Genomic DNA, 72,089 nt, shown 5'->3' with positions numbered 1-72,089 from the left:
GGGTTAAGGGCAGGGTGGCAGCCCTGGGTGAAAACTAACGGCACAAGCGGCTTGTAGCTGAGTGCTGCCTTTCATGCAGTAGTCGATAGGGAGATCAGGGGAGATCCCACTTGTTGTCCTCGTCTGCCACTTATGTAGGCATTAGGATGGAATGGGCCAGTGTGGATTGCTGCAAAGAGCATTGGACTTAGAGTCTGAAAACTGGATTTGAATCCTGAACCATCTGCACACTTAATCTGTGACCTTGGACAAGGCTCTTCATTGGCATAATGTCTACAACCAGGATACGTTAAAGTTGAAATGAGGTCTGTGAGAAGATGCTTTATAAACTGTAAAGCACAGTGCACGAATATAGGAATGGATCTCGCTCTTTGACTTGTCTCTGGCACCCGCTTCTTTGTAATCCTACAAGAGGGAGACTTCGTATCTCCTCTAGGACTCAGTGCACAAGTAGGCATCACTAAACAAACATGGGTGGGTAGATGGTAGGTGGATGGAAAAATTTATATTGGTTGCTTCCAGAGGTGTCTGGGACCCTCGTAACAACAATGCCTGAAATTGTCACTGAAGGAGCAGAAAATCATTTAGTTGCAAAATGAATGGACATACCTGTCTCTTCTCTTCCCATAATAGTGAGCATTATATGCATTCTGGTTTCTGCCAAGGTGCAAGAATGAAGCAGGAGGAGGGAGCCGGGGCACATTTCCTGGGCTCTCTGGGGGGCATTTCCCATCATATATAATAAGCTCTGTATAATAGCTCTGAAAGCTGTTGTGTTCTGTTCCCTCCCCTCCCCCACCCAAGGCCACCAAATCTGGCGAATCAGGCAGGACGTCTCCATAAGCCGTGCATGTGCCAGGTCTCTTAGAGGTCACAGACTAACAGAGCAGGGGTATGACAGCTCCTGCATATGAGCCGCTGGGGAACTTGAATTCCACTTCCAGGAAAAAAGTAGAAATGACCAAAATTAATTAATTTTGGTTCTCACAGTAAGTGTGACAGAGCTAGGGCACAGACTTGAGTTTGGACCTGCCTGCATTACAGTTTCACTCTATTAACTCTTTATAACCTGGGTAAGTAGCTTAAGTTCTCAGGGCCTCAGTTTCCTTGTTGGCAAAATGTCTACGAATAATACGTCCCTAATATCATTGTTACAAACATTGAAGGAGAGATGTATGTAAATTATTAGCATCGTCGTTGTTGTTATTATCAGTCATGCCCTATAATAACTCAGAAATGGGGGAGTTCAATATGGGTTGGATTAGTCAGGAAAAATGTCATGAGAAAGGAAAAGAAATTCCTGGACCGTGACATTGCCAGTCCCAGGTCCAGACAAGCAGAGCTTGAGTCTGGTGCGTGGGGAACAACCATCAGGGCCTTGAGTCTGAGGAGGGGGCAGTGGCGATTCTCTTACCTGCGGCCGCAGGACCCAGGAGGACTGTGTGAGAAGCGAGGAGGGAAGCAGATGGAGAAGCCAGGCAGCGTGTCCCCAAGGCCTCAGGCACAAGTACTTGGGTAGGGACGAAAAGCAGGGCGAGAGGGACTTCAATAAGCAGAGGCCCACGAGACGGTGGGCGAGAGGTGTGGGTCAGGCTGGGAACACTCCGGAGCTGCATACTCCCTGTGTCAGCAAAACGTCTGGGAGCGTCTTCTTGGTGCCTTGTACTGTTCTGTGCTCTGGATACAGTGAAACAACCTAGCCCTCTAGAGCTCACATTCTAGTAGGAGGGAGAAGTAGTATAAAAAGATAATGAGGGAAGCTATGCAACATGATAGAAGGTTCTAGGTTCTGGGGGAAGGGCCCTAAGGAGTGTCACTGGAAAGGGGGTGGATCACTTTTAAATTTGATGGTTGAAGAAAGCTTCATGTTGAAGGTGATATTTGAGCAAAGACTTGAAAGAGATGACTCAGGGAGACCAATTAAGAGGCTAACACAAGCATGCAGCTGGGTCAGGATGATGGTTGGGTTCACGGCAGCCACTGTTGTGCCCTTTACAGCTTCTGAAGAGCCAACAGGGTTTGCTTATGGGCTGGATGTCGGGTGAGAGAGGGAGAGAATACAAGGGAACAATTCCAAGTTTGGAGGGCAGGTAAAGGGAGGGTTGATGTTGCAGTTGACCGAAATAGAGAACTCTGTGCCAGGGTAGGTTGGGTGAGAGAGGAAGATCAACAGCTCAGTTTTGGGCACAATAAATGCGTGAGATGCCCATTAGACATCTACGTGGCATGCCGGGTCAGCAGCTGGATATATGATTCTGAAGCTGAAGGGAGAGGCCCTGGCTGGAGTAATAAATTTGTTGGGTTTATGAGCATATAGATGGGATGCACTCGTCAACGGAGTAAATATATAGAGACAAGAAGAGAGGCCAAAGATTGAACTCCGAAGCACCTTTTCCACTAAGCTTGCAGAAATGAGGGGGATTCAGCGAAGAAGACTGGAAGGTTGCAGCCAATGATGTAGGAGGAAAACCAAGAGAGTACCGTGTTCTAAAAGCCAAACGAAGAAAGTTTCCCAAGGAGTAGGGAAGAATCAGTTACATCAAACGCTGCAGATGCGTCAAACCAGTGAGGACTGAGAATTTACCATTGGGTTTAGCAACATGGAGGTCATTACTGACCATGACTGCTGAGGCTGGCCTGCATACATATAGCAAGAGCTTTATGTTGAGTTAGGTGCCAAAGATCTGAGTTCTAGTCCCCAGGTCACCACGTTATTTTCTGTGTGCCTTTGGGAAGTTACTCAGTCTGTCTGAATTTTGTCTGTCTCCTCTCGCCTGAAATGTGAGATGATATTAAATATTGTTCATCCTAACTCAGGCCTTCATGAGCTCGGGTCACTCTACCTCTTATGATATGATCAGCTTGACTAATACTGATTTGCATAACCTGTGAGAAACTTGATGTCCCCCTCACAGATATCTGGGACGAGGGTATTTTTATGTTATCATGAGAGTGTCTGGCTCCAACTTTCTCCCTCGGGCTTCCGTGCCGAGACTGGTACCTCTCTCTTGGTCTCTCTTTTGGTGCTAACTCAAGTGTAGAACTCAGTCACTCTCTTTAAGTACTGCTCCCGTGCAAAAGCTTGCAGAATAAAACACAAAACAGAATAAAATAAATACAGAAAAAGAGATATAGAGGACATTTACATCATAGCGACACAAAGCAGCTGACAAATTTATGAATCGCTCTTGTTCTTAAGAGGCTTCCAACCACTACATGTGGCTTGCCTATCTTCTTTATTCTTTGCTCTTTTCTTTCAGGAGCAAACCCCCTTTGTATTAGTCAGGTTAGACTAGGATATGCTGTAATAATGAATCACTTCAAAACATCAGGGACTAACTCAGCAGAAGTCCCCACACACGCACTTCCCTTCAGGATGACCATCCTTTAGCCATACCTCAGCGGTCCAGGCTTCGCCTTCTCAGCATGGGGCCTCCCAGTTCTCGAGACGGCCGAGCAGAGCCCTGCAGAACCGTGCACCTGCAAGCAAGCCCTGTGCCCCGAAAGTAGCCATGTCACTCTGCTCCCGACTCATTAGCCTTAACTGGCCGTAAGGCCCACTCACCTCCCAGGGTGCTGAGGGAGGTAGGGGACAGAGGGGTTATTGGGCAGGTGTAACTCTTCCTACCACGTTCCTTGAAAATCCTTCCAACTTCGTATGCAAAGCAGATAATTTCCCTCTCAACTTAGTTTCCAAAGGCCTTCCCCGGCCCTTAAACAAGTCAACATCTTTCTCTCATCTCTGGCCTCTGTCTGAGATGGGGGAAAAGATGCAGGGGATGCGGTGGGCTTGTTCCTTGCTATTAAGCTAAATCAATTATAATGACCAAATGGGCCAATGGTCGGAAGTTTCCCTTGCAGACTGTAAAGCGCCCCAGTCATAGAAAACGTTTCTGTAGCACGCACTGAGTGCCAAGGGCTTCACTGTAATTGATCCTCACAACAGCCCGGCGAGCCAGGCACCATTACGAGCTCCATGCTGCGGATTAGCAAACTGAGGTGTAGAGAAGTTCATTAACTTGCCCAAGGCCATACCGGTAATAAGTGTCAGAGCTGCGATTTCAGTGCAGGCTGCCCGACTCCAGAATCCGTATTCTTGACCACGAGGGTCAATTGCCTCTTTGCAGAGTTAAGCACTGCAGAAATGTGCCGCCACTCCCTGACAGCGTATGTACCGCAGTTCTAAGGATGGACGCTGTCCAGATTGTTGCAGCAACGCACTCGCATGTGAGCCCTACACATAGGGCGCCCTGCTTTTGTCAAGAATGCTTTGGCCACAGAGAAGGGTGCTCTGGGAAGTATGCTGTATGATCAAGATTACAAATGTTCATTGAGATCTGCCTCTTTTCTACCTCGGGCACATGGAGAGAATTACACTGCCTCACCCTTGAAGTTAGGAATGACCATGTGATTCATTCTGGCCAATAAAATGACGTGTCAGTTCCGGGGAAAGTGTTTAAGAGCAGGTGCTTACTTCCACACGCCCTTTTCCTCAGATGGGGAAAGCACGTAATGCTGTGGAGGCGACATCAGATGGAAGCCGACTGGATGGCTGCACCACTACAGGCAGGATTCCTGTCCCAGTGTCCCCTAGGCCTATGGTGGCATTGCAAGAGCCAGGAATAAAACTTTATTTTAAGTTTCTGAGATTTTGAGTTTTTATGTTACTGAAGCAAAACTCAACTGATCCTGACTGATCTAGGTGGCATTTTGAAATGTGAATCAGGCTGGATTTTGAGATGGGTTGGATAGGAAGACGGGGAAATAAGGTGAGGAATTTGTTCTCACTTAGTCAATCTCTTTTCTGGGTGTTAGAAATGTAACTCACTTTAAACCTTTTCCTTTTTTCATCTTGGCAGTTGGGTTCAGTTTCTCTGAGTCTCCAAGGTGTGCTCCACACTGCAGCTAGAGGCTTCCAGGGGCAAAGTGAAGGCCAAGCCATGCATCCAGGCTTGTACAGGGGAACTGGAACTCTCACTGTGTCCCTCCCTGAATACCTAAGCTTCTGCCTCTTGGGGAGGGCTAAAGACCACGACGGAAAGCTCGTTTCTTGGTTTTCTGCCTTGGAGGCAATATTTCCCAGGTAGTTCATTGAAACTGAAGTTGTCAGTAAAATTTACTCATTCCATTTTTTAGAGCTTTTCCAAGAATGATAACACAGTGCAATCCTGGACTCCTTCCTTACCTCCCATCCTTTACCCAATCTCTCAACAACTGTTTTGCCAGGCACCAGGAATGGTGTGTCCCAAACCTTGGTGACTAGCATTTTCTCAAGCAATTTAACATGCACTTCACGGAAAGGAGAGGGTGAGTCTTAGAACATGTTTAAGATGGCTTCACTTCTGTCTGCACGGCTAGGATCAGCTTCAGGGTTCCATTTGTAGTGTTGGGGGAATCGAAAGTCAGTGGGACCATCTGAGAAGATTAGTTGCATTTTCATTGAAAGCGAGGAAAACAAATGACTCTTCTCTGATATTCCGATTGTCTTCCTAGTTATACTCACCAGGGCTTTCCCTCTCTCTCCCTTTACATTGCCTAGCAATGTCCAGAGTTTATAATGAATTTTGGTTCAAAGCTCATATTCTGAAGCCAAACGGTCTCTCCCCCAATCCCCCTAAGAAAAAGGCCTTCGGAAGAAAGAGCTGAGTTGACACGTGGAATGATTTCTCAGGTTTCAGTCCCAGAGTCGTTTCCTTACTCACAAAGCATTTGTTCTTTTAAAGGAACCAATATGTTTGTGTAACTGACGTGAAACAAGCTTGACTCCAAAAAGATTTAGCTTAATATCTGCCTATGCATTCCAGGGGCCGGCCGTCTGTGGGATGTGCGTTAGAGGCCCTGGCGGTGGCACAGCTCGTCACGTATGATATTGGCCACGCAAATGTGACGTGATGCCCATGTACTCTTGAGGGTAATTCGATGTGCCAGCCGGCTCGATGGGCAGAGAAGCTATAAACATAGTTGTCACAAGTGAGAAAGAGCGCTGGGTCGAAGGCAGGCTGGAGAAGCATGCAGCATTGGAACCTGTCTCCGGGCCCTAATGAAAGTGTTAATTAGTGTATTACAGAATTTACGGTGGGAACAGCCTCCACCAGACCCTCCGGTGACATGCTCTCTTTCACCACATCGTTCTCTCACCCTTGCTTCTGCAGCCTCCTTTCCCAGGCATGGCAAATCCGGGGAGAAGGGAGGCAAACGGAGATGTGCTACAGGAGAGAGGCTTTTTGGGGGCCTTTGCTAAAAAGCGAAGGCCAACAGGGCACATGGCTGTCTGATGTTTATAGGACTAAGTACACATTCAATCTACATAATCATCAATCTTTCTTTATGTAAAAATGATTAGTAAATAGGGTTTTTAAGCAACTGTTTAGTTTACACATTGGCATCATAGATTAACTTATTTCTAAAACACTTGATTTTATCACTCTGCCTAATGATTTGTCACATGATTTATTGGGTAATATGATAAATCATGTGCAATTTATTGTTTATCCTATAAAGAGTGCAACAATTCATTACACAGCGATGAACCCCACGGCCGCACAGGGAGCCACCTTGTTGGCTCTTGGGCTCGGCGGGGGACGTTCTCCGGGAGTGGGCGGGTCCCCTCCTGTGCCCAGGTTTACAGCATGGGGCAGTTGGACTGCGCTTAAATTAAATAGTTTTAGAAAATAATGGTGTAGTCATAATCTTATACTCTAGCCATATTTATTTTATATGGAAAAATAAAGTCTAAAGCCTGATGGGTGTTAAAGCTGTGGATTTATTTGTGATAATAAATGTGGCATTCTTTGTTACGGAGGCATTAAACTTAATGGCAATGTTTCATAATACTGCATGGCAGTTGTGTTTCCCTTTCCTGGCTTTATTTCAGGCCAAAGCACCCACTGGAAAGCTCTCTAGAACGTTTGTAGGTGTTCTCTAAGCTCAGAGGACATCTTGGTGCATGAGGCCTGGGTGGCAGGCACAGAGCTGAGGGCAGAGCGAGCTCCAGGGTCCCAAGCAAGGTCCTGACCTCTGACCTTGAGCCTCCTCCTGGGGACACAGGGACCATTTTAAGAGAAGTTCATTTATTAGCAGCCAGGATCAAGAGAGCTGACCACGGCTCTCACCTTGTGGGGAGACACAGCCCTCGTGAGGCCTCTCTAGCCCTGGCCTCCTGGCCTCCTGACTTTGTTCTTTGCCGTCCCTTCCTTTCTGGGTGGGTGGTTTTGCTCGCCCGACTTCCAGGCTGCCTTCTCTCAGCAGCAGAACCTGATTCTCTTTCCTTTGCTCTCAGGACAAATGACCTCACCAGCTCACCTGTGGCTCCAGCGTGTGTATGACGGCTTAAACTTCGACAGAGCAGGACAGTCACTGACCGCTCAGATTGTGTGAGTTTGAGCACAGGACTCGAGCGAGGCCAACCAGAGCGGGCTTTAGTGGAAATGACCGGGGGAAAGTGCACAACAGTAGAAGTGAGCCTGGAACTGCTGGTGGATACTCTGTCCTCCCGAGACAGAGAAAGTGCTCCCAGGAGTGAAGCCAGTGCAGGTGAAGAGGGAGAGACCCAATCCTGTGTTAACTAGTTTATTACATGTTAGTTAGTGTATGAAGTTGACTGAGCCCCTGGATCAGCCCTGTCTCTAAGAAGCTACACCCCAGCACTTTCTTGCCTATGTCTTTTTCATTCAAGACAATTTGACATAGATTTACCAGAAAAAAGTCTCGTTAATATACTAGCTCTCCCATAAGGCTGGATCCATATCTTTTCATCAAGAAAGCTTCTTATGTGGAGACGAGATATTTCATGCCCTGTTTTCCTTTCTCTGTTACCATGATGGCATGCATGCCATGATTCCTTGAGCACAGACTTCAGCAGAGGTGCCCCGGAGCTCTCATCTTACCCAGAATCATTCTCCCTTAACTTGCTTTTTATACTGGGCCCCCATGTCCAATTTCAGTTTAGAAATCAGTTCAGCCATCACGAGGAAGTATGGAGCACATTATCTAGACTCCTGCAGGGAGGGCACAGTACATTGCCCATTGCGTATGGTGTACGGCTCAAGGTACCAAGCACAACACATCTTTACATGGTAGGCCCTCAATAAACGTGGACTGATTTTTTGATAATTGGAGAAAGTGGACACAATCTGAGCGTGAATGGCATGTTTATTAAGTGGTCAAGAGGCTGAGCAGGCCTTTAGGAGAGGCTGTGTTTCCTTCCAGAGGAGGTATGGTAGATTAAGGATGGCCGCAGAGTCTTTGGCTGCTCCTCCCATTGAAGGCTGGAGTCTAATTTCTCTCTCCTTGAATCTGGCATGGCCTTGGTGAGTTCTTGATCAATAGATCCCAACAGAAAGGATGTTCTGGTTCTTGCATTGGTGGGTCCTGAGAACCTTGTAGCTCCCCACTGGGCCTTTCGTGATGCTTACTCTGGAGGAAGCCAGCCTCTATGGAAGAAGTCCACACATCCCGAGACCACCATGCCATCACGAAGCACAATCTAGCTGTGTAGGGAGGCCACAAGAAGAGGGGCCTGACTCGCTCCTGCTCTTCCAGTCGTTCCCGCCCAGGCCCCACTCACATGAGTGAAGAAGCCTTTGGATGATTCCAGCCCCAACCGTCCTCAGACCGTAACCACGTAAGACACCGCAGGCGAGAACTCTCCATTCAATGCTTAGGAATGGGAAAGAAAATGATAAATTGCTGCTGAGTTTGGAGTTGTCTGCTGTATAGCATTAGACGACCGGAACTGGGAGGTTGTTCCTTTATTACGCACACGACACACGATTCTTGAATCACAGGATCTCGAATGTCCCTTTAACCCTCAAGACACAATGTCCCCACAGAACCTTAGAGTTGATAGTTTCTTTTCCCATTCTGACCCAAATGCTGGTTGGGGGGCCTGATGCAGTAGAAGACCCTGGACTGCAAGTGCGCTTTCTCTGCCGCTAGGGAGCTAGGAGTCCTTGGAAAAGCACTTTTCCTCTCCTGCTATAGAGGAGCTCATGCGTTTCCTCCTCAAGAAGGCCTCCTGCACAATCCCACCCAACCATCTCTCCGCCCCCAGCCACCTCTCCCTCCTCACCCTGTTCAGTCTTTTGCATGACGCCTGGTGTCGCCTTGACTCTGGCATGGCCTTAGTGATTTGCTTAGTCTCTCACAGAATGTGAACACAATGACAGCAGAGACCTTGGCCAGAGCTTCTAGAACAGTGTCTGGCACAGAGTTCCGTGAATACTGTTGAACATCAATAAACAGTGCTATAGTGAATGGACAGGATTCCATTCTCCCATCACACTCACTGTATGTAAAGCCACATAGCGTCGCTGGCGCCTTCTGGCTTGGACAGTGTGAGATCTCAGGATCTGAGGACTAAAGTGCTCAGCCCAGGCCAGGAACAGGATGCTGTACAGCATGCCAGGGATTAGAGCGTGAGGGCCATGCTCCCCGCCCTGAAAGCATCTTCTCCTTTGGGACATGCCAACAAGACCTCAGGGGCTCCCCCAAAGCGCTCAGCTAGCCAGATTACGGGTTTGGGGGCGAGTTTTTGACCAGTTCTGGGTTCCCCCACTCCTGGGGAGCCTGCTAGTTTTGGAATGTGTTTATGCCACATCTCTCTTAATACCTCATAAAATACTATTTGCCAATAATGTCACCCTGTAATTACGTTTGCTGAACTCGCTCTGCCTGTGTGTGTGCTTTTTTTTCATTATGTAGCTTCAACCTTTATAATGTTACCAATTGACACCATAATTAGGATAGTTTACTGCAGCACTGATTATGAGGGGCCTCCTTGTCAATCAGCCTCTGTTTGTTGCCGTTTGAGGAGCCATTATTTCTTTCCCTCTAAACCTGAGTGAATTTGTGGGGCACAAGGGTGCAGGGCTGCATGCGTGTGAGAAAGGGGCCCTCCCAGGGCCGACTTACACTTGACCACCCAGCTCTCAAGTGGTCACTTCGCTTCCAGCCTTATGACATATGCCCTTGGCCAGAGCCCCAGGAGGAGGAGGAGCCCCTGAGCGCGGGCGAAGGGCGGGGGTGCTGTGTGCCGCTCCCACATCTCCCCTGGGACCCACAGGGCCTTCGGCAGGTCTCCCAGCCTCTCTGTGGCTCCGTCCCCCACCAGCTCTCCTTCCTGCCCTACCTGCCTCCAGGAGCTTCAAAGAGCTAACAGATGTGGAACAGCTTTTGAAATAAGCGCGCCCTATAAATTCAAGGTGTTTGGGAATGGTTTTCTCATAAACCTGCCAACACTATCTTTTTGGAAAAGACAGAAGTCACAAATCCGCTCTCGTTTTAATTTACCCTGGTATTTCCCCAGCAGATGGCTAAAGAGCTGCTCATCGTGTGTCCTCTGCACCAGCACCTAGAGGCTAGAGCCTAGTCCGTAAACCTCAAGGATTGTGGCCTCCCTGGAGGAGGGTATCTGGCTACCTGAGCTCCCCCTAAAGGTCCTGTTGGGAGGAGGGCAAGTGACCTTCTCCTGCCCTGAGTTCCTGGTGCTCAGTGTGGGAAGTCAGCATCTGCTTACCCTCCTGGGGTGCTTAGAGGGATGTCTCTGCAACTTGGATGCTTCTCTGCTCCTGCAAGCTTGGGGACAGCACACTCAGGCGTGGCCCAGCCTGCCTTCCAGAAGCAGGAAGAACCCTGTCCCTGGGGTCGCTGGGCCCTGGGCCCCTGGAGTGTAAGTCAGGCCGCTACCGCCGTTGCTGCTGGTTGGGTACCTGTCTGCCCTGAAAGCCCAGATTCCAGCACATAGGCCCTAAGTCCGGGCTTTCAGCTGGGGAGAGACTTAGGCAGTCCAATTCTGGTTGAAGGTCAAGCCTTGTTTTCCAATCCAGCTCAGGCAGCCATCAATACTACGCATCTGTCTCTGTCTCCTGGCTCCATCTCCGTCTTAGTTCAGCTCTCAGGGCGGGCTGGGCACACTGGAGATTGCAAAATGGCTAAAGTTGAAAATAACTTACACATTTAACTTTACCTATTTTGCAGATGACATTCTTGGGGATGGTTTTCCTACCTGGGCACAAGCAGCTCCAATGACAGGATGCTGCATCCGCCACATGGCAGCCCCTGGCACTGCAGCACACTGTGCCTCTTTGAAAACACCCTACTTGCTGCTCAAACCAGCTGCACTCGACTTACATCTGTAAGTCCCTGTTTTGCCCTTGGATGCTGCACAGAGCAGGGCTGTTCCTCCATTTCTCTAGAATCCTATTCTTCTTTTTTTCCTTTAGCCCACCTGTCTCCCTCCCATGACACCTGAGGTACAGATTCCAAGGGTCAGCCTTTCATGCTTGTCATGGCACTGACCAATAATTCACGTGGGACCTCCAGCCGCCTTCTGGAGCCCTATGACAGTGGCAGTGCTTGTTTTCCAGGTCTAGCCTCCCTTTTCTATTCCTCTGATGGTTTAACACACACCTTATCAGGGAATTGCTTCCTGGGTGTTGAAGAAAGACCTACTGTGTGCCAGCTATACTGCAGAAGACGGTGAAGCACATGAGATGGTCTCTGTCCTTTTGTGGACTCTTAGCCTGGCTGGGCAGGGCCAGTGAGAGCTTGCACAGGGCCTGGGAAGCTGAGACTGGGGCGGGGTGGGGGTGACATGGGGCAAGGCCATGGTCCTTCTTGCCTGTGCCCAGGGTGACACCTGGGACTTCCAACCACACCCCGTTTCTCTCTCTTCCTGGTCACCCCTCATTTTTCTTCTCCAGTGTCTTCTCTCTCCATCCTTGCCTGCGTGGACCTAAGCTCCTCCCCTTACCACCTCAGGCCTCCTCACGACCTTTCTTGATCCACTCTCTTTCCAAGGCACCCTAGTGCTCCATTTGGGAGCTTGGCAGCTTGGAAGAGTGGGGGGGTCTTAGCAGCGGTCTTAGGACCTCTTTCTTATAGCTGGAGAGAGGCATTTTGTAAACATCAGAGCAGACGCAGACTCCCAGCGGATGAGCGTGTAACATGACTTACGCTAGCTTACTCTCGCTTAAGCTCGAGTCTGTGGTTTAGCATTTCTGTTTAGCTGCGGAATTCCACGGAGGATATTGCTGGGTCCCAAATCTTTTGTCAGTGTAATTGAGCAGAACATTTTTTCAGGTTTGTATTTCAAAAGATGCATTATCTCCTCTCATCCATTTGTTCTATCTGAGCTATTCAAAACTTTTAGCTTGTCCCATCCCTCTGAAGGAATTTGAGTTTTAGCCTGATAATTTATGTTTATGCTGAGAATGCGATTTCCTTGCTGTTCCCGGAATGATTAATAGACTTCTCTCTGTAAATTAGTATGGGAGAGGATATAGGTAAATCGCTAACCAAACTGAGAATTTCACTTTGTTCCAATGATTTCTTCAAGCTCCTTCTTATTCCTGTTCCCTGGATGCACAGTTTCACTGGACCGAGTACCCTCTGATGGTATAAGAGGTCCTCATCCTGTTTCTCACCTCCTGATGGCACTCTCTTAGGATCAAGGATTGGTAAACCACCCCCTCCCCCAACCAGATGTAGCCTTCCACCTGTTTTCTTAGGGCCTGTGAGCAAAGAATGGTTTTTAAATCTTTAAATGGCTGAAAAACTAAAAGAAGGATAATATTTTGTGACACGTAAAAATTATATGAAATTCAAATTTCAGAGTCCCTAAATAAAGTTTTTTTGGAACCCAGCCACACTCATCCGTTTACGTATTGTCTGGCTGATTTCGCACCACCATGGCAGAGTTGAGTAGTTGCAACAGAGACCTTATGGCCCGCAAAGACTAAAATATTTACTATTTGGCCCTTTGCAGAAAAAGTTTGCCAACTCCTGTGTCAGGGAAAGAATGAGGGTTTGCTTGTGCCTTAGTGCATATTGGGGTTTCTGGATGTTTTGCCTGTATTTACTTGTCTTTTAATAACCACATCTTCCTGTTGCTGGGAGAATGTTCCTCCCTCACTCTTAGTCCGTGGGAGCAAATGGGTTTGATCATCCCCCCTCAGCCTGGCCCAGCCCGCAGATGGAGCACGTGACGGGGCTGAAGCCAACCACCTCAGCACCCTTTCCCCAGGGCACAGTGATTGGTTCCGGATGGCCACTTAGCTGGACCAACGAGGTCTGTGTTTGAGCTTCTGGGAGAGAAGCAGGTGCTCTTCCTGCGTGATGTGAACCAGGGCTCAGAGGTGGAAGCCACACAGGCATTTTGTGACTATGAGGGACTTGATAAGGGAGTCAGGACTGGTGACTTTATTTCAGTCCCAAATCAAGTCAGACCTGATGCCCCTACCCCTTGTCTGTTCGAGCTCATGAATTTTTGCTTAAATCTGTATTTCTGCAGTTAGTGGCTTGCATTTCTGTCATATGTGTCCCTTACAATGAAGGCCTGGCTCACATCAGCCTGCTGCTCCTTGCAGACTGGCTGGGTGTGTCCGCCCACAGGTCCCGGACCAGCTTGGGGGACCCCTAGCACTGGACCAGACACCTGCTTCCATTAAAGCTAAGATTTGAGTTGATCTCAAAACCTCAGGTGCACTGCTCACGGCTTCCCAGAGGTGATGGGGACAGAGCTCCGGCCCCAGCATGGTCTGCAGCCATGCGCCGAGGGGCAGGTGTGCCACCGCCAGCATCTCCTGAGCACCCGCCATCTCTGGGGTGGGACTGGGCAGTCCCAACTAGCGGAGAAACCCCATAGTGGAGTGGAAAGAACAGGGGGTGCGCACTTGGCTCTGGGGGCAGCCCTCTCACTTCATGGGCTGCAAAGTCTCGAGCACATCGCGGAGTCACCGTGAAACTTGGGGTCTTCCTCAGGGGAATCAAAATTACACCTGTCTTCCCTCAGGTGTTACAAAGAGTAATCAGGCCAATGCGGGTGAAAGCAGTGTGCACACTGTGCAGCAGTGAACGAATGCTGCTGCTGGCTCCCTTCCCCCAGCAAGCATGGCTCTGGCCACCTCTAGGACTTGGGGGCAGGAGCTCCAGGCACCACGTGGGCTTCCACCCTCACAGGCATGGGTGGAAGTGTGTCTTCTCCCTCCATAATCCACATTCACCGCGCTTCTGAGGTCGGGGAGGCAGGGCTCCTTCATCCTATTTGAGGAAGGAGGAAGCTGAGATTAGGCAGATTGGGCGACTTGCCCAAGATCTCACAGCTGAGAGGACACCAGGTCTTCACACTCTTAGCCCAGGCATTTACAACAACATTGCTCTCAATAACAAAGTCTGGAAGAAGTCAGAGCAGCCTGTGACGGGCCTTCTCATTCCGGACCAGTTGTCAGCAGGACACACATGTCAGACGGCAATGCTAACGCTAAGTCCTGGCCCAATCCCGTCTGCCCGCCCACCCACAGTGCCAGGGCGGTGGCTGGCTCTGGCAGGGTGTGGTCTGCCGCAACGATGCTGACGGGGCTCTTCTGGGTGCCCTCCATGTTACAGACGACTCTGGGGTTTCACACATAATTAGACAGGTCCAGAAAACAACATGTGGCTGCTTAGGGTTTAGAAGAAACAGTGCATATGGACCCAATTTCCTCTGTAGCACAAGCGTGTCAAAGCATAAAGGAAGAGGTGGCTGGGATGGATGAATTTAGAGAGTCTGACGTCTCTAGCCCCCACACCGCCTCTCTGTGATGCCCTGTTACGTAGGGTCCACTCTGGGCCTTTGGTAGCTTCAGAGAAGGCCTACCCAGCACTGCGCCGTGAACTGAGCTCTTCACAGCAAGACGCTTCTCAAACACTAGTTTGTGGGGTGAGTCCCACTTGGACTTTCTTTTTGATTCTTCAAAATGGGTCTGTTTTGAATAGCTCATGGTGGCACTTCCTGCCTCTATGAAGACAGTGAGAAACAGGCTGAGTGTCTGAGATGCTCAGAGCTAGACATTTCAGCCAAGGCCAGGAGACGGGTCCAGGGGAGGATTGGAGAGAGGCAGGCACAGCAGCCTGGCGAGGAGGTGCATCTGGTCAAGGTCCTTCTAGAGAAAGTCCTTCACGTCAGTTCAGGGCAGATGGGATGAGGAAGGAGGACTGAGAGGAGAGAGGGTGTGGCAGTCTAGGGGGGCAGCTCTGGACGAAGCCCTGGAGATGGGAGCCCAGCTCCTTTCCTCAAATCCAGTCAAGCTCTGCGCTCTGCCAGGCACCAGAACATGGCTCAGCGTTTTATGGAGGAAGGCACTGGAGGGAAGAGATGTCTTCATGAAGTGATCAGCTGTCAATATTCTCAGCCCCAAACCAGGGACAGGTGCACACGAGGGAGCAGACAAGAGGGCTGCCAGGCAACGGAAAAAGACCACAGGCCCTGCTGCTCGGGTCGGGGTGGGTGGCCTGCGGAGCGAGGATCCCCAGAATGTGCATTTGCAGCCCAAAGACTAGGTGCCTCCTGGGGGAGAGCTCTGAGGGTGAGGGGACTGCAGAGCCTCACGAAGCCCCCCTTGTGGGAGCTTCCTGGTGGGCTCCGTCTCTCACTGCAATTATCTGTGAGCAGTGAGAAATCTTAGGGAAAGCTCCATCAGGAGGAAAGGAGGGGCAGGGCTGCCCTTGTTCCCTGTTGATGAGGGGAAGAGAGTAAGGACCTTGCCTCCGTGTGACAACAGAGATTTGTTTACTTGGGAACTCATTTTCCACAGCCCCAGGTAGAAAAATCAACCCATCCATTTGCTATGAATGAGCCAAAGTCCCCTCCCTGAGGCACTCTGCTTTCACTAAATTCTTGCTATTTCTGCTCTTTAGGAAAAGCCAATGAGGTGATATTTGTTTTCCTGGGCTTTGAAATTTGGAGACAACTTGTGTGAAAGATGAGTATAGGAAATCTCTTGAAGAAAGTTCCAGAAGTCTGGAGCAATGGTTGAGACCAAGGGGATGGAGGTGGGTCTGATCTGAGAGTCAGAGCTTAGGGTGGTATAAACATTTCAGAGCTCAGTAGTGGGAGTTTTATTACTGGCTGGAAAGGATGACAATGGTATTCTGTTCAAGATTCTTCGGTCTTCTTTTCTCAGTCACTCCAAGAGTGTGTCTCCCTCAGAAATCATTCAGTAAGGCTGTTCACTGCCTCCTGCGTGACCACCGTCTGCTGTGACGGTCTCTTGAGTCTCAGGAGAAGAGAAGGCCAGGACACCGCACCTGTGAGACTGACTGCTCAGCTGAGGACCAGGTGAATGCGGCAAGAATAAAGGAAAATATAGAGGCCCCATCAGTTCTGAACAGCCCAGGAGGGGTGGAAGGGCAGAGGGTGAGCAGGGAAGGCTAGGGGGACGGGGGTGCTCAGGGTGTGGAGGAAAGGGAGGACGAAGAGGCTTGCTTGGGGGAGCAAGCCTTCCTCTCCAGCTGAGGCAGTGACAGAGGAAGCATAGATACAGAAAGGGCCAAGAAAATGAAGACGCCAGCTGTGTACTTCCATCTGTGGCTGTGATTGAACGATGGGGAAAGAGGAGGTTTGGGGAAGCTGTTGGCGGATCTCAACCACGTTGTGGCAAATGAGACCCCTTGGCCTTCTGGAAAACCCTTGCTTTATTAAAATAAATTAAAAGAGATTGAGTCCTTCTGTCCCCTTCTCTCCCCTCCGTCCTCTGAGGCAGGCGCGCGCTGCTCACCATTGTTTTACCTTCAGATAGCTTGCACTGCGGAAGGGCAAACCTGTAATTACCCTGCCTGCCGAAAATGATGGCTGTCGCTTAGGAGAAAACCTGACTGCTTTCCTTCCACGGGGTCTCTGATTCGTGCCAGAGCATCTGTCTGTAATCCCGTCAACTGGAGCTTTGTCTGAGCCAGCCCAGTGGCAGGGAAATGACAGGGTTGCTGGTGGCCAGATGCGACACTGGGAGGGGCACAAGGTTGATTCCCAGGATGCTGGGCCTGCGTCTCCAGGCCCCCTCCCAGCCAAAGGAGGAGACATGGTCCCTGCCACCGCCAGGGAGAGCTCACACCCAAGGTCTATCTGTTCATGTATCTCAGAAAGAGAGAGGAGGCTCCTGGTCAAACGCTGGAAGAAATGTCCAGGAATCATTTACTGAGTTAGTCTGGGAGCCATGGGATCAGAGAAATGCTCATCAGTTAGAGCACATGCAGTTGCAAGTGAGAGAAAGCCAGCTCAACCCGACTTATACAAGAGAGGAAATTTACCAGTTCCAAAATTTATTAGATAACCACTGTCCAGCGACCGGGCAGACTCAACATACCACATCGCTAGTTTTAGCCTGTGGGTTTGGCTTCATCTCACGAGCACAAGATGACTTGGCTGCCAGAAGTTCCCAGGGCAGCTTTCTTCTTCCAGCCCCTGATTGGCTGAGCCCAGGTTAGTTCTGATCTTTAGAGTAATTGCTCTGGGTAGGGCAAAGAAACGTCCTGATGATCTTAGCCAGAGTCGTATGTTCCACTCCTGGAGCTGGGGACAGACTTGACTTCTTTAGAACCATAAGGAAAATTATGAAATAATTTAAGGAAAATAATGGAAATTACAGGTTATTGGGATAGGATATGGCGGGAATGGGTGCTAGGAGGCCAACTAATGCATGGCCACCACATACTCTAACAGATTCCTCCAGGAGCCTCTCTTTGAATGAACAATAGAAATGGATATTCTCTCACCCTGTAGGCTAAGCCACCCGGGACACAGTCATTCTAGAATAATTGAGTCAGAAGGAACCTCGGAGAGCATCTTGTCCTCTTCCAAAGCCAATGCAGGGCTCTCCCAGACAGACCCGTCACTAGGTCACTAGGCCTCCAGGGGCTGGGAAGGCATCACCTTAGAAACGTCTTAATCCACAGTTGGACAGCTATCCCAGCATAAGGGCTTTGTTCTTGCAAGGAAGAGACATTCTTCCTTGTAACTTCCACTCACAGATGTGACTCACCCAGGCCCCTTTGTCTCAACTTTGGGCTTTCTCTTACCCTTACCCTGTGTGGACCCCTCGTTCTATTTCCAAGACAGGAATTTCCTTACACTTCATGATGACATATATCTCCCCAGGAAGACACCCTCCTCTCCGAAAGTAGAGTCTCCTGAGATCCAGGCATTTCTGCTGCCTCTCCTCCTCCAAAACGTACCATTCCTAAGTAACACACATTCAGAACTTTGCTAATCCCAGCTCAGATGTTGGAGGTGAACCTTGGCTTGCTGTGTCATGACAGTAATCATGGGCGTGACATGACAGAGTCTTCAGAGCTGTAAATTGGTGCCTCGGATAAAATGGTGGGGCTTGAATTTGACCTGTGGAGAAAGAGAATTGGAGATAAGAAAGTCTGTCAGAAATTCTCCCTGCCGTGTAGACAATTGTCTACTTGGCCTTTGCGAGTTCCGGGGGAAAGATGATACGGCTTCAAGAGACAATTTTGTGGTGCAGTTTCTGTCTTTGATCCCTTGGCCTTTGCAAAGAATTCTGTTTGCTGGATCTGCCTCTAACCTTCCAAGGGAAAAGAGGAATTTTCTTGAGTTTAAAGGTGGGCATACTGTCTGTCTTTCTGTCTCTCTCCCTGTCAGACAGACAAAACTTTGGCCAGTAAGTAATTACAGCAGGAATAGCTACAAATACCCAGGGAGAAAACACAACCCAAGATCCTGACATTGCGACAGGCAGGAGTAAGCTTAGTATGAGGAAGGACTCTGTGTGTGTTGTCGTCAGACATATTTGTGACAATTAAGGAGAACTCAAGGAAACAAGAGAAATCAATTTTCTTGGAATTATTATTCGATTGTTTATATATCTGAATTAGCATCACATTACTGTCAGAGACTGAAGTCAACCAACCTTTCAGGGTTACTTCCAGCTGTTGAGTTGTAGATTCTAAAGAAAAGAAGATAAAAACTCAGTTTCTAAAGACCCCTGGAACAGATTAGAGTCACTAAAAAATGAAAAACTAATCAATCCCATGTACTTTTCTGAAATGTGATATTTATTGGGCATCTGTTCTGCATCCAGAACTGTATAGAGGTAGATGAGAGAAGAGATGGCAGGATCCCTGCCCCCACCTCCCCCCCAGTATCAGATAACAAATCCTTGCTGAGCGCCCACTGAGAACCGGGAGGCAGGCTATGCCTTGGAGTGTGGAAGCAAACAAGGCAGACACAGTACCAATCTCATGGGTCTTACACTCCAGAGGGGAAGGAAGATGATTTTAAAAGATATTCAGGATGCAGGGGAGGGCATATTGGGAGGAACTGAACCCCATAAGGAGTAACGGGAAAGATGTCCCCAAGGAAGGGAGGGTTGGATTGAGAACTGAAGAATGAGCAGTCTAGTTGGGACGCCAGGTCAACACTGGGCACAGTTCAAAGTTGCCCCCAAGAGGAGTCTTGGAAACCATGGTGATTTGTTCACAGGCTTCGGATTCTCTCTCCAGTACTAAATAAAGTGATCAGAGGACTGTTAGAATTGAGAGATGCATCTCACAGATTCTGAGGAATTTCTGCTAGAATTACTCTGATGATGGACACTTCTTGCTAAGATACTTAATGCACTGATGTGGAAGTTAAATAGTGTATATTCTAGCAACATTTCATCTATACTTTCTAATTTGGAGGAGAAATAGCTGATGCCAAAAGGCCCAATAATCTGTAATTACTGAAAATTTAGAAAATGAAGATAATGAGATCACTACGAATTCAGACTCATAAGATGCAACCAAAACAAGACTTAGAAAGAATTCATAACCTTAAATACATTTATTGTTAAAAAATAAATAAATGAAGGATAAACACAAAGACTCATAGAAGACTTTCTCCAAAATTTTTTCAAGGTTTAAATATAAGCAGGTTATTTCAAACCTTTAATAAGCAAAATAGCCCCATGTTAAGTACTTCATAATTTATTTAAGCAAGCTAGCAAAGTATTGATATTAAAACTAGACAATATACCACATAAGTGGGGAAAAAAAACCCATCACAGGCTATCTAACTTAGGGATATAGATTTAAATTCTTAGGTGTTAAAATACTCAAATCCAATCCAGTATTATAATAAAAATATTCCATGGCCAAGGCAACATTTTTTTTAGAAAACTAAAGTGATTCAATATTAGGAAATATATTAATGTATTTAATCACAAGAATACAACAGTGAAAAGTGAAAAAAAATATTTTCTTACTTGCTGTGAAGGCATTTGATAAGATTTAAAAATCATTTTTATTAAGAGAATTATGTTAGGAAGATACCTTTGAAGCATGTAAAAATATATTTTGACTCATTCACCATAATCTTACATAATTACAAAACAATGAAAGTATATCTATTAAGGCTAAGAATGATAAAGAATGACAGCTATCAGCATTATTGTTTGATATTATTTGGGAGATACAGCCAATGCAATTAGGCAAGAAAAAGAAATAAAAGGCATAAACCTTAGGAGAGAAAGAAGCATCATCATCAAAAGGGAGTAAGCAGAATGGTTACGTGGAGAGAATCCTGGGTTTCAATCAATGCAGGTGTAACTTAAGAAGAGATTTATCAGAAGCAGTTGTCATCTAAGAATTAGTGGTAAAGAAGGTAATTAGGGGCCTTTGTGCCTCCTCAGAGACATTGCCATCTATATTATCTTAGACCTCAGTTATATAGGCTTCTCATCTACGTGTATGGGGAGAAGCTGGAGCCTATAGAGGAAGAGAGAGTGGAGTTATTGAAGAGGTATTGAGGAGGGCGTCACCCATTGTGGCCGGTCTGCCTGCCAACACTGCTGGAGAGGGATGGTGTGGGGAAAAGCCACCTTAACGACTGAATTCTTTACTTTGAAGGGAGCAAAAGTGTACAGTTTGCAGTTTATGGGCTTTTGAGTCAGACTGCCTTAAACCTGTGCCTTAAACCCAGTAAACCTCAGTTGTCTCATCTATAAAAGACGATAATCGTAGGACCTAGGATTGATGCAACGAAAACCCATGCACTGTGTACTGTTCTGACATAGAAATTATCCCTCCCCCCAAATAGCTGTAGTTATTTTGCAACCTCCATTTGATGTGTCACTATCTTCCTGTAGCTCTTGGTGTAATCACTAAAGAATAAGCTCTTAATATAATGGAAGTCAACCTTGCAATGCTAAAGAGCAAAAAGAAAACAACACACAGAAAGAATATGGAATCCGAGGAGATAGGTAAAGGCTCCTGTGTTCTGGAGTTCCACGGAGAAAGGTTTTCCTGCACTGTCTGGAAATGACTGCGAATTGTAGTATGGCCAGCGGTGGGTCTTGTGGAGCAAATTCAGTTGCCTTTCCAGGTGTTTCAAACACAATTATTAAATAGAAATATTGAATAAAAATAATTTTCAAAATATGGAGAATCTAAAAGGAAATAAAGCAAAGCAAAATATTACTGAGAAAAATGAATAAAGATTTTAATAAATGGGAATACAGGATTGGAAAACCCTATTTCTTCCCTGAGTCAATCTGTAAATGTAATGCAATCCCAATCAGCCTTCCAAATGAATTTTTGGCGAGTTGAAATTTTTTTATATATATTTCGTCTGGAAGAATAAACATATGAAATGAGCAAAAGCAGGTTGAAAAAGAAAAATATTTAGGGAAATCTTGCACCGCCAGATATTAGAACAAATTATGAAGTCATATTGTTTAAAATTAAATAGTGCAAAAATAGGTCAATGGAAACGATAGTAAGGTCACAAACAGACCTAAATCTATAAAATTGTTCTTTATATGAAACAAGTAGTGTTATTATGAAATAATTAAATGGTTATTGGGAAATCGCTTAAATATTAGGGAAAACAAAATTAGTTCCTTATCTTTTGAGGGTTAGAAATGTTTTTTTTTTTTTTTCTAAGTATAATAGTGAAGCCAGAAAATAACGTAAATTTACTTTAGGCTTCTGTGTATGGTATATAGTACCACATACAAAATGTGACCAGTGATCGCCTCTGATTGATAGGACCGTGGGTGATTCTTTTAGTCTGTGCTGTTTAATTTTTCAAATTTTCTGAATTCCCTTCATTGAACTTGTTTTTGGGAGAAGAAACAAAGGTACAAGGGTTTGGCGTACATGTTCATTGCATCATTATTTATAGTAGCCAAGGTGTGGAAACAACCTAAGTTCTGCCCTCGGATGAATGGGTCAAGAAAATGTGAAATATATACGTAAAGGAACAGTATTCAACCCTAAACAGGAAGGAAATCTTATCATTTGTGACAACACAGATGAACCTCGAGGGCGTGATTCTAAGTGAAATAAGACAGACAGAAAAAGACAAACACTGCATCCTCTCACTTATATGTGGGATCTAAAATAAATAAATCCAAAAAACAAAAATCGAAATCTCAAACTCATAGAAACAGAAAGTAGAAAAGTGGTTGCCAGGGGCTGGGGGTGGGGAAATAAGGAGAAGTTGGTAAAAAGATACAAACTTTCTGTTATAAGATGAACCAGGTCTGAGGATCTAGTGTGTTACGTGGTGACTCTGTTTGACAACACTGTATTGTGTAATTGAAATTTGCTAAGAGAGTGGAACTTAAATGTTCTGACTGAAAAAGAAAGGGGGGCCTCAATATGTGAAGTGATGGATGTGTCAACTTGACGGGAGGGAATCCTTTCACCACGTATACATGTGTCACTGCTGGGTGATACATAGGAAAGGTGTCTAGAGAGTAGATCCTAGGAATTCTCATCACAAGGAGAACTGTATTTTCTTTTTTTTTTAATTGTATCTACACGAGAAGATGGGAGTTAACTACAGCTATCGTGGTAATCATTTCACAATATCTGTAAATCAAACCGTCATGTTGTACTCCTTAAACTTACACAGTGATGTATGTCAATTATTCCTCAATAAAACTGGAAAAAACTTTCAAGTTGCACACTTTGAATATCTTACAATTTTACTTTTCAGTTATAGCTCACTACAGTGGAAACGAAGAAGGGATGGGGTAAAATGTGTCGATGTGGGATGGAGCATGAGGGCCCCTTGATTAAATACATCTGGAACATGAGCTGTTGCTTTTTGAACGAGGTCGCTCTGGAGCCTTTAAGGATCGTTTATCCACAAATCCAGAAGCACTGATCAAACTGCACTGCAAAAGTTCACCCTGCTGTGTAAAAAACAGAGTGAGAGTCCGGTTGCTGGGCTGTGGGCACGCTCCAGCTGGGGCCGAGCTGCAGATCCCGGCGGACGGGAGGGCAGAAGAGCAGCCTCCGGGGTCTGTGTGGGTTCAGAGAGAGAAGGCTGTGCCGTAGAGCAGCCCATCAGAGAGCAGGGCCTCCCTGCAGACTCTCCTCCTAGCAGGAGGGAAACCCCAATGGGTCACAGGGATTTATAATTTGAACATGTTACTGAATTCAATTTACTAATATTTTGTTAAGGATTTTTAAAGCTGTGTTCACAAGGGATGTTGGTGTCTAGTTTTTCATTTCTTCTTGTAATATTTTTGTTTGGTTTTGGTATAAGGGTAATGTTGACTTCATAAAATGAATTGGTTAGTGTTTCTCCTCTTCAAACTTTTGAAAAAGTTTGTGTAGGATTAGTGTTAGTCCTTCTTAAGTGTTTACAGAGAGGATTACTAGAGAAGCCTCTGGGCCTGGAGTTTCCTTCGTGGGAAGATTTTTCATTGATGAATTCCATGTCTTCAGTGGATACATAGAGCTATTCAGATTTTCCATTTCTACCTTAGTCGGTTTTAGTACTTTATCTTTCATGAAGTTGTTAGTAATATTCCCTTATTATTCTTTTAAAGCCTATAGGATATGATGTGGTCTCCCTTCTTTCATTCATATTATTGTTTATCTGTCTTCTTTTTCATTTTCTTGATCAGTAAATCTGTAGCTTTGTCAAATTTACTGGTCTTCTTTACAAAAGCTTTCAATTTCATTATTTTTTTCTTTTCTTTGTTTACTATTCGGTTCTGACTGCTCTTATCTTTTTAAATTCCCATTTTCTACTTACTTTGACTTTAATTTGCTTTTCTTTTTCTCAATTCTTAAGGTGAAAGCTTAAGAATTAGCTTAGACCATTGATTTTAAAACTTTCTTCTTTTCTGATACAAGTATTTAAAACTTTAAATTTCCTTCTGACCACTATTTTAGCTGTACCCCACACATTTTGATATATTGTAATTTTCTTTTCATTCAGGTTAAAATATTTTGTAATTTTTCTTGTGACTGCTGCTTTGACACCTAGGTTATTGAGGAGTATTGTCCAATTTTCCAAGTAGTTGATGATTTTCCAAATATCTGTTTTTGTAATCTCTAATTTAATTCTGTTGAAGTCAGAGAATGTACTCTGTCTGTTTCTATCTTTTAAAATTTATTAGCAATTCTTTTATGACAACATATAATCTGTTTTGGTGATTATTCTGAGTATTTGAAAAGTATGTACATTTTGCTGTTTTGGGTGAAATGTCTATAAATGTCAATGAAGTCAATTTGGTTGATGGTGTTGTCGTGTCTTCTATGCCTTAAGTGATTTTGTGTCTATTTGTTCTATCACATACTTCGTAGGAATGTTAGAATCTCCAACTATAATTTTGGATCTGTTTGTTCCTGTTTTCAGTTGTCAGCGTTGCTTTGTGTGTTTTGAAAGTCTGTTATTGTGTACATATATATTTAGAATTGCTCTGTCTTGTCCCTCTTTTTCCATGGTGAACTTGTTCCTTGTGTTCTGGAGTCTAATTTGTCTAATAATAATAATATAGCCACTCAATTTTATTTTTGGTCTCTAGTGATGTTCCCTCTTTTACCCCCTATATTGGTCATTTATATCTTTTCTCTTTTTTTCTTGATCAGTCTAACTAGAGGTTTATCAATTTTTTTTTTTTTTCCTTTTGGTGAGGAAGATTGTCCCTGACCTAACATCTGTGGCAGTCTTCCTCTGTTTGGTATGTGGGATGCTGCCACAGCGTGGTTTGATGAACTGTGTGTAGGTCTGCACCTGGGGTCCAAACCTACAAAACCTGGGCCCCCAAAGCAGGGTGTATGAACTTAACTACTATGCCACGGGGCTGACGCCAGAGGTTTATCAATTTTACTGGTTTCTTCCGAGAATCAGTTTTTGGTTTCATCGACCTTTTCTGTTGTTTTTTTCTCTGTGCTGTGTGTGTATTTGTCATTATTTGTCCCTCACTATTGTCATTCACTTTTTCAAGTGGAAGCTTAGATTACTGACTTGAAACCCTTATTCTTTTGTAGTATAAGCATTTAATACAGTGGTTCTTAAATGGGGGTATTTCCCCACCTCCCAAGGAGACATATGGCAAGGTCTGGATACATTTTAATTGTTCTTGTCAGTGGGACTAGAGCAAGTGAATAAAACAGACAGAAAATCCCCTCCTGGAATTTTCATCGTAAGGGGACACATAAGCAATGAGCAAGATTAAAATATATAACATAATGTCAGGTGGTGATGAAAATCAAAGCAGGATAAAAAAATAGAAAATGATGAATATGGGCCAGTTGAGACCGAGTAGTCAAAGAAGAATGCTCTCGCAGCGATATTTCAGGAGAGACCTGCGTGGAGGGAAAGACGCAGCCACGTGAGCATCCATGCAAGGAGTTATGCTTGCAGGGAACAGCGACTGCAGAGGCCCTGAGCTGGGAGCGTGCTGGCATGGGGGCAGCAGTGTGCCCACAGTTCTTGAAGCCCAGTGAGCAAGAAGAAGGTGGCAGAGGACACTGTCGTGGACCAGATCGTGTTGCACTTTGCAGGCCGTGGGGACAGTTTTGGATATTAATTGAAGCATGATGGGAAGGGAGTGAAAGCTTTGAGCAGGAGACACCATGAAGATCATTGTGGGTACTGGTTTGGGAACAGAATGAAGGGAGCAAACACGAAGCATAGATACCAGTCGGAAGTTACTGAGGGCACCCAGGTGAGAAGTGGTGGTGGTCTGGGCTCCAGGGATAAAAGTGGATAGGGTTGAATTCCAGACATACTCTGAAGGCAAAGTCCTGAGCTTTACGAATGGATTGGACAGAATGTGTGAGAGAAAGCAAGGGGCCGAGGGTGATGCCAGTTCTTTTTCCTGAGCAACTGGGCAGATGGAGTTGCCATTTACTGAAGTCAAAAGTTTGGTTTGGGCTATATTAAGTTTTGGGAGTCTATTATTCATCCAAGTGGAGTTGTCAAGAAGCAGTTGGTTATGACAAGTTTAGAGGCCAATGGAAAATTCATGGCTGGAGATAATTTGAGAGTTTTTACAGAATAAGATCTATTATTGTAATTTACTACATTAACAGAGTAAAGTAGTAAATCCATTTATTTATTATAATAGCTGTCCAAAAGCATTAAAAAATCTACAATCATATCATGATGAATATAATAAGCGAGATATAGAAATAAATATGAAAGAATATACAAAGTATTGGTTAAACATAAACATTCCCATTAAAGTTAGGAAACATAAAAATGCTTACTATTATTCAACATTTTACTAGATGTCTTAGCCAATTAGCAAGGGAGAAAGAGAGGAAATAAAGTTGGAAAGAAAGAAAACTGTCTTTACTTGAAGATGATATGATTAACTACTTTAAATAATCCAAGATACTCTATTAACAATTGAATAATCAGTTAACAATTCATTAATATTGATACAAGATTTCAACAGGGTGGCCGGATACAAGATTAATATGCAGAAGTCAAAAGCCTTTCTGTACACCAGGAGTAACCAAGCACCATGCACCTTATCCAAAATAGCAATAACAGCAAAATCTGTAAAATTTGTAGCTAGGAGTAAATAAATCTAACAATAATTATGATAGGGCTTCATGGAAAAATTTAAACTTTAATAAATTAAGATTTGAATATAAATGGAGGCTTGCTTAATGTTCATGGCTGGGAAAATCTATTTTAAAGTGTAGTTTCTCCCCAAAATTATCTCAAAGTTTAATGAAACCCCAATCAAAATTGCAGTGAGATTATTATGGAAATTGACAAGCAGATTCTAAAATTTAAATAGAAGATAAATGGCTGTGGACAGTCTTGCAATTTTGAAAAAGAAGATCAAAAGAATGAACTTTCACCATCTGATATCAAATTTATGAAGCTCTAATCATTAAAGATGCGAAGTATTTCTTAAGAATATACAAATAGATAGAATAGACTAAAAATTCCAGAATCAGCTCTTTATATATGTTGGAGTTATGAGATGCACTGATGTTTGAAATTAGTGGAGCCAGAAAGAAGAAATTGGGATAAATGGACCTGCATTTAGATATCTAACTTACAAAACTCACAAAATGAATTTGAGATATATTAAAGAACTAAGCACACACACACAGAGAAATAATCTTGCAAGAGTGTCAAAAAGAAATATAGAATTTATTTCAATAATTACGAAAATATAGAAAAGATGGACAAATTTGAAATTACCAAATTTTTAAAAATGCACATAATCAGGAAATACCTCAAGTTGAAGGGGACGCTGGGAGAAAATATTTGCATCAAATATGATGAGGATAACTCTCAAAAATGCACGACAATGTTTATAAATCAGTAAGACAATTCAAGCATTCTAACAGTACAAATTAAAAAAGGATATTTAAATAGCTTAAAAAGAATCAACCAATTTGGAGGACAAAGAGAAAACTTTGCCCCTGTTATTGGACTTCCAGGATTTATCATAGAGAAGTATTAGAAATCATCACAAGCAGATGTAACCAACCATATTCATTGAAACATTATTTGTAAATAGGAAAGAAAAAGCCCAAATGGATGAATAACAAACATTATAGGAAAATTGTTAAATAAACGGTAGCATGGAACATTACACCACATTTTCAAGCGTCAGTAAAAGTTTTACATTGTTTTATGTAACTGGTACCTTAAACCAGCATGACCTCTGACATAATCAAAAGGCAACTTTATTTTTTGTTAACTACCATCCCTTTAAACTTCATTCAGCGGGAGTATTTTTCCTGCCCTGGATGAAAGTGACCGCAGCCCCAGACTTGTCAGGTACTCTCAGAAGGAGGGCCAGGGGACCGGAACTAGGGCTCAATCTAGGATGTCTTTAAGAAGCATTTCACTCCCTTCTCTCTAGATTCCTTAACATTAATCTCCAAACGACTGTCTCAGGACTTGAGGGACACATGTCCCTCTGTGCCCATTGCACAGTCTTCATACGCAGAGGTTAGTCTCCCGCACAGCTGGCTATTTTGATATGTATCAAGTTGGCACCTCAAGTGACATCAAATCCGTAAGAAACTCACTTTGACAATTTGCTGCTTTTAAAAAATGTTGAGGATTCTTCCTCAAAATTGTCATCTTCCGTTTAAACCAGAATGACCACTCCACACACCCGGCTTAGATGCTGCCTACCCCACCGGTCTTTCCCAAACCTGCCGGGGGATGAATCTCTTTTCCCTCTTGCATTCCTTGATGAATTGGATATGCCCATATGATTGCATTTGGCATATTGTATCTCATTAGTTCTGCCTGTCTCTTCTCCCCACTGAACTACAAGCCTGTGGAGGGCAGCGGTTGCGTCTGACTCGGTTATGATTGCCCTGACATATTTCACAGCCCTAGGCACTCCACAGATAGGATTTGAAGGAATGCTCCTTTGACCCTCAGCCTTGGCTCAAGGAAGGGCTCGGGAAATCAGGTTTCTTGGGCGTGAGCATGAAGTGAGATCAAACTTTTTTAACACCCTGTAGTCAGGAAATGGAACACTTCCTATTAGCATATATATTTAATAAATGACAAATAACATCAAACACAACATATTACATGTGCAATGTAGCATGTGCAAAGCTGAAAATGATTTTCCTGAGCGCTGGGCTCTAATCAAGTTCTCTAATGTTGCATTAACATGGCTCCTTTAGCTTAATAGATCCTCTTGATATTTCTTAGACATTTAAGAGATGGAATAGACTCAGCCATATCCTGGCTTTGAATGCATGCAACTAATTTCTCCTTGAATCTCAAGGACGTCTTCCAAAGTACGATATGGATTCCTGGATTCACAGCGATAAAAAAAGAGCACTTTTGAAAGCAAATAAGACCTACTTTCCCGATCCAATATCAATGTCCCAATCTCCAAGTGGATACCTTCTGCCTAACTCATCTCTGAAAAATAGACCTGTCAAGTCCTTGGCATTTTGTTCCGGGTTGTCCAAAGGTGATTTTACTATTTTTTATCCATGGCACCGCCAGAGACCTTCTTCTGTCTTGAAAGTTATTTGGATATTTCTTTCTTTGCTAATGGTGGCAAAACGTTAATGCACATGGGAGGGGCAGGGGGAGTCTTGTGTGGACACTGTGTTTAGTTCAAAGCTCACAGAAAATGATGCATTTACTGGGTTCCTCTGACTAGCCTCAGGCTCCCTGAGATTAGTTTTAGATTCATAGACTGTGGCCAGGCATTGACCGCACGCTCTGGCCTCCACACACGCAGGAAAATGTCCTTTCCCCCAGGCAGGGCTTTTGTTCCCATCACAGTCATCCCAAAAGCATTGGATGAAGAAAACAACTCTGGACAAATATGATCCACAGCAGTTTTCTCCTGGCGGGAGGGAGGAAAGCTGCCAAACAGGGTTGTCTGCAGTCTGTGAATACACCTCACCCCTCTTGGTCTTGGAGGTGTGGCCAGGTGTGCATGTGGGGAGAACAGGCCTGGAAATTGAGAACCAAGCCCTGCCTCCAAAAAATGAATCTGGAGATTTATTCCCCAGTATCAGCTTTAAGGTCGATAACTCCACATCGAATAAAGATTTGGTGTCTTTGGGCACTAATGGAACAAGCTCCCTTCATGGTGTCCTAAGACCTGCGTTCACACTCAGTTCTGATACATGCTTGCTCCTTGACCTTCGACCAGCCAGCCCTGTTTCCTGGCCTGAAAATGAGGCCATTAATTCCCACCTCTTTAGTAATTTTATGGGCAAATAAGATGCTGGGTATGAATGCACTTTGAAAAAAAATCAAAACACTCAAAAAGCATGTTGTTAATATCATCCATGTTAGACCTCCGTATTAATATGATCATACTGTAAGTACCCAGTTGTGTCTTGCACACTTCCAAGTTTTCACAATGCTTTCCCAAGTTCTGCCCCATTCTTTTGTTTGAATGCCATCGATATGCTTCTGCCTGGAACTGTAGGAAGATGGTAGAAGAGGACAGGATAAGTGACAGAAAAATTCTTTTCTCAGAGTGCTAGATCAGACGGGGAGAAGAACTGGCTGTGTGGAACCACTGACAAAGCTGTCATCCCATTTAGACTGACGAGATTTACATGAGTCAGGAAGGGTCACACGCCTCTGTCCGTTGGGTGAACGGATGCCGGCCAATTCAGCCATCCTTCTCTTGCATCACAAGCTTCTCTTTCCACTCTTCATCCGTGATCACCAACCTCAGAAGATCTCTCCAACATGCTAGGTGCTTCTGCTAGGCTTCTCGGGTTAATTTGCTTTCTCATGCTTAGAGACTTATGTCAAAACATACCTGCTTCCCTCAAATGTTTGACTGACCCCCCTCAGCAGATGGTACCTCCTGCTATTTTACTGAGAATGTGGAAGGCCTAATCCAGGGGTTAGCCTGCTGGTGCCAAGCCCCCCAGCAGCCTGCACCTGCACGGATCCTCTCTACATCCCCCTCCACCGTTGGACTGAGAATCTCCTCCTCCTCTCCCAGGTAAATTCTCTCTCCCATCACCACCCAAGCTTTGCGTCCCATCCACTCCTACATTTACAGGAGCCCAATACTATTTATTAATTAAACTTTCCCTTTCTTATCTATACAACTACCTTTTCCCCCACAGGTGCCTTCCTACTCACTGTGAACACACTCAAAATATGTGAAAACAACCCAGCGAACAAACACACCTCCCCGGATTCCTCACCTTCCTCCAGCTGATACCCTACTGCTACCCTCTTGCCACAGTCAAACTGGTGGAAAGCATGGCCTCTCTTTTTGTGAAGAATGGTCTGTCCTTTTTCGTTCCCATTTCCCCACCCTCCATTTGCAATGTTCACGTCATTGACTTCTGCCCGCATCACTCCACCAACAGTGCCATTAATGTTCTTCAATGACCTCCATGCCCCTAAATCTGATGACTTTTAAATTGTTTACTCCCTTGACCCTTAGCAGCTCCGGGCACCGGTGACCACTGCCGCCTCATTGAAGCCATCTCGTCCCTTGGATTCCTTGATGGCACACTCTCTTGGTTCTCTTTCTGTTACTCCACAGTCTCTTCTTCAGTGTCTTGGCGGACTTAGTCTCTTCTATTCAGCCGTGAAATGCTAGAGTTGTCCAAGATCTTAGCTATCCCTCCTCATTTTTCTCTGGGCAATCTCCTTTACTGTTTCTCTTAACATTTATATATACTCATAGCTTCCATATTTTTATCTACAGTGAATGTCTCTCTGCTGAGCCCTGGGCTCATATCTCTGGCTAGTTTCCATCCTTACTTAAATAGTTCAAGTGCGTCTCAAACTTAGTGTGTTCAAAAGGAAACGCGTGATTTTTCTTTCAAACCTGACCCACATCTCTGCTTTCCCACTTCCAGGGAAAGCTCCCCTCCCCACGCAGCTGTGACAGTGAGTTAGGTCGTCTGCCCGCCTCTCTCTCTGTCCTCTGTATCCAAAATACTGCCAGCTCTCAGTGTCTTATCTCCTAATATATGTGGAATCTGGACTCTTCATGTCCAGCGCCATCACCCTAGTCCGAGTTACCATCTCATTCTACCAGGGTCATTCAGTAACTATTAACCGATCACTCCTACTCCACCATTTGCCAGTGCGATCTTCACAAATGGAAAGTCTTATGGTGATATAATAACGCTATTTCCTTCTGTCCCTGGACTTTAACCTATCCAGCCAGGCATTTCACATTCAAGGCCTCAGGAAAAGAATGACCCACACCACAGGAGTGCAGAAAAAAAAAAAAAAATTCTATTTGTTGAGAACCAACAGTTTGGCCTCAGAGGGATGAAAAGGAGCTGTATGTTAGGCAATAGATTTGCAAGAATGCCTATAAATAAAAGAAAAATTTCCCGTATCCCAAACTGAAAAGAATTCTCAAGATGGAGGGGATGGATGGAGCTGAAGGGGTTGTAACGAGAGAGAGAGAGGTGATCGGGGCTTGTGACGAAGGGACCAGAACTTCGTGGACCCAGGAGCAGGGAATTGAGCAGCCCAGCCTTCTCCACACTATCTGCACCCGCGGCTGGTGCCTGGGAGGCCCTCCAGTCTCGGCCTGAGCAAGGACCAAAGCTGCGCCGCCCTGAGGAGGAGCTATCCTGGCTGTCTTCCCAGTAGATGCCCGTGGTGGCATCCTCTAAGGACTTCCCTTCCACCGGGGTCAGTGTTGCCTGTCGACCACCAACAGGAGGGACGTGCTTCCAACTGGGGCTTTGCCAGGTCACATCTGACTTGCCCCTTGATAGCTAAGCCTCTTTTGATGAGTCAGGAATCTCTTAAACTCCTGGAATGAAGGTACAGCTCTGGAGCCCGAATCATGGTGGTAAGATGGAGCAGATAGCATCGCAAAGAACCTTCACAAAGGGAGCTGTCACTCTCTTGCTTAGCATCGGTCCAGGACCTGCTGAACTCTTAGCATGGCCTGTGGGGCCCTAAAGATCTGGCCCCTGCTGATCCTTCCTCTCTTGTCCCAATCTTTCCCTCTCTGTCTCAGCCTTCTTCGTTCCCTCTCCACACACACCACCAGCGTGTCCCTGCCCAGGACTCTGCCCTTGACTGGAAGCCATTTCCCCCACTCTATTCATCTCCAACTGCCGCTCCTTGTCACCCCAAAGGGGAAGCTTTCCTAGAGCCCTGTGACTGGTCAGATTGTCCCACCCTACGCTGTCGCCCTCGGAGTCCGACTCTTTCAGTCCGCTTGTAATTAGCCATTCATTATATGGTGATTTGATAAATGGGGATCCTCTCTACCTAGACTCTATTCCGTGAACTATTTAAAAATCTTTTGGTCTCTGTTTTATATATGTTCACAGTCTCTGCCCTAACTTCCCTTCCTAACTTCTGACCCTTGGTTAAATCACAAACCTCTCCATGACTCAGTTCCTGGAGAATAGCAGGGTTTTGTCCTGTTGCATGGACAATTTGGGGGGAGATTCAACAAGCAATTTGTAAACTGTGAAGTGCTAACCGGATGTGCAGGACGGTGCTTCCCTCGCCATGAGCAGAGGCCTTGAGGAGCCGGCTCTGGTCAGATGTTGACAGCTCGTTGTCAGCGCTGCTCTCCGCCACCTGTCCCTCCCACTCTGCCTTGTCTGTGAAGTCTGCTGTCCAGGGATATTAGGAATTCAGTCTTCAAACTCGCTTGCCGTGTTTCTCCTGCACCCTACCTTTGGTTAACGTTTTTGCCTTTGATGTTTTGTTTTCCTGGAGAGACCGGCAAGCCGCTGGTGCGCGCCGTGCTATACGGGTCCTATTGTATCGCACTATTTACGCCTGGTCTGTGACAGGTACGAACAGCACTTGCCACCCGGTGATTTTCCAGCAGTGAAAATAATAGAGGCATTTCATACAGGTAAAATAATTAGTGGTTTAGACAAAAAAAATGAATACAATTTGTCACACAAAGTATTAGCCTTTTTTTTTCTTTTGGTGTAAGTGTCAGTTTCTGGGGTTACCAAGACAGATTACACAGAATTTTATCCTTTTAACTATGAATTAGTGTTTCCCGGTTTCTCCCTGGCAGCGGATGGTCCAGAATCTGCAGGTTGGGGAGTCTAGGCACGAGGGGTCGGCATTTACTGCCCGTGAACCGGGTGTTTTTGACAAATCTTGACACTCTTATGTTTGTCCCCATGTTTGCGGCCTTGACCTTCCCCACAGCGAGCACTACTGATCCAGGAGCTGCTCCCATCCTGGGCAGTGTCCCCGTCATCCACAGCCAATGGGGCTGCCCTGCCTCTCTCTTCAGGATGGAGACACGGAATGAAGAAGGGCAGAACTGAAAGAAGCCATGGGAATTTTGCCTGACCTACATCTGGAGAGATTCCAGAATACTCAATTAAAATTGAATTTCAGATAAACAAGTAAATCCTTAGTATATGCCTTTCCCATGAAATATTTGGGACATACTTACACTAAAGAATTATTTATCGCATATCTGAAATTCAAATTTGTGTGGCAACCCTAGTCCAACCACCTCCATTTTAAAGGTGGAAACGGGGATATCCGGTTGTTTCTAAGATCCCATAAACTCGTCTCGAGTCTGGCTTTGTGGGTTTCAGCTTTGTTTTCTCCACCTGCACACATGCAGCCCGCTTCCACTGCACCTGGGAATTCTCGGCTGTGGGAGGCATGGAACACCGGAAGTGGGTTTCCCTATACCTGTGTTTCAAACCTCAAATCTCTGAGCTGGAAGCGAGACGGTGCCTGGTGATTTGATCTCTGGCTAAGATTCTGATCATTGCTCTGCCTGCCACTGCCCGCTGCCCCTCACAGAGACCCTTCCTGTAAGGGCTGCCATCGTCCCACAATGCCTCATCTCTTTGTTCCAGAAGTTAACACTCCTCTACTTTCTTCTCCTTTTCTCCCTCCTTCTTTGTTATTGCTAGTGCCATGGAGTCAATTCCAACTCCTTGACCCTGTGAACAGCAGAGGGGAGCCCTGCCCAGTTTTTTTTTTTTTCCTTTGGTGAGGAAGATTGGTCCTGAGCTAACATCTATGCCAATCTTCCTCTATTTTACGTGAGATACCACCACAGCATGGCTTGACGAGCAGTGCTAGGTCCACACCTGGGATGTGAACCTGCAAACCCCAGGCCACCAGAGTGGAGTGCTCAAACTTAACCACTTCGCCACTGATGCTGGCCCCCTGCCCAGTCTTTGTGAGCCATCCTCTCACCTTTGGGCCCTATATCACACGATGCTCCCCTGCTGTTCATGGGATTTACATGGTCAATTTTTTCAGAAGTGTGTGGCCAGGTCCTTCTTCCTAGTCTGTCTTAGTCTGGAAGCTCTGCTGAAACCCGTCCACCATGGGTAACCCTGCTGGTATTTGAAATACCAGTGGCATAGCTTTCAGCATCACAGCAACACACAGCCACCACGGTCTGACAACTGACAGATGGATGATGTGGTCCCTGACGGGGAAACGAACCCAGGCCACAGAGGTGTGAGCACTGAATCTAACCACCAGACCCCCAGGGCTGGCTCCCCCCTTTAGAACTTATCAACTCCGTCCTAAGCACTTTAGGAATCGGAAATAGCAGAACTTTGTTCTGTCCTTGAAGGGATTAGAATACACTCTAGGGAGCAGAGAAGAGGATGGGTGTGCCTGCAGAGCGGGGCCCTTCAGGAAGCCAGGGCACTGGTCGTGGCTCACTGTTTCTGTCCATTCCTGTGACCCCTCAACAGTGCTCAGGAACCACCCAAGCAGCCCCGGTGACCAGTGGGGTTGGTGCCAATCTTAGTGGACAAATATTTCAGGAGGTGGATGACTACAGATGTGTGTCTTGGATAGATACCTATGTATGTCTAAATACAAATGTGTGCACTCGTATAAGTACACATACTTGTATATAAGCACGGAACTCCACCTCTGCTCGTCACCACCCTATTTCCTCCTAGGAAATAACTCAAGTCTTTAAAGAAATGGTTCTCATGATGGAGCAAACTGGCGGAAAGCAACCCAGTTGATAAACGCAGCTGCAGAAGGCCAGGTAGCATTTCCTCAGAAAGGCTGGCCAAGAGCGACCCCAGAGGCACAACTAGGGACAGAAGATTTATGAAGTGGCAAGGTGTGGGGATTTAGGGTTCTCTTTCCTCTGGGTCAAAAGGAGGAAGAATAGGGAAAAAATATACATAGTGAGAAAAACGGAAACCAAATGTTTCTACACCACTGCAACAATGCGCCTCACACCCTTGCCACGGGGCAGCGTGGCTGTGGACAACAGGTGGCACTCAGTCCCTGACTCGCGGCCCACGTCTATTTGACATCGCATCGCTGATCCTGGGCCAGCGATGACAAAACCAAAGTAGACGGGAGGCACAAGGATGGGAAAGGAGGAAACAAAATAGTTCCTGGAGAATGTTCCCAAGGCAGAATTGGTGTGGATGGACACAAAGAAGAGAGAGTCAGCAATGGCAAGAGAGGGGACGCCGGGGTCCGGGAGACAGCGAGGGTCTTCTCTTGCTACCTGTCGTGGGGAGGAGCAAGGATCTTGATTGGGACTTGTGAAGAGTTTTCTTATTTCCACAGATGTTCTTGACTCAAAGACACGCAACTGAAGACCCTAGGAGAGTTCTGTGGAGCTCACTGCTCGGCCCTTACCTGGGTCTGGGCTGTGGGCTTTGATCTCTGGCTGACAGTCGTGGTGCCCAGGCCCGGCCGCACCCTCCAGCCTCCCTGAGCAGGAGAGCAACATTCTGAGGAGGTTTGCTGGCCACCACGGTCACGCCGGCCACTGTGTGCTTGAACGAGCCCCGCAAGCGATGCGTTAACTCCCAGCCTGTGGTAGACTGGGACAGAACGGAACCCCTGCTCCCGGCTCTTCTCGTCCTCGAGATTCACATCTGTCTGCCCCTTAGTTGAGAAGTCCTGTCACCCAGGCCTGCTCCTGGCATGGCTGCTTCCTGTGGTGCCACTGGACTGAGTCTGAGGGAAAGGGCGTGGCACAGGCTGCATGTGTGTGGGCGAGCATGCATGCGAGAGCTGCGTACATGCAGATATGTGGCACATATGCAAATACATGGAGTCATATATTTGCTCTGCACACATACAAGGAGAAGAAGGTTGCAGAGCGTGCTTGCCGTGAATCTTTGATCTGGTGCTCTATGCCATTACCACGTAATGAGTATTGGTGAATATCACTTTAACTTAGCGATCGTCCCAGGGTAAAAATGCCGTCCATCAGAATTTTGGAGAGGAAAGTTCCCGTGGCAATCCATTCGCAGGGATGGAGACGTATGTACATGAACAGTGGAAATTGAAAACCTGTGTTAAGTGGTTGGAAAGCCTCCAGCAGGAGACGGGGACCAGCCGCTTGGGAGCGTTGTCGATGGATGCTACTGGAGAATAAAAGGCTCCTTTCTCAGCCTCGGGGAGGGGCTCTGACACGCAGATGAGTGTCTGTGTCCTCCTGTGACCTCTCGAAGGCGGTGGAAGTGGGACCTCAGGACATGACCTCAGTCATGGGATTGAGTGGGTCTGGGCGGGCACTCTCCTCCTCCCCCATGTGGAGGGGAGGACCAGGGGGTGAGGGTGAGAGGGGGATGCAGGCCCCAAGTTCCAAGGGTCCCAGCAAATGTTCAGGGGGAGGGGTTTGAAGGTTGTCACAGTGATACAGCAGTGGAGGCAGACTGATAAACACCTTAGGACATGGGACAGCCCCACAGGAGGAGGAATCGATCCTCCCAAAATGCAAGAGCACTCCATTTGAGAGCGAGGCAGCGGAGGGAGCTGAAAGCTGTCATGGGTAAGGAGGGCGGCGAGACCACTGCAGGCTGCAGGCTACTCAGGTCTGAGGACGGCGCCTCTGTGGTGGCGAGCCCTGCACGTGCGCGTGACTGCATGAACTACACCTGATACACCTGAGCCTCAGGCCTGGAGGGAGGTGTGGAAATAGGGCATGGCGCAGGTGGGGTACATTCAGCAGGATGCTTTCTGTGCAGGTGATGGGAACCTGGAGTTTACCAACATTCATAATTAAAAACAACAGGAGCCATGTTGCCTGCAGACTCACCTGCCTCAGGGTTGGGCCAGGATTCTCAGACTGAGCAGTGTCTGTCTCTGTTCACAGGATGGCTGCAGCAGCTCCGGCATCTGCACCCACCCTCAAGTATAGCCTGGGGAAGAATGCAAGCCTCTGGCCAGCATTCCCACAGACAATCTGTTTGCATCTCATGGGCTTTAATTGGGTCACAAGTCTAATTCTAAACTAGTCGCTGTGGACAGATGAATATGAAGTGCTGGTCGCCTGAAATGTGGGTGTCAGCCTCCATCTCTGAGCCGGGTGTGGGACAGCCTAGAGAGAAGAGCCAAGAGTGTTGGAAAGGGGAGTTTCTAAGAGCAAAACTAGAAAGTGGGGTACATTTTCCCAGTGAAGAGTGAATGGTACAGGGATGGAGAGCAGAGCGGGATCTGGGGACTCAGCTGTGGTCCCAGCTCCATCACAGAATATCTGTGCACACCTTCGGACCCTCTGCATCTATTTCCCATCTAAGACAATTGCTGAAGTCCCTTTCAGCTCTGTCCCTGATCCTTGTCAGACCCAACGTGAAAATTCACAAGAACATCAGGCTTAGCAAAGGTGGCTACTTCAGAGGCCTCTTAAAAAGTCATTCTTAAAATAAAACTTAAAAAAAAACAAGCAATGGATCTCTCCCAAACTCTAGGAAATAGAGATTTTTATCCTTTAGGGGGGAAAAACGGTTGGTGGATTACTAATGAATTGTGGGGTTGATTTGATGGCACTTTCTTCAATACCGAAAGTCACCAAGTATCTTGGGTGAAGCTGTAAATTTTGTAATTTCCAAATCTGTTGAGAATAACGGTGTAATCCTACAGAACAGGACAGAAATACAAGGAATCCTCTTTTAAAATAGGCTCTCTCGGGTTTGCCCTCCTTCGGGAAGATCACACTCTCAGAAAGAGGCCTTGTGGACTCAGCCTGGTCCTTAGGCCTGCATTCTGTCACTTCCCTCTGCAGACACTCTGCAGGGTGATGGTGATGGCAATGCGAGCCCTGCCCTTCTGCAGCTTTTAGTCTAATGGTCATCAATCAAGAATTCCCTTGATCAAAATGCAAAGAGTTGGATGAGCACTGCCATTCTTGTGTCAAGGACACCTAATTTAGACTGAAGCATCAGTGACATTCTCCCCAGGGAAGCAGCATGTCACCTGATGCAGGTGTAACAAGGGTGGCCAGGGGAAGAGGAGAGAAGAAGCCTTTTGGAATGCAAAGGGCACACAGTCAGTGCGAGTGGAGGCAGCAAGGGGCAGGGTGATGGGAAGAGAAGTGAGGCAGGGAGTAGTAGAGTCATACAGGGCTTCACAGGCCAGAGAAAGGGTCCCAGACTTTATCCCAACAGCAGTGGGAAGCCAGAAGAGGAGTTTACTGTCTTATACCTATTTTCTGTGTGTATGAGGAAGGTTGGCCCAGAGCTAACATCTGTGCCAGTCTTCCTCTACTTTGTATGTGGGACGCCACCACAGCGTGGCTTGATGATCAGTGTGTAGGTCCGTGCCCGGGATCTGAACCTGCCAATTCTGGACCACCAAAGCAGAACAAACTCCCAAACCCCAGGCCACTGAAGAGGAGCCTGTGAACTTAACTGCCCCACCACCAGGTGGCCCTTCTGATACCTAATTTTAAGCAGAGGAGTGACTTGGAGTAGCATTTTTTTAAAGATCACATGGTATAGAGAAATATAACCTGATATATGTTATCAAAGATTGCTCTGGATCCTGGGTTACAGGGGAGCAAGAGGAGACGGAAGGAGAGCAACAGGTAGACGCTTCAACAGTTGAGACATGAAAGAGGAATGGAAGAGAATATTCATAAATCGTATATCTGATAAGGGACTTGTGTTCAAAATATATAAAGAACCATTATAATTCAATAATAAAAAGATAACACAATTAAAAATGGGCAAAGGATATGAATAGACATTTCTCCAAAGAAAAATGTGAATAATTGATAAACTCATGAAAAGATGCTCAACACCATTTGTCATTAGGGAAATGCAAATCAAAACTACAATGAGATATCACTTTCCAACCCAACGAACCGCGTATATGCTCAGTTCTGCCCCAAACCCCTCAGTGCCTCAGAATACCTAGACAATCAAGTCCAGACTCCTTAAAAAATCATAATCTGTGTGGACCCCACCCCCACCTTTCCAGTTCCATGTTCAGTCCCTCCCCACAACAATGCCCATCAATTCCTTTCTAGAATTCTCCAATTGCTCCCTCCTCTGGACTCGGCTCGGCGTGTCCATCATGGAGACCCAGGCCAGGAGCTCCTCCCCAGAGCACCTTTCTCTGACCCTGGCTTGGATGGGCCCTCCGTGTGTCCCAGCACTGGCAGTCAAGTTGTGCTCTGGGCCGTGGAATTGTTTCTTTTCTGCTTCCCATCCTAGCCTGGGCACTCGAGGAGGGCAGTTGCTGGTCCTGGAGCTGTGTTCCTCACAGAGGGCCGGGCAGGAGTGAGTGGTCGGTGAGGACAGCTGTTTACATCCTCCAGACCTGCCTGTCCCTCTTGGCACTGTCCTCACTCTGGTGTCTTCCCACGGGCAGATAAGACCCTCAGGTGCTTGCCAGAGGTAGGATTGGCCCGAATGTGGGTGGGACAGTTCCCAGAGGTCAGGTCGAGGAGCCGTGGTGGCAGATGCATGACCAGGCTTAGGCTCTTTGAGGAGAGAGGGACCTGGAACAGAAGCTCTGACAAAGGGACAGGAGCCAGTGTGCAAAGGAGGATGGCCTCAAGCTTTTGGGGTTGCCTCTCCTGGGAGAGAGGGAGGAGAGGGAGGGCTGGGGACAGTTCGACTGCAATCTTGGCATCCATGAGGGATTATTATGGGATAGGAGACTACCTGACCTCCCTGAGGGGGCTGCATGAGAGAAAGGCAGAAAAACCAAGCTCTCCCAGAGCTCTCTTTCATCCCCTAACCACAACTGCCTCGCACATCAAAGCTAGCAGGCTTCATAGGAAGTTGGCTTCCCCTCCTCCAAAACATAGCACCACTACAACTTCCTCCAGAACATTCCTCGGCATTCCCCCCGGAAAAGTAATGGGTCTGCACCCCTCTTGCTTCTGCCTCTCCTTCAGCCCTTGCTGCATCTGGGCCTTGGTTATAGCTCATCTCTAGACTGGGAGCCCCTGGGTTTCAGGGGTAGCATCTCGTTCCATTGTTCCACCCCTCACCTGGCCCAGCAGGTGCCCAGCACATACCTTACGCCGTTGGATTCTATGTCAACCCTGCAAGGCATGTGCTCCGTTGCCAATCATGCAGAGGGGGAAACTGGCCACAGAGCCGTGTCAAGCAGAGCAGGGACCAGGTCTCTGGGAGTCTTGGTGCTTTGCAGTCGTAGCACTTTTTATCCACTTAACCTTGTGGGAGGGAAATATTCTGCTTAGAAAGTGGCCTTGGCAGTGTGCTCCCTCGGGCTGTGGTGGAAGCTGCCCTGAAGCTCAGGTGCTAGGTAGGCAGCATTGAAGTCCCATCAGAAGACGGGAGGATGAGATGTGCACCGAGAACTGGGAAAGGGAGGCTTGGCAAGGCTCAGAGGAATCTCCTTTTTGGGTTGTAGATGAGACAAAGCATGTGTGTGTATGCACGCACACACCACACTCACCTCCCTTTTCCGGAACCCTTCCGTTCTGACTGTCACCTGGAATTGTTCTGACCACCTGTCAAGGTCTCTCAGCATCCTTGAGTGGTGGAGGTCGGCCTTGTTATAGCTTGTCAGTCACGGGTAAGTTGGAATCCACACAACAGCCCCGAGGACATTCGGCGTAGATTCACAGACACGCAATTGGGAAGCAACCTCCAGAGGTCAATGTCTTCATTCTCCCTCCTGCAGGTCACGGAGCTGACAACCCTACAGGCCAAACTTCAGAGAAAGCAATGTTTCAAACTTCAGTTTCAGAGCCCTGTGAAATTAGGGATGTCTTATTCTGATTTAAAGAATAGGGCCATAGTTTACAAAGACGTTCACTGTGGGATTGCTTTGGACAATACATTTCTTTAATATAATTTTACAGCCCTTTTTGCTTTTTTTAAAACAAAAGTAACTCATATACATTTTAAGAAAATTTGAAAATACTTATAAAGAGGAAAAGAAAAACAATCACTTCATATCTCTAATCCAGATATAACCACTCTTATGTTTTCTTAAAGTATGTTATTTATTTGTTTATTTATTTTTTTTGGGGGGGGTGAGGAAGATTGGCCCTGAGCTGACATCTGTTGCTAATCTTCCTCTATTTTATGTGGGATGCCACCACAGTGTGGCTTGATGAGTGGTGCTAGGTCCGTGCCCGGGAACCGAACCTGTGAACCCCAGGCTGCCGAAGCAGAATATGTGAACTTAACCACTATGCCACCGAGCCAGCCCTCAGAGATAACCACTCTTAATGATTTTTTGCATAATCTATCAGACCTAGGTATACAGTATGGATGCGTATTTCATATGTGATAGATTTTATACGTCATGTTATACAGCATATTCATTTATTTGACCTTAAAAACAGCTTGCTTTGCATCTAACTCTTTGGGGCAGAGTCATGTAATTTCAGATCCATCGTTTCCGCTGTGATTGTCTTAAGGAGAATCTTCTGTCTCACTGGCCTTGAGTCCTACATATTATTGTCCCAGAACCTCTGAACCAGGAGACGTCCTGACGTGTCACCAACTGTCTCTACGCCTTTTTATCGTAAGAAAGAAAATGGGCAAAGGGAATCACGAGTACATATAATTAAGAAAATAAGGTGATTAACATCTCTTAAAGAATTTATAAATGACTTTTGACTAGGTCGGGGAAAATCCTCTTGTACGACTTTCTTTTTCTGGAGAGTTGGCTGACAAGTCACACACTTCAGGGGCTGCCACAAAAACCTCATTTAACCTCTGTTGATTTGTATTAGTCTTTGGTCTAAATATCTTGCCGATGAGAGCCATGAAAAGTCTATTCGTGCCTCTCTAAGACCTTACTTTGCAAAGCAGTGGACCAATGGTCTCCCAGATCTTTAATCTCAGAATGATTTTCAGACTAATATTCGAACTCAAGTACAGCCACGCTTCCCACCGTCCATCCAGACGAAATGAAGTCAGCTTTGACTGTGCAAAACGTCGATGAATTCTTCAGAGTAAATCAGCCTTGTCAGGGTGATGCAGAACCGTCAGCTCTTTGTGACATAATATAATATGAAATGATATTGAACAACATGCGTTTGGCACTAAATTGTTAGCGGGTTTTAGCTTTGACAGCGGCAAGTTTATTGCTTTAATCCCAAGGTCTTTTAACCCTCTTTGACATAAATTGAGGTTGGCTTTTGTGAAAAAAACTCCACTTTACTCTCTCTTCCTTTACCTAAAACTGCTTTTAACAATTTATGCTGGTACATCAGACACTCATTTGAGTGACAAAAAAGAAAAAAAAGACATCTATTTGAATAGAAGAGAGAAAAGGCCAACTTAGGCTCTGCAGTCAGTGTCTCCTCCGGTGCACACGTCACGGCGCACTTCAGGTGAATATGCGTTTTATGTTACAATAACGTGCAGCTCCTGCAAACAAGACGAGGCTGGGCGGCAGGCTTAGGCCAGGTGGGGACGGCCACTGCCAGGGAGAAAGGCTCGTAATTGGAAACAGAAGCCATTTTGCGTTTTGCTCCAATTGAATGCATTTCCAAATACGGGTTCGTGCCTTCCTCTCTACCACCTACCCCATGTGTTCTCAGAGATCAAAGATAACTCCTCTTTTATGTAAATAGCTCCGAAACACTGATCTAGTAAGTACAGCATATAAACAACGAAGCCCCCAACTTTACAGCATACTTGCAGTAGCAGACGGCCGGCTGGGCTGTGGTATCCTAGAAGGGGAGTCTGGAGAGGGCACTGGGTCCACTCCTTCCATCGCCCTCCCAGGGCTGGCATCCCTGACACCCCACCACACTCTGCTGGGATGCTTTTGGAGAAGGCGTTTCTCCAGTTTGGAGCACGTGTGATTCATCCTCAGCATCCGGGTCCTCATTGGGCTGGGAGGGTGAGCCCAGAAGGAATTGAATCTTATAGCCACAGCTGTCTGCAGATGTCTGAACACCGTGACCCTTTTTTTCTGTGTCCTAGATTTAAAAGTTCTGATTTCCTTTGTCCTGATAAGTGTACGTTCAGGCATCTATCCTAAAGAAGCAGTCAGAAAAAACGTGATAGATGTGTGTAGACAGCAGTAAATTGTGGTAATTACGAGTCTTGGCTGCAGCATCAGACAGAACTGGGTTTAAGTTCCAGCTCTGCTCCTTGCCCAGAATGTCACAGCTAGTTAGTTACTTAAAACTCTCTAAGTTCATTTTTCTCATCTGTAAAATAGAGAAATTAGTAGTATCTCCCTTCTAGGGTTAGGAAGATTGAAAGATGAAGCATAGAGAATGCTTTCTTAGTACAAATCTTTCTGGTTATTGTTATATCAGCATCTTTGCAGTATTGTGTATAAATATGAAAATCAGGATCAACCTGCACTCATTAGTAAATGGTAGTGCAGGAATGCCACGTGGTCCTTAAAAATGATTTTGTACACATAGCTTAAAGACGTGACAGACATACATATTTAAAATATATATTATACATAAATGACAATACATATCGTTCATTGAAAAAAGCAGATCATGAAGTCATATGATCTCCATTTTATAAACAATTTATCATATAATGCAATATGTAAAAACTTGAAAGGGTGTGCACCTCTGGCTGTTGAGATTGTGATTTCTTATTTTTTTCTTTCTCATGTTTATCTGGATTTTCCACATTTGATACTTACTATAGTGTAAGTTTCAAAATACTAGCCTAATAAGGAAAGTTTAAAAACACGGAGAACAAGTGTGCTCCTCGCTGATCCCCACTGGACGTGGCTGAAATTTCTTCTCCACTCTGAATGCTAATTTCTGCATTCCCTAGTTAATCAACAGCCCTCTGATCACACGGGCCCAGATGTGCACAGGGTCCCCAGACTTGTCTCCCCAGGCCGCAGAGCCTGGTGGAGCTGACACCCCCTTTCCGTATACCAGTGGGGCCCACCTTTTTGTGCACCACTCACTTCCCCCAGATTGTCTTCGCTAGACCTTTAGACTGTGGGTCCTTGTCCAGATGACCTACGCTGTGGACGAGAGACCCTTCCTGCTCTCCCGTCTCCTCAAACTCTGGGATTAGCTCCCACTTTGGCAGTGTCCCTTTTCCTCCCCCATTTCCGCTCCCTCCCACGGTGGTAGGACCCAGTTGGGGTGGGATGGGAGAGGATACCTACCGAGTCATTGCCAAGGATGGTGGCCAGTTAGAAATGCTTTGTATGTGTGTGTGTTAGATGAAGCTGTCAGCTTCCTTACCGCCGTTTCTATTTCTAGAGGCTGAGATCTTGCTAATACGTTTCTCTCCAGTTTAAATCTGTTCTGTAAAACGAGGCTCAAGCTTCAATTATCTTACAAGTGGTTCAATAGTTCAATAAATTATTCAGGGTTACAGTTCACGTTGCTTTAACCAAATAAACTGATCTGGTGATGTGAGATGACGGTAGTCAGACCATGGGTGGGCACATTACTTTCTTTTTGCAGTTGTTTTATTTTTTCCCTTGAAAAAAATGTCAACGATTCATACATTAATGATAGCCAAGCAGATGTAAGGAAAGCTCCTCTCTCTGCTGTGACTCATGTAAGCGGTCCTAAAATCCACTAGAAGTAACAAGGAGAAAGGTTACTCCTGTAAGGGCTTTTGAATAGCGAAGTCCCAGGCCAGACTAAGAGGTGTCACTTCCCTTGTGTCTGAACTACAAATCCTCCAGCTAGGTCTCTGTAGGTTAAGGCCGCTTCCCGAGGGGTGGAGGGATGGCGGGGGTGGGGGGGGGTGCTGTGTGGTTGGAAATCTTATAGTGTCTGGAGCAGAAAGAGCCATTTCTAAGGGGAAATCGAGGGATCTTCACCTCTGCTCTCCTGTTTGACAAACCTGTTAGTGTCTTTAGCCCCTAGGAACACTCCAAGAAGGATCCTGAGGGCATAGGGCATTTCTGTCTCCTCAAGACCACCTCTCCTGCCACCAGGATGGGATGTTCAGGAAGCTCCCTCCAAGGCCGGTGGAGGGAGCAAACGTCCCCTCTGTGGCTGCCCCCGGCTTTGTTCTGTGTTCATGAGGCAACGCCCTACATGGCACGTCCCGGGTTTGGGCTCCCCCAGCCTTACCATTTGGTGGTTGAGTACACAGAGGTCACACTTTCTGGAATACAAACTTCGGTTGCGAATCTCACACCTACGCCCTGGGCCTGTAACCTGGGACTCTTGGCAGAACGTGAGCCCTCATTGTTCGCCACGAGGCAGCTGTGGCATGTGCCCTGCTCTTGGGTGTCAGGTTGTTGGCTGCCTGACTAAACATGTCCCCGAGTCACCAGGCTGTGGGGGTCACGCTGACATTTAAAAAGCCTCAAATCCTATCCCACCTACCATGGGAAGCCAAGAAATCTTCCCAGCATCTCTGAGGAGTCCTCTGCCACTTGCTTCTCCCACTTCCTTCTCACACAGAATTACTGACGCATCTGGAGCCTTTCCCCATGGCCGTGCCTTCCCCACTAACCGCATTGACACGGGCATGGGACCGCCTGCTTCCCTTCATCCCTAGCCCCCCTCGCCGAAGCAGTCGAGGCGGGTAACCTTCCCTGAAGACTGGGAAGGGGGAAGGCAGGGCCTTTATTGGCAGCACAGCGCAGACGTCTAAAGTCTGCCTTCTGTTCCCTTTTCTAAGCAGATGAAATCCACTCTCCCCTTTCAGACCATGTCTGGCGATTGCGACAGGGACAGCTCACAGCCCAGGCCTATCAAGGCATGTTTCTTAAAGAACATTCCAGATTGGAGAGAAAAGATGCACCTCCCCTACCAGGCAGATGTGGCTGTGCTCATTTGCGGTTTTAAATAGGAGTTCTTTTCTTCTCTCTCCCCTAAACATAGATAGAAATTGCTATCAGTGGTGACATAGCTCAGGACGGGGGTTGCAAACTGGCTTCCTTGGGCAGTGTCTGGCTCCCAGATGTGATATGCTTGGCTTGTGATGAATTTTTCAAAAAGAAAAGCTAATGTTTAAAAATCAGTGGATTTTATCCAAAAATTATTAGATTTACATCTTCTCTCTAAAAGTCAGATTGTCTGGCAACATCGAGGTCCACATTCCTGCATGGCTGGGATGGGCCAGTGCTGGTCCAGCTCCCTCTAGAGCAAGAGCATGCTGGCGTGCCAAGGCCCCCATCGGGTACAAGGCAGCCCTGCCCTCCACTGCTTGACTTTTGTGTTTTCCTCTCTAGTCCTGGAAGATCCAGAGAGCCTGGGAACCTATGACTCTGCTTCAAAAATGTGGCCCTGGCCGCTGCATGTTGGGAATGACGCGCGATGGAGGGAGACTGGGTCAGCGGACCTTGAGCAGGTCTTCCATTTCTTTTTGTAAAATGGGGATGGTGTCTGCCCCGTCAGCTGTTGTGAAATTCCGCACTAAAATGCTCACAAAAATGCTTTGAACTCTTCAGAGGTGGCTGATAAAGTAAAAGTGATAGTTTTAGACTCTTGGTACTTCAGACTCCGTGAAACATCTGTATTATACATTCTCTTCTTTTATACTTGAAATTGGATACTGTTTTAAGAAAGAAATCTCAGTACCGTAGAACTGACAAGTTGAAAGAGTCGACAGTTCTCTCTGATTTGATGCCCAGACACATGTTGACGTCAATTCCTTGGGAGTCAAAGCCGAGCCCTGGGCGCGAGTGTGGCATTTCAGGGACCTTGCCTTCTTCCAGGCCCCTGGGGCCACGCCTCGCTAATTACCACGCTGGTGCTCGGAGTGCTTGGTATTCAGGATTCTGAGCTGTAGGCAACCCACAGAGACTGTGGGAGAGCAGTGGGGCTGGGAAGCTTGTAGGATAGGCAGCCACCTCCCCAAGGGATTACTTCAGAGGGTCAGGAATGCCACGGAGCAGACCCGGCTTCTCAGCTGCAGGCAGTTATTGCAAATGCATTTTAGAGCAAACATGCAAGACTGATCGTTAATTCTTTAATTTATGGAACAAGGTCCTCCAGCTGATCTGTTCCTTTCACTGTGAAACTGCGGTAGTTGTCCAACGGTGTTTCAGGGACCACCAAAGACAAGTCCCTCTGGAGGACAGTGGGAATCAGGGAGTGGGGGTAGACCAAGTCTTTCCACCCTGGGGGCCTAGGAAAATCATGCAAAATTCCTCTTGAGCTCTTTGAAAGCTTAGTAGCTGCTACTCAAGGGTGACAATTGTGGGCCTATGACATCTAAAATAGATGTTCCTTCCACTCAATGCTTATGAGTGGGTTTGGATTTGGGTTGCTTTCCAAGCTTTTACATGAATCTCCTTCTAAATTCTTATGAAGGTGTATATTTGAATAAGTCAAGAATTTCAGCCCCCATCCAAACTGTCGATTTGTTCCTAAACTCGTTTCCTGGCGTGTGCTGTTCTGGTGCGAGAGCCGCTGTGCTGCTGGCAGAGGTGTGTGGACCTCTGCCGTACAGACTCCCCACCCTTGTTCCCTGTGCCCCGCTCCTTCTCGACAGTCACACAGGTGGGAGCAGCCAGTGCCGCCCTCGGGGCCCAAGTCATTGCCCAAGGATAAGATCTAATCACTTAGCTGTGGGCACCAAATCTGTTTGTCTCAGACTCACTTTGCTCCCCCTGGGACTTGCCTAGAAATCACTGAATGAGAGAATTGCCCTAAATTAGGATGTCGCCACTCTGTGCTTTCCTTTGTGATTAACTAGGCCTTATTCTGATTCAGGGCCAGCCCCTTATCCCAAATCCACTCCCTACAGTCACTACATTTTCACCACATTTACTTTTCCTTACAGTGCCTGATTTCCAAATTGCCCGGAGTCGGGAGTCGCCTCCCTGGCCCCCAGCCCTAGGAGGACTCTGAGCCGGCAGGGTGGCGAACTTCCCAGTGACCTGTACGCAACAGCCTATAACCAGCTGAGAATAAATTCAGGAAGCCAGGGCAACACACACTCCCTGCAGGGACTGTTTTACCACCCCTTTTCTTTTTTATTGTTTTTTTGAGGAAGATTAGCCCTGAGCTAACATCTGCCGCCAATCCTCCCCTTTTTGCTGAGGAAGACTGGCCCTGAGCTACCATCGGTGCCCATCTTCCTCTACTTTATATGTACCACAGCATGGCATGTCAAGCAGTGACCTGTCTGCACCCAGGATCTGAACCTGTGGACCCTGGGCCGCTGAAGCGGAACATGTGCACTTAACTGCTGCGCCACCAGGCTGGCCCCACCACCAGTTTTCTTGATTGATAATAATAAAAATGCTGTTTCCATCATGGCCTGGCCCCTGCTCTCCCAGCTTTCTGAGGGCCTTGGCTGGTACGGAGGTGCACCCCGACCTGCTGCAGTGTCAAACGGCGTATCTGAGAAATGCGACAGAGGGAAGGATGTATTAGCCGCCTGACTAATGGGCTTCTGAGGCCGATTGTTTATTTTCTATAAATCAGAGCTTTGAGAACCAGGTCTCCCCATTTGTAAGGAATACAGAGTGAGGCTCTCTGCTCCCCAGACCTGCTCCTCCTGTACCCTAACATATCGCACGAGCCGAGAAGTCCTGGAACCTGACTAGGTCAGTAGACAAGCTGCCTTTGTCTGCGTCCTCCAGGGCACAGGGAAGGCAGAGGCCTGGTGGGTGGTGGGAGGGATGAGGTGGCCCCCATCCTGCTCCCTTCCCACTGCGCTGCCACCCCTTCACTTTCTGCACAGGGTAGAAGGTAGTCAAAAAGACTCTTCTATTTTCCTTATCTTGCCTTTTCTCAGAGTTCACTATCAGGCTGCAATGTGAAGTGCGGTTGATGTGGCTTCTTGTGGGCATTCGCAAGATAGCTTTGAGATGCTGCTTTGGCTGAGCTAAAAGCCCCACATGACCCTTCTGAGACACCAGCTTAACTCCTGTCCTTTCTCCCTGGAAACTTCTGGCCTGTCACCATTGCTTTTCGTTTTTTAGAAAAAACTATTACTTTTCGATCATGGAGCTTTGCTACCAACACTCTGTGCAAGGGCCTGCTCTCTCCTATTCACATACTTTATCCTCATTTCCCATCCCCACATGTGACTATTTGTATGTACTTAAAATACGCTTGCTTTTTTTAAAAGTTCATGTGCACTCTTGCAAAGTATGTACTCTTGATTTGTATGCATGCAGCTTAATTTTATGCAGAGAGTACTGGTTGAGGCATCATAGTCTTTTTTGAATTTCTCTCACTCAGCACTTTGTTTTGAAGACCGAGCCCTGTTGGTATGTGCATGTCTAGATGGTTTCTTCCCATTTCTGCGTGGGGCTCCATAGTTTGCATCCGCCATGTTTTATCTATTCATTCACCCAATAATGGGCAACTCACCTGCCTCCAGCTCCTCAACAGGTCGATCGATGCTACCATGAACTTCCTTGCACATGTCCACTTCTGGACGCATGTGGGACTTGAGGATACATATCCTGTAGCACATACATATATTAAATTGGACTACAAACTGTCTGATTGTTCTCCAGAATTGTTGCAGCAGTCACACTACCTCAAGCAGTGTGTCACATACTTATAGTCCACATTCCTTCCAACATTTGCCATTATCCAGCTTTCTAATTCTGTTAGTCTAATACATATAAAGAGATATCACACTATTGTTTTAATTTGTGTTTTCTCTGGTTATTAATGATTTTAAGCATCTCTTCAATGTTCTTATTAGCTTTAGAGTTTCCCCATCCATAAATGACTATTCATATCCTTTGACCATTTGCCACTAGGTTGCCATTTTCTCCTTATTGATATGCAGAAATTCCTTAAGTACTCTTACTGTTTCTAGAGTTCTGCAAATCCCTTGTTGTTTTAGATATTGCAAATATCTTTTGTCCTATCATTTAGTAACTTTGCTCATGGTTCCTTTGAACAGAAATCTTTTGTTTCAATATAATAAAATCAACCTACTTTTTTTGCTGCCTTATGGTGTTATTGAAATTTTATTTAAAAGGTCATGGGCAACGTTATGAAGGGACACAGAGAATCAAAGTTGTAAGGATTGGGAGGGAAGAGAGAAAATGGACACTATCTTCAAATGATATGATCATCTGCTCGGAATAACCAGAGAAATCAGCACACGCACTGTTAGAACCAAGAATATTATGAGTCCAGCAAGATCACTAGACTCAAGATCAACACACAAAAATCAATAGTGCCTCTCTACCCCAGCAACAGCCAACTCAAAAATCAAACGTAGACATGAGCAGTGCTTTTCTACCTGGACAATGTATTTCATGAACTTTTCTTGGTTTGTTTACTTAAGGGAATTGGTTTTCTACCATAAAACATTGACGGATGCCCTGTATCCTAGTGAAAGCTACTACAGAGAGTAGAGACGGGGACAGGGGCCAGTGAGAGGGTAACCCCCCTGGACTGGAAGGAACTGGAGGTGAAACGTCTTCAAAGCGTTACAGGATCTGTAGACTCAGTGCTGTGTGGTGAGCTCCTTGAGGTGAGGAAAAGATGTCTGTCTTTCTCACCCCTGGATCCCAGCACCTGGTTCTGCCGTCTGGTGGGTCAGCGACATTCATCGACGAATGGGGCAGCATATTTACCAAGGTCTCGGTGACCACTCACTTACAGCTGTCTATGAAGCCCCTGGAGAGAGCTTTCTAAGGGTGGAATTGATTTTGACAGATGGGCAGGGACACAATGTACAACATTTTCCATTTTTGGGAGTAGGATGTGAAAGCATTCTTGAGGATGAAGACTTTCCATCTTAAGGATTCCTTGGATCTCCCACTCAAGGCACACTTTTTTTTATTGTGCTAAAATATATATAACATAAAATTTACCATCTTAGCCATTTTTAGGTCTATAGTTCAGAGGCGTTAAGTTCATTCACATTGTCGTGCAATCATCACTACTGTCCGTCTCCAAAACCTTTTCATCTTCCCCACATGAAGCTCTATACCCGTTAAACCATGACTCTCCACTCTCTCTTCCCTCTAGACCCTGGCACCCATCTGTCTACTTACAAGTTTGACTACACTAGAAAACTCATGTGAATGGAATCATACAACGTTTGTGCTTTCATGTCTGGCTTATTTCAGTTAACATAATGTCTTCAAGTTTCATCCATATTGTAGCATGTGTCAGAATCTCCTTCCTCTTTTTTTTTTTTTTTTTTGGAGGAAGATTATCCCTGAGCTAACGTCTGCCACCAATCCTCCTCTTTTTGCTGAGGAAGACTGGCCCTGAGCTAACATCTGTGCCCATCTTCCTCTACTTTTACATGTGAAACGCCTGCCACAGCGTGGCTTGACAAGTGGTGCACAGGTCCACACCCGAGATCCGAACCAGCAAACCACAGGCCGCCGAAGCAGAACATGCAAATTTAACTGCTGCGCCACTGGGCTGGCCCCAGAATCTCCTTTCTTTTTAAGGCTGAATAATATTCCATTGTATGTATATGCCACATTTTCTTAACTCATTCATTCACCAATGGACGTGTGGGTTGTTTACACCCCCCATTCTAAGGCATATTTATTGTGCACATAATCTGGGCCAGATAAGTCATGGGGAACCAGAAGTAAGTATAATACATGGCTGCTGCCCCTGAATTCCTCACAGTCTTCTCAGGGAGTTATATATTTGAGCAAATAACGTCAGTGCAATCTGACAAAGAAGGGCGTGCATGGGACCCTGCAGAAGGAGACCACTCTCTCTCTCCCCGGTGCAGGGGCAATATTGGAACTGAGTGTTCCTGAAGAATGAGTAGCTCACCTGGCAGATGGGAGCATCTTGGTGCTTTAGGCAGAGGGAACAACATATGCACAAAGACGACCAGAGACTGCTAAGTGGTTCCGTGTAACTAAAGCATAAGTTGTGTGGTCAAAGCTGGCTGTATTGAAGGGAATAAGAGTGGTTGATAGACCTGGAAAAGTAGATTGGGGCTAATATTTGAAGGACTATTTCATAAAACGATAGAGAATTGCTTACAACCTAACACAAATATATATTAGTTTTTCTTGTTTTTATATATAAGGTAGCTTAATATACATACCATTTGGCACGTTGTGTTTGTTTTTTTACTTGATCTATATTGGCATTTTTTTAATATCCATATACAGAAAGCATCACTGTTTTTTAGCTTCATGGCTGTTGTATTGTATGGATGTACCATAATTTATTTAACCAGCTCCCTGTAGATGGGCATTTAGATTGTTTGCCGTTTTTGCTCTTATAAGCAATGCTAATGAATAACTTTGCACAGACATCATTTCACACGCATGCAAGTGTAACTGGAGGATAAATTCCCAAATGTGTAATTGACGGGTCAAAGGGTGTATACATATGTAATTTTGATCGATGGTGCTGATTTGCCCTCCACAGGGGTTACACCAATTCTTATTCCCACCAACAAGGTATGGCGCTTGCTTCCCCACAGCCTCACTCAAGAGAGCTAGCGAACTTTTGGATTTTTGCCAATCTGATAGATGAAAATGCATCTTGAGATAGCTTTAATATGGGGATCTCTCGTTAAAGTGAAGGTGAGCTTCTTTTCTTAGGTTTAACTACTTATATTTCCTTTTCTGTGAACTCTCTTGACCCCTTTCAACTGGGTCACTATCTTTTTCTTATAAATTTCTAGAAAAGATTTAAATGTTAGTCATTTGGATTTTTGCTATTTTTTAATCAAAAACTGTTGTTGATCTGTATGATTCCACTCATATGTGGGAGATAAACAAACACATGGACAAAGAGAACAGATTAGTGGTTACCAGGGGGAAGGGGAGTGGGGAGTGGGCACAAAGGGTGAAGGGGTGCACCTATAATATGACTGACAAATAATAATGCACAACTGAAATTTCACAAGCTTGTAAACTATCACAACCTCAATTAAAAAAAAACTGTTGTTGAATTTAATGTGCACTTTCTTCTTAGTGTCTGAGATGATCGTATGATTTTTCTTCTTACACCTGGTAATAGAATGCCGTATGTAGTAGGTTTCCTATTATTTCACCGTTCTTAATTTCCTGAAATAAAACCCACTTTTTGCAGTGTATTATTTTTTAATGGTGTAATGAATGCTGTTTGCTAATATTACATATCTGATTTTTGTACCTCTATGCATAAGGTTAGACTATGGTTTTTTGTTTCTTTTTGCCCAATCTCTACCATGGTTAGGTGTAATGTTATATTTACTTGCGTAAAAAATTTGGGGAATTTTCTTTGTATTTACATACCCTAGAACATTTTTTTTTTTAAAGATTTTATTTTTTCCTTTTTCTCCCCAAAGCCCCCCGGTACATAGTTGTGTATTCTTCGTTGTGGGTTCCTCTAGTTGTGGCATGTGGGACGCTGCCTCAGCGTGGTCTGACGAGCAGTGCCATGTCCGCGCCCAGGATTCGAACCGACGAAACACTGGGCCGCCTGCAGCGGAGCGCGCGAACTTAACCACTCAGCCACGGGGCCAGCCCCAATACCCTAGAACATTTAAGCATTATTGGACCATCTGATTTTTTAGGAGATAAAATTTCCCCAGGCCTGGGCTTTCTTGGGGTCCTTTCTGGTCAAAAGCTCTTGGACAGCTTTGTGTATTTTTTCCAGTGGAGATTGGCCTATTTACATTTTCCATCTCTTTCTTCATGCTGCATTTTCTTCTTCTTTTCTTGTGGTTGGGTTCATTGGTGGACTATCTATCTTATTGTTCTCTCTCTCCTAAAGAAATAGCTTGTGGGTTTATTCTTTAGTTCTCTGGGTTTCCAGTGTGCTAACTTATTAATTTTTCTTTTATCTTTATTAGCTGTGTATTTCTTACCTTTGTTTTATTCTTGACTTTTTCAATCAGATGCTGAATTCATTTGTTTTATTCTTTGTTGTTTATTGACCTACATTTTTGAGTTTATGACATTTTCTCTGAGTGCTTTTTAGCTGTGTGCTTGGCTTCTGAGATATAGTATTTTCACTACTTAGGAATTTTTAGAAATTCTTAAATTTAGGGTTTTGTTTCCTCTTAACTTAAGAGTATGTCTGAGAGTGATTTTTTGCTCATTTATCTTTAATTTTCAGGTGAAGAGGACTTTTTATTCTCTGATTTACTTTTATTTTTATTATATGGCAATCAGTGAATATCATCTATACTGTTCCTTTTTTTGGAATTTATTGAGATTTCTTTGTGGCCTAGAATGTGATCAATTCTTTGATTAATATTTTATGGGTGTTTGAAAAGAAAATACATGATATATTGTCAAGGTGCGTAATCTGCATGGCTCAGTGCAGTCTGTCTTGTTGATTGTGTTATCTGGGGCTGATAGAGCCTAAGTTTTTGTCCACTTGATCTGTCAAGGACCGAGGTGCTCAGTTGTCTCCTGCGACTAACGTTGCTGCTTGTTTCTCCTGAGTCTCCGGTAATTTCTGTTTCATTATTGTTGCTGCTCTGTCTTCTGATGCATAAGTATTCAGAGCCGTTATTCCACGGCTGTGAATTTCTCCCTTTAGCATTAGAAAGTGCCCTATTTCTCATTTCACGCTTTTATTCTGACTTCTACATTCTGAGATGTTGGGAGTGTGGCCTCTGCTTCCTTTTGTCTACATCTGTCTGGTGTGCCTTTGAATATCCCTCTATTTTCAACTCTGCTGAATGCCTTGGTCTTATGTGTCTCTTGAATACAGCTTGAGCTTGGCTTGGCTTTGTGGACCAACCTGAAAATCTCTCTGATAGATCAGTCGAGCCCATTTACATTTGAGATGACGGTATTTGCTTAGTTCTGAAACATCATGGTGTATTAGGTTTTCATTTTTTAAAGTCCTCTACTACGTGGCCTGTTGTGTTTGGTTCTCCTGCTGTTGAAGACGGCTTATATTTCGCTCTAGTTGTAACTCCTATGATTAGAACTTTATATGACATCTTCAGTTCTTATTTCTTTAGACACTATCTTCTTCATTCTTTACTGTGATTTATGATACAATAAGCATATTTCCCTTTCTTTCCTTTCTCTTCCCCCACCCAGTTTTAGCTTGTAATATTATGTTAGTATATCCCTCAGCACTTATACATATGCATATGATTTCGCCATAGACTCATCATCTTTGAATGATATCCTTCAACACCGAGGGAACATATATGAGACAATTGTTTCTTCTTTGTGATCTTTCTTCAGAGATATAATTGCTTCCCATTTTTTTAAAGTTATGACAGCAGGTTTGGTCATAGTTTTTACCTGCTTTATGAGAACATGACTTCTGGTGAGGGTTTTTCATTTTGTTAAGATTGCTACCCTTTTCCAATTTTTTCTTCTGGTATTTTTGTGTAGAAGTCATTGCTTCTCTTTGTTATTACTCACAATTAGCTGGGTGTGATTTTCCTGTGTTAGGTATTAGCCTAAGTTCCAGAGTGGGGGTAAGGGGTGGCAATGAAGGGGGTGAAGGGGCAGGGCGGGGTGGGGTAGCCTTTCAGATTTCACAAGCCATAGGCCTTCCCTTCTCTGTTGCCTCAGAGGCAGACTGCTTCCTGCTGCCATGGCTCCCTCTGCCCCTCGGTCCCAACCAGGTTGAGTGGGGTCCCAGCATAAGCCCTGCTTGCTCTGTTTCCTGGACCCATGTTGAAAACAGAGACGGTTTTGCACTTCAGATTGAGTCTTTCTCCTTCCAGAAATGTCTTTTTGTTGGTCTTTCCTGCACCACACCTTCACCGCATCCTCCAGACGCTCCCTGAGTTCCTTTTCACTTCCTCTGATGTGGCTTCTGCCAATCTCAGCTGCTTTTGACAGCCTTACACATATTTTAGAGTCTTGCATTACATTTGTTTTTTAATTTCCCTGAAAATTTATAAGCATGTTTTTTGGTTCTCCATCTCGCTTTTGCTTATCTTCAGGAGGAAAAGGAGGACGATTCTGACGTGTGAAGTGAATGTCAGACATAAAGTCCAGTGAATGTCCTGACTGAGTCATGGAATTAGTAGGAGTGGAGAGTGAGGTGAAGCCGTGGTGACAAGCCAGGTTTCTAGCTTGTGCAAGTTTCAGGAAAAGACGGTGAGTTTGATTTATCACGTTGAGCTCTGCAGGCCTGTGGGACACCCAGGTGGAGATGTTGAGTAGTTAGTCTTCTGTGCAAATTTGGAGCTCAGGGAAAGAGATAAAGAATGAGAGGCAAAGATCATTATTACTTTATGGCTTCTTCTGCCATTTATTGAGAGCTTGCTATGCTTCCGAGAGCAGAAAAATATTATCTCATGCAGTCCTAACAAGACAACAGGCTCAGAGAAGTGAAGTCATATTGATAGCAAGTGGCAGAGCTGGTATTTGAGTCCAAGTATCTCTGATACTAAAGTCCGTAAGTAGGCTCCCTTTTGAGTCATGAGCCTGCCCACGAGCTCACCACGTTGCTTTGGTGCCTGGTCTGAATTTGAAGATACGGCAGCATATTCCATTGCATTTCCTTCTGAGTGCGCAGGAGCAAGACATTTCTCAGTCTCTCAACTGAGAACTTTGGCAGAGTGGGCAGAACCTAGGTCAACCCCACCATTTTGGGGCCCAACAACTGCGGGTGATGACATGAGCTTGTGGTTGAACAGGCTGCAGTGGGCTGTCATGCATACTGATTCAGGTGGCATGATGTGGGCATAGCTCTCAACCTTGTGTTTAGAATGCCAAAACTAATGCATGGCACTACACCCATGTGGATGCTGGAGTCAGCACAGTTGCACAAAACACATGCCAATAACTAAGAGATGTTGGTTTGGGATGATTTTTTTCTTCCCCTGTTTATAAAAAAATATTGACTGCTTTGAGCTAGACACAACAGCGATGGTAAATGTTAAAAAGAGACCTGTCCAATTAGGATGGCATTTGTCTTTGAAGTACCATGTCCTTCTGATGTCCCTAGTGATACCAAGTGGGCTGGATAGAAATGGACATTATAGAAAAGACAACGATACATTGATTTTCAGAAGTCGTGCTCTTTCGCTGTACATGTGTGTGTGTGTACTTGAAAGAAATTGGTCACAGAGTAAAAATGTAAAAATATTTTTTAGGTTCATGTTACCTAGATGTGTAAGAAATACTACAATAGATTATTTGGTACTTTGCCTATTAATTCTATTTCACTTCCAAATGAAAGGAGTCTTGCCATTGCAGTGTCTAGTATGTGCCAAGCTTTGGGATAACAGAATTACATTAGGTGACGTGATTCAATGAATTAAGAAAAGGAAAACGCTGGGAACAGGGTCTGAAACATAGTAACTTTTATAAGAGTGCATGTTATTTTTATTACTACAAAGAAAATAATTAATATTGCAGATGAAAAGGCTGATATTTGGAGAGACTCGATAACTTGCTCAGGGTTACACAGGAGTTAGGAGGAAAGGGAGATCCACATCGCGTTCTTGACTCCAAAGCCAAACGCTAACTCTTTCCCTCCCCCTCAAAAGTTATTAAGAAACATGCAAGGAGGCTGAATGTGATGAATTTCTGTGAGGAAATTCACAAGAGTGAATTTCAAGTTTTTTCCTGAATAAAGACTCAATAATCATTTCAGAAAAAAAGCAGGAAGTGGCATAAGAGCACTAATAAAGATATAATTTACTGATAATTCTTATCAGGTATTCGTAGACCGTAGATCTGTGTATTTCACAGGCCTGTGACCGTGTCTGTGCAGTAAATCAATATCCACAGTTGACACACGATGTGCAACGATAGTTATTGGACAATCTTAGCTTTGTTTGGAGGAGGGAGAATGCCATGGGCTCTTGGAGATGTATTTCATCCAGTGCCTCCTTTTAACTGATTTCTTGCCTTTCAGAATCCATTGTCAACCTTATTCCTTCCAGATCATTCTGAGCATTGTCAACCAGAGTGAGTTATATGCTTTCTTGTTGTGGTCTTTCCACTTCCTTACACACACACCAATCATATTTTTCACCTCTCTCTTTAAGAGAAAGAACTGCTCTCTTTTTTGTGAATTGTAAGAGGTGACTTCCAAAGGAAACAGGAAGGTCACAGCTGTGTTTCCAGCCACGAAAGTGCTGTAACCACCACACAATTCTCTCGTTTCCCAGTTTGGTTTGAGGAATGCTAAGAGGGCCACTGTCAAGTAGGAATGAACATCTCCACTCGCTCCTTCTCTTTGGCTGGTTTGGACAGGCAAATAACAACCAACAGCTACAGTGATGTTACATTTGCAGGCTATTACCTGTAGACTCTTTATATATTCAGGCGTAAACTACCTTCCCATCTCCATTTATTACATCTTTAAGCAGGAGAATGTATTCTCTGCATGGAGAGTGCAGCAGCATCTGCTTCCGTTAATGTGAATGCCACAGTTCCAAGCAGGAGTAGCTGGAACCAAGATTCTTGAGCTGAAGTTAAATAGGGTCAGTTTATCCACATTTTTAGTTCCCTTCAGAAGTCTGAGACTAGGGGGAAGGATTGGGAAGGTATCTGACAAGATGCTTTTGATAGAAAATAACAGAAAATCCAACTCAAACTGACTTAAAGAACAAAGAGACTCTATTGACTCACTTCACTGAAATTCTAGAGGTACTTAGCTTCAGGTCAGGGTTGATCCAGAAGCTTAATGGGTTTGTCTTGGTATGGGCTCCTGTATTTGTTATCTATCACTATGTAACAAATTACCTAAAAACTCAGCGGTTTACAACAACAAAAACTATTTCTTATCTCACAGCTGCTGTGGGTTAAGAATTCAAGAGGAGCTTAGCTGGGCAGTTTTGGCTCAGACACTCTCATGAGGGTGCAGGGAAGATGTCAGTTGGTTGTGTAGTTATCTGAAGGCTTGACTGGACCAGGAGGATATGCTTCTTAGATGGCTCATTCACATGACGGGCAGATTGGTGCTGACTGTTGGTGGGAGGGAGGCCTCACAACAAGGTGGCTTGCTTCCCGCAGAGCAAAGCACCCAGGAGCAGGAGAGAGCCAGGCGAAAGCTGTCTGGCTTGGTGAAGACCTGGAAGCATGACTTCCACCACATCCTGCCCATTAGAAGCAGGTCACTAAGTCTGCTAAGTCTTCAAGGGCAGGGAGTTAGGCCCCACCCTTGGAAGGGAGGCTAGTCGAAGAGTAAGCGGACTTACCTGAAAACGACTGGCACTCCACTCTCTGCCCCTCGTGCTTCTAACACGACAGTGGGCATCTGTCCATCCAGTGCTGGGCCGTCGCCCGGAGATCGCTCATTCTTGTCCAGGCTGCTTGTGGATGCTCTTATCATCTTGCTGGGGCTCAACCCCAGGATGGCTGAGGACCAGGCCTTCTCAGGGACCTGCCAGCATCTAAGCTCTGTCCTTTCCTCCTCTCTTCTCAGGAGCATTTTTGTAGTCCCCGGGGCGGGTAGCCTTGCGCAGATTCATCGCGTATTCGATGCATCGCATATTCTCCCTCATCTGTTGTTCATGCCTGGGGCCTGTTCTTGCTCTCCTCTCCTCCAGGCTTAGACTTGAGACTCGAGAGTCATAAGAGAATTGTTTTTCTGTTTTCTGTGCGCCATCTCTTCACTGATGCCGTGAGCCTCTGGGTGGCCGGAATGGGAGGGAAAGTCAAGAAGTAGCAGAAAATACAGGAGGAGACAAAAACTTTGATTATGGCCTCAAAAAAGGTCATGATTGGGTGGCCAGGGCCTGAGGGGAGAGAGGAAGAGGAGTTGTTTACGGATGTAGAGTTTCAGTTTTGTAATTCGAAAAGACCGCTGGAGATTGGTTGCACAATCATGTGAATACACTTAACACCGCTTAAAAATGGTTAAGACGGCCAATTTTATGTTACATGTATTTTTCAATTAAAAATAAAGTAAAAAAGCAGAAAAAAAACCACCCAGTAATTTACTTGTAGGATTATATCTTGTTCTAGGTTGTCTTAAAATTATTGAGTGATAAATTTCGTGGCCAGTAAATACTTTGCTATTGACCAAAAAATAAGTAAATAAAAACAAAAATGGTGATGAGTGGGAAATAAAACTGCCCTTATTCAGATTGGGCTAAGAAGCGGGCAGTGGGGAATTCGGACAAGGAGGATCCCTAGCGCAGGGCTATCTGGGAGAGTCCCAGGAGGAGGGGACAGGGCTGTGGCTGGAAGGGAGGGCAGGAGCGTGGAGGAGGGGCAGGGAGAGGAGGAGGCAAGGCATGTGCAGTGGGAGAGGGGAGAGGGGGAGGGCAGGGGGCGGGGTTGCAATTAGGATTCAACGGAGGGAAGCAGGTAGAGACCAAACTGCAAAGGTGTCTCTGTCTGCTTTCAGGGGAACAGCTGGTGCAGAAGCAGCATCTATCGGGGAAGGTCTGCAGAAACGGGGCCATTTCCCAGTTTGCTAAATTAAGGCAGGCAACAGTCACAGGCACAGCAGCCTGTCGGCTCCTTACAGTCACTGTCCACCCTGCGCAGAGTGCGGCCAGTGTGGCAATCTTTCCTGAAAGCCTGCTGTGTGCACCTCAACAGCCCAATCTGTGGTATCAGCTTTCCTTGGCTCCCCAAATGAGACTCCTTCCTACCCTGAGCCTCCAGGATGCGCGTGCGTGTGCCTGGGGTGGGTGTGGGCGTGTGCAGGCTGTTTCAGAGCATGTTTTCCAACTGACGAACGCTCACGATGCTCTCACTTTCCCATCGTATGTCGAGTGAGTCAACAGCACCGCTTGCTAAAGTGTCAACTCAATGATAGACTCCTAGGATATAAGCTTTCATGTTCCCTGTGCGCCTGGACCCAAACCAGAAAGGACCACATAGTGTGATGTTGGTACTGATTTTTCACTACAGGGTCTCTAAGGCTTGTCTGTTTATGGCCTTCAGTGGAGGGAAAACACAGGTGAGCTGTTCCTTTGTGTTAAAGATGGACTGACCCCACATGATCCTCAATGATAGGCTCACAAAGCCAATGGAGGCCGAGGGAGCCAGCCTATGGAACGGAGGGCTTAGGGCTGTTCGGGGAAGGGGGCCCCAGACTGTGGGAGATGAAAAATCAAGAGTACCCTTCCCCCTCAGGATGCTGCCCGAAACCAGCTGAGGGGAAAAGGCAAAGAGCTTGATGAAATTTACCAATTTACCGGAATCTGGAACATTTCTAATGAAAACTGGATTTTCTTCTCTTCTCTTCCATAGAGAGTTCCTGATTAGTAGTTCAGAGCTCGGTGGAATTAACCATATATCACTTTAAATGTTTATTTTATGTCCAGCTTATTCTAACATTTTTATTCATCTTAATGAGAAGTAATTGGGCTTCCTATTGCAGTGTTTCATTTAAAAAAGGAGAATATTAATAAGGAATGAAAGCATGCTAAAATCCATAACTATCTTCCCGGCTTTTACCCTGCTTCTATCTATTCTATCCCAGAAGTCACTATTTTAGATTGAAAATAGTATTCAATGCATTTCAACCACATCCTTCCTGGGGCTGGCAATGCCTTTATTGTGTGTCGTTATGTCTTCTGGGAATCCTGACATTAAAACATATCCTTGGTTCTCACTTAAGCCAATTTTATAGGGCAGGGAAAGAAAAGACAACATTTTGCAATGAAAGCACCTTCTCCCATCTGGCAAAATGGCTTTCTGGACTCTATTGTGGCTCATTGTCTAAAAATAGGATGAAGACAAATTGTTATCATTTGCGAAAGCCCATGACAATAATGATAAATGAACAAATTTTTTTGCCCTCTGAAGTCATTGCTTAAGGCTTTCTCTGGGATCAACAATGTTAAACTGGTAAACTTTCCTCATCTGCATCCGCAGAAGGTTTACAAATGGCTTTGTAAACAATTTTAGCCAGAGCGTTAATCTCCCCTACGGAACGAGGGCTGCACGATAGATGATTGATTTGCAATTTAAAATGACACTGAAACCCCTGAAACAGATATGAAAGAAACTTTCAGTGAATAATGTTTTAGTTGACAAGAAAAGATAAGGCACATCTTTCATCTGATAGTAGGCTGTTTTTGATAAATATTGTTCATAATGGAGAATTTTGGAATCATTAATGTGTGGATAGAACATTACTACTTTTTGACTGGGACTTAGAAACCAGTTTCTTTTGGCAGGAGTTTTGTTACATGAGAAAGAAAAATCTTGGAGAGATGTTTGAAAAGCGCCCATAAAATTACTCTATTATTTGACCTGAGTCCAGACTGGTGAGTGACAAGGGTGACCCTGCAGAGCAGCGTCCACCATTGGCTGTGTTGTGTCCGTCTCACCATTCCCAAATCGAGGACGGGACAGCACAGCTCTCAAACTCCCTTTTGGTGGCACAGCAGATCAAGCAGAAAGGGACGTGCCACGGAAGTAAATTTTTACTTCTTTGTCTCTTTGTTCCTTTATTCAGGTGGTGCTCTGTGCTCTCGCTGCAAGCTCGCTCCCAGCCCAGTCCTGCTGGTGCCTGGGCAAGGGCCGGAGTGTGGGACGTTGGCCTCACAGAGTCCCCTAAGGAGCAGAGGAGCAGCGCTGACCACATGCGCTAGTCACCAAAGGCTAACCTTGGGAGGGCCTCTCTGTCCTGTCTCCACCCAGTGCGGACTTTTCCCAGATTCCTCGTCTTTCCCTCCACCCCGTCACCTTTCCCCTGCCCCATCCTCTCCCTTCTCATCTCACAACAATATGAAGAGTCTGATTGTGGAGCGTTAGCGTGCTCACTATTCTGCAGCTTCGGCAGGCACACTGTGCGTGTGACAGCATGCCCTGGCTCTCACACCCACGTGCCCTGACTGCTCTGCCAGTGCCCCCCTCTGCCCACTCCATGTCTGAGCAACACTCCCCTTGGCCACTCTCAAGCTGCCTGGAGGGACATCTCTCGGCCAGCCTCCATCACAACTGGCAGACAGCCCTTCCCCCCCAGCACAGCCTGGGCAATGGCTTCATCTCATTGAGCACTTGGCACATCGAAGAGCTCAGAAACATGATATGAGTAAAATCATGAAGATTATGGTCCAAAGGGTACCAGATAACAATCTAAGCTATTTATTCCAGATTCTTCTGCTTGTCAGAGATGTCCAGATTCAAGCCATTCAGTATGGGTCAGCCAAACGTGCTTGGCATCGTTAAAACCACTCAATTATATTTAGTTTTACTAGGCACCCCATTAGTGGTTGGTCAGATGGGAGACCTACTATGTGCCAGGCGCTGTCGCACGTGCTAGAAATACAGAGGGAAAGCAAACAGACGCAGTCCCCCGTCCTCGCAGAGCTGCCTTTATTTTAGTCGTGACCTTGCTGAGGAGCAAAGGGCAGGCACCACATTTTCGTGCGCGTATCAAAACCTTCGAACATCCTTGCTCTGCTTATCACTTTTCTTCTGCTTCTTGCAAAGTAAATTAAAAGCATTTTAGTCAGACTTTCAAAGTTCTCTCTACTTGACCCCTGTCTACCCTGTCAGTTTTGTACCGAATTGCTGTAGACTGAATGTTTGTGTACCCCCAAAATTCCTGAGTTGAAACCATCTCCAGCGTGAGGGCATTGGGAGGCAGGGCCTTTGGGAGGTGCTGGGGTCACAAGGATGGAGCCCTCCTGAATGGGGTTAGTGCCCTTATTAAAGAGACCCCAGAAACCTCCCTCACCCCTTCTGCCGTGTGAGGACACAGAAGAGACGGCCGTCCATGCCTGTGAACCAGCAAGTGGGCCCTCACCAGGCATTGAATTGCCAGCACCTTGACCTTGAACTTCCCAGTCTCCAGAACTGTGAGAGAGAAATTTCTGTTGTTTATAAGCCTCACAGTCTATGGTATTTTGTTCTAACAGAGCAAAGGCTGAATATGTGCTGAAGACACCAATGTATAGAATATATAGGTTCCTTTGGTGTGCTCCAAACTGAACTTTATGCACACCTGCCCGAGTGTAGCTGATCCCAGCGTTAGCACCGCCTGGTTTTGGGGTGATTGTCTCCCCCTTCCAGCTATCCAGCTGGGCAGAGACTCCACTGTCTTCCTCTGAAGATGTCAAAGTTCACCAAAGAGCCCAAGGCCTGGCCACGATCCAGTCCTCTGACATTGCCACCTAAGCAGTGGAAATCCTGGAAGGACCCAGCCCTCACCTGAGCGCTTCTCATGGGATCTTAGTACCCAACCCAAGATGGTCCTCATCAAGGAGCCGCCCAGGCGAGCGGGACAGTTTGTGGACTGGGTAATGAGGTCCTGGCCCCAGCTGACTTGGAGTGTCATATGTTCACGATGGCTGTGGGCCTTCTGGGTGGGAGGAATGGTGGCAGCAGACGTAGCTTCCCTCCCCGCCTCCTCCCTCCCTTTTCTCCCACTTTTCTTTTCCTCACTCTTTCTCTTCTCCTCCATTGGTATGGGAAGCAAACTTAGGATCTTTGCTCCACCCAGGCCCCATGCCTCTGCAAGAGCCCACAGAGGGCTACAACCTGTGGCCCGGAGGACGTAGCCTGGACATCATGGGGCACGGAGGTGCTGGTGCCACTGAGTAGGGCCAAGTGTGACCTCCCTGTGACGCCCAAGGAAACTGGAAATACGCACTGAGTGGGAACGAATCAGGTCCCAGAGTGGCCTGCCAAGTGTTCTTGGGGCCGTGTCTTCACTAGGCCAGCCCGTACCGGTGGAGGTAACCTGGATTGGAGAAGGGCTTGGATTTCACCAGGCTCTGCTGACCCGCCCTCAGCTGTTGGAGGGCAAGGCTCTTCCCAGGACCAGCTTAGATGCTTCTTCTCATTTCCGAGCAGCGAGGAAGGGTGTCTGATGGGATAAAAGCCCAGCTCCTCACGACAATCCCTTTTAAACAATAAGCAACAGCTCCGCCAGCCCTGCTTTAACACTAAGTGCACAGTGTATAAATGGCTTTGATGACCATATTCATCCACTGCCTTATGTTTTGAAGTATTCCAACTTGCTTTGGTTTTATTAATGTATTTCTTTTATCTTTCATCTGAATAGTGTTCTCTATGTAAAGTGACCAAATGTGATTAATGATGAATAGATTAAGATGGGACAGGGTGTTTGAAAAATGACTTAAGGACTGCATGTAAGTCACTGGCTAGAGTCCCAAAATGCAAATTCTGGTTAAGTTAATGACTGGAAAATCATGATGGTCCAATTGCATGAGCTTTTGCATTATTTAAGATTGCTTTATAAACAACAAATAATTAGCATTTTATGTTTTGGAATGAGTTAATTATTTCTTAATTATTTCTATAGGCATTACAGTTCCAGAGTCAAAAGTTTCAGTGCAATTGACACATAGACATCGCTCGCACTGCCTGGCCGTCTGGTGTCTGTAAGTTACCGCTTCACTTTGCAAACGGCGCGGGAGTGTTCCTGTCCCGTTGAGGCTGGCACTTTATTAAAGCGTGTGCAACAGTCTGGTTTGCAGGAGGCTTCTTTCCCTAAGCAGAGCCTGTGCATTCTCCTGGCTGGGGTTTGAGGAAGGGAAAGTGCTTATACGCCTGGACCTGCCTTCCCCTGACAAACGGGCCTCATCATCTGGGCGGCTCGGTGCTCTCACTCACCTCTCAGGAGCTGGGGAGCTTTATGAAAAATAAATTAATAATGCATACTAAATTACATCTGCAAGAGACATTTAGGTGTATATTGCAGTCTTCAAAGATGATTAGATTTACGTTTTGTTCAAGTGGACTTGTCGCCCCATCTTCCAGGCGCATCGTGAACCGCGGGCCTGCCGGTGCGGCCTGGGGACTGCTGGCTGCCCTGTACCGTCATGGTCACCAGGGCTCCAGGGCTCCAGGCTGCAGGTGCACTGCTGAGGTCAGCAGCCAGGGGAACCTGAGCTTAAAGTGACTTGACTTCCAAGAAGGAAGCCAGAGGCTTTTGTGGACAGGGGGCTACCAACACCATCTGCAAAGGGACGCCCTTGTCGCTCAGTCTGCCGTGTGTCACGGAGAATCGAAGGCATCTCCATCCCGGGTACTCAACACTGAAGAAAAAAGCCTCCTTCAAAGTCGTTTGTTTGTTTGTTTTGTTTTGTTAAGCCACAAAGAAGGGAGAAACATAGCAGCCTGGACCGTTAAATCCTCGTGCCGGCTCGCGGCGTCCGCACAGGAAGCACGCTGCCTGTGTAGCGGGAGGAGAGGCGGTATTTATCAGGGTTCAGAGCCAGTTCAGCCACACACTTGACAAATTATTTGTGGAATTGTTGTATTCATAGTCACTTAAATAAGAATCTGTCAACACGAAGGCTGAGCTTTGTTGCAACGGGTCCCCTGGTTTTTCCTGCACACCCAGAGAATGATGGATTGGAAGTAATGCAAATTCACTACCATTTTATATGCTGGTGCCTTCCTCAGAGACAGGGAACATAGCTCAGGATCATCTTGTAAAAGGCCGTAACGCTGAAGGCCTGCTTCTGTGTTGGAAGTCTTGCCTTTTCTTCCTTCTTCTCCTTTTTTTTCCCCCCAAAATGGGACTTTAGAACAGAGAAATGGAATTCAAATATTTTCCTCACGTCTCATTTTGGAAAGCGCTCCTCACAGCAGGTGCGCATGCTGGCTTTTTAGGCTAACTCATGCATATGCTGAGCCCAGCTCCGTAATTAAAACAAATTGATAAATATAATTATTTGGTTTTATGGCAACTTAAAAGTTAATACCCCTTCGCAGGATGTTGAGTCTTAACTCTTGAAGAGAAAGTGGAAAAGCGAGGGCCGGAAAGGCCGCAGGGGCAGCGATGTGTGGCTGGCTGGTGTTCTAGGCAGCTCCGCGTGGCCTGTCAGGTGGCTTATGCTTGGATGGGGGAATGTCTCCTCGCTCTGTGAGGAGGGCAGAGCCGGGCTCTCACTCCCCCTCTGTGATGGGAGCAGAGGGGTCTCCCGGATCTGCCTTCCCAGCATTCTGAGTTCTGAAGGAGCATCGCCACCTCTAGGTAGGTCCAGATTCGCGGTGGCTTTTTCGGGTCTGACTGGAGACTCTGGGGCTGGCTGAAGGAGCAGAGGCCATGAGGTTGCCCTCCGTTGCCTGGACTAGATTTCTTCTCACACACGGCAGGCGCACTGGAGCAGAATTGCTCCACGGAGCTTTCCCTGGAACCAGGTTTCTTCGGAACGTCACAGGAGCCTTTGCTGCAGGTCTCTCATGGCAGAAGAAAGCAGCTGGGAGTCAGGAGGCCTGGGTTCTGGCCTTGGCTCTGGAAGGAACTCTATGAGAGCCTGGGTGTGCCTGCACCATCTCCGAGCCTCAGAAGAGTCAGGGGCTTGTCGAACCACCCCTAAAAGCTTTTGGAAACGTAATTCCTCTAAGTCCCTTGACACCAAACTCTAACTTAGGAAAAGCGACTAGAGACCAACCCCCACCAAGGAGGCCTGGAAAAGAACAAGAATCTCTCTCTGCCGTTTTCCTCCCATTAGAACCTCTGCAAAGGAATCCTGTTGCCTAAAAACATATTCTTTTAAGCCACAGGGATCTGCATGGTGGAGCATTGCTTCAGTGGCCCCCGTTTTTAAAAACTGCTGGAGAGCAGTAGGAAAAAAATAGAAAAACCCAACGTAAAAACAAAATCCCACATTATATAACACGTCCTCTCAATACCACTGAAGAATATATGTAATATTTTGAAATCACTGACTAATTATTTCTAATCATTCCATAATAATTTATGGAGACACTCGCTGCTTTGGCCGTGTTCCTGTTTTGATCTAAATGTATTCTCGAACACACTGTCAAACCTCCCAGTTTGGCAACTGATTTGGTTTTGCTGAATTTCTTTCGTGTGTCCAGATCTCTTGCCAATGAGGCTGTGGAACATATTTTGACAGCTTTGTCGCTAAGTTTGTTGCTACTTGTGTCTGGAACGGGTATCAAATTTCAGAGATTAATCTGTTTGTTTCCTCCCTGCTCACGACGTCTGTCGGATGCCATTGGTGTGCTCTGAGCTGCTGCCACGGGCGAGGAGGGGTCAGGCCTCGTGGGCATGGCCAGCAAGAGGCACGGGGCATCTCAGCCTTGCCTGTGCTCTGTGCCTGGATGCCTGGTATGCAGAGCCAGGTGCCAAATGGGACCCTTCTGGACCACCGTGTCCATGGAAGCCAGGATTTCCACAGCAAGAGGCTGGAATTCACAAGAACATCGACCCCGGGCTGGGTGAGGCTGCCCCGTTGATTTCTACTCAGAGACCAGGCTTTCCCTCAGAGTTTGGTGAGCTGGAAACTTGAGACAGAAGCCTGACAAGACAGGAAGACTGTGTTTCCTTTCTCTTTTTACGTTTCACCCTAGTCTTATTGGGTACTACGTTTTCTGATGGGCCCTTCCAAAATCTTCTAGAAGAGTGGCTCTCACAGTGTGATTTCTAGCCTAGCAACATCAACATCACCTGGGAACTTATAAATTTTCAGACCACCCACCCCTTCCCAGATCTGCTGAGTCAGGAACTTTGGGGGTGGGGCTGGCAATGTGTGTTTTCCTAAGCCTACCAGGTGATTCTGCTGCGCACCAGGGCTTGACGTCCCTCACCTGGACTGTCAGTTGCATTGTCTCATCAAGTTTCATGAGTTTATTCTGACCGTTGATTCCTGAAGCCAAGTTAAGTTGGATGTTGTCTGTCTTTATTCACAAATAACTTTATTGAATCAACTCATTAGAATGAAGAGACATTGAAGTCCGGCAGTGACGTTTACGTGCCAGCCACTGTGCCAGCCAACGAGGAGCCAAGAGTGAACACACGCCCGCTTATGCTTCAAGGAACTGACAGATTAATGGAGCAGAGGCAAAAGTACCTGGCCATTACAGTCCTGCGGGGTACGTGCAGGGTAAAGTGGGCATTCAGGAGATGGAGGCCTCGATAGGCTGACAGGGTGGGGCAAGAGGAAGCAGCGTCTAAGTTGACAGCTTCAGGTCTGGTGGAGCAGAGGAGTAAGGAGTTCTGGGCAGAGGGACCGGCATGTCGATGGCCTGAGACAAGAAATAACGTGGAGCATCATTCCGGGAACATTGAAGTGCATCAGTATGGCTGATGGAAGAGAGAAGAGAAGTGAGGATGAAGTAGGAGAAAGGAGCTAGATCTTTCAAGCCAGCCTCAGGAGTCTGGAACCGCTGACGATTTTAAGCAGCGGCGACAAAAACAGACTCATGCCTGGGGACCTACCATCGTGGCTACCACATGGAGAATGACCAGCTGGGGGCAAGGAGATTGACCAGAGGTTGCAGTGATCCATCCGTTTACTCAACCAACATCCGCTCTGCTCCCATAGAGGCAACACAGCCTGCAGAAGCAGAAGCCAGGTTCTGGGGTCAGGCGGAGCAGACTTAGTTTGCAACCCCGGTCTGGGACTTATTAGCTGTGGGAACTTGGGCATCATTCCTCTGAGCCTCATTCTCCTCATGTGTGAAAAAAGATAAAAATATTATTCAACCCGGAGAGTTGTTATGTGAGATTATGCATATAAAACATTGACACAAGTGCTAGCGTGTAAGTGTCTAACACAAGGAATCATGCTATCATCATTGTGTGTCAGGTGTTTTGTTGGGTGCTGAGGCAACAGTGGAGAATAAGACAGACGTGGTCGCCCGCACACATGGGGCATATGCGTGAGAGACAATGGTGGTCTGAACGCCGTCAATGGCACGGGGATGAGAGAAGACTAACTGAGGGGACACTAAGGGCATGTGAAGATGGGACGTGGGGGAAGGGGCAGTAGTAACGTACCGGAGGGTGTTGGAGGTGTCTTCAGGTTTGCAGTTTGAGCACATAAGGTTGAGCCCTCCCCTGGGACTGGGGACGAGGAAGAGGAGGAGGAGGAGGAGAGGTTTGGGGTGGGAAGTGGTGAGCTGTGCTTTGTATCTGTTCTGGCGGAACTTGCAGGTGGAAGTGTCTGTCAGAAGTCAGATTCCCAGTGTTGGAGAATAAGGAGAGATTTGGACTGGAGCTACTGGACACGTTTGCACAGCCCCCAGCAGTGTTCAAGGCCCTTGCGGAGAAGTGGGCACGCTCCCCGGCTCATCCCAGGACCCCCAGCAGAATGGCCCTCCTCGCTTTGAGACCTTGTCCCACTCAGTCTTAACTGCATTCGATTGTACATGTGCTGCCTTGTGTCTGGCAGCTCCTCTCTGTCCCCAGGGACATTTCCTTAATAGTCCTGCCTTTCGTGGTCCCCCGCACTGAGATGTTTTCTGCTCCTCCCAGGCCTTGTAGGACCCCAGAATCCCAGAGGAGAAGGGGCCTCGAGGCACATTTGAATGTCTCTGTAATCTCCCAGATGACACCTTGTTGTTACTGAGAGTGATGAGGGACTGACAGGGATGAGCAGGAAGGTGGTCCTAGAGCTCAAGTCCCAAAGCATTTGCTGATCACCTGCTCCACTCCGGGAGCTCTCCTGATGCTGTGCGGCTGATGAGAGTTTCCATGAAAGTCTGTCTGGTCAAAATAACTAGTCCTATCTCTGTCACTGTCAGAGCGCTCCTCCAGGTGGAGACTCTGGGGAGGCAGGAGCCCAGAAGACCCTGCTCCACCATTGTGACTAGGGAAAGAGTGGATCTTCACAGCTCACTGGAGAGCAGCACCCTGGGCAATGGGACACATGAGGGGTGTGTTTACAGAGAGCGGAGGGGCTTCTGAAGGGTGAAATGCTCAATAGCTCTGATAGGCAAGCAGAGGGAGAGTGAGTCCAGCACGGGGAGTCAGGCACAGGATGGAGATGAGCTGACCAGGTGCTGTGGGCAAACCCCACTGGTTACAGTGTTGCTACACGTTTGCCGTGGCAAGAGCTGACAGCTTCGCCTCAGTTCCACACAGAAGGGGGCCCAGTGTGGCCAGATCTTCCTATTCTTCAAGGGAAACCTGGACACCAGGGATTTATGTGCAATCTCCAAGTTTTTAAAGATTGGTAAATAATTCTTCATTTTTTTTTAGTCCTGTTGAGTCAAACAGGACCTAACCATGGAGCTGGATAAAGCAGTTAATGCTGACAGTGTGCAGTATCCAAGACATCGGGGAGCAGACACTCCGTGGACATCTTCCTGCCTGGAGAAGAGTTGGACTCAGGACCTCCTCTGACTTGGGTGCCCTAGGATGGGTGGCCTGAGGCAGGCAAGCTCCTGGGGGTCATTTTGTAGCTTAATGCTCTCGTCCCCTCTCTAGGCAGCTTCCCTTCTGATATCTGGCTGGCGTGGATGGGCGTGGGTGACAGGTTTCATCACCAGCCTCAAGAGCCTGGAGGTCACTTAAACTCCTCAACAGCTGAAGGCCTGCCTGAGGATGGTCCCAGGCCAGGAGGGCAGGGATGGCTCGAGCCCAGGCCAGCTCCACGGGAGACAAGGTCTGGGAACTCTTGTGGATGTCTATGAAAACTGGCCTGCCTGGGGTCGGAGCTCCCTCTTCACAGTGCATGGCCCACTTGGGGGACTTCTGATGGCTGTCCTTTTCCCAGGGCGGGAGATCACTTATGTGTTATATAAAGTGAAATAATGTCATTGGCCCCCCTGGTTTCCTGTTGATTGACTTTTATAGCTTGCAAACATTATGCTGGATTGGTAAATTGCAATAAATTTAATCAAGAATTATTTTATTCAGCCTACTAATGAGGAATAATAGCATATGTATCAATTAGGCCTGTCAATTTGTGTGAAGAAATAGATTTACAAAGGGATAGTAAGCAAAAAAAAAAAAAATATCGTT

The sequence above is a fragment of the Equus asinus genome, chromosome 26 (assembly GCF_041296235.1).
Source record: "Equus asinus isolate D_3611 breed Donkey chromosome 26, EquAss-T2T_v2, whole genome shotgun sequence".
NCBI classification, from domain to species: Eukaryota; Metazoa; Chordata; class Mammalia; order Perissodactyla; family Equidae; genus Equus; species Equus asinus.
This window is presented reverse-complemented; position numbering follows the sequence as displayed.